Below are 66,297 nucleotides of genomic sequence, written 5' to 3' on the forward strand. Positions count from 1 at the left end.
AAAAATTAACTACTGTGGTAATATAACCCAAACTGTGATGTCCATGCATGTGGTCTTACGAGGTTAAAAGTTGACCCCATATCCTCAGTGCACTCATTTCAAGTATTTTCTGATGAATTATGAGAGAACAGAAAACACATCTATAACACCGATGCATGTTTCTATGACTCTGTGAAATGAAACTGGTAAAGCCTCACTGTTGAAACTATGACATAACTCGTGACACTGAGACTCAAAGACGGTCATAGAGACATTTGTGCTGAACATAAAGGAGATTTGGGCCTCAGATTATGACTGATGTAAAATTAATTTGCAGATTTTAACACAGCCCAAATGTGCTTTTCAGAGAAAAACAAAACAACAACAACTTTTGAGCCATCCCTATGTACCTGTAGGGCCTGTAACTGAAAATATTCATAGTATCAGGATACAGTTTTATGGCTTCATGAGCAAAACTAAAGTTAATGTACATAAAAATCATCTGATTCTGGTCTGCTTCAGGTGATTGATTTTTCATGGCATGATCCATCCATTTTTCTTGTCCTGTTTTATTATTTCGTAGACTAATATCTAAATTAATTGGTACGAGTGTCAAATATCTGAAAATCAGTGGCAAAGTGATTTGATGAACAATTACAGCCAAAGATTCTCATTTACACACTTTTTCATGAATGCATTCAGTCTGAAATGGGAGTTAGAGCTCTCTAAAACTTTGAGTTGTCAAAGTTGGTCAAGTTAACCCTCCTATTGCCTTCAAATTTACTGACATATTTTATCCTTGGGGTCAATTTGACCCCAGCAATTTAAACTTCCAGAAAATTATCATCATTAGGGCCCGAGGACCCCTACTTGTTAAAATTGTTACCCAAATTAAGGTGAAACTGAGTTAAATCTATCAAAATCTGTCACCTGTCTGTGATAAAAGCAACTATGCAGAAGCAGACTTACTGCACAGCTTTGTTTTGTGTCCAAGATTACAAGGGTTCTGGTTGGAGATCGTCTCTGTTTTGACAAAGGTCCTGAAGGTGCAAATGAAACCCGATCCGGTGATAATCTTATTTGGCTTCTCAGAAACTTCCTTGAAAGCTCAACATTGTTTATTCTCTTACGCAATTGTGCTAAGAAACGGATTCTGCAGCATTGGAAGGGGGCAGAACTTCTGTCTTTCAGCCACTGGACAACGATACTAACAGATACCCTCCACCTAGAGGAAATCAGACATGCCTTGATAGACAGATTGGAGGAATATAAGTAGATCTGGGGGCCAGTGATCACGTTTTTATAGACTATTCGTCACTCACACAGCGCTAACATGGAGTGTCTCTGTCAGTATGTTTGTTTAGTTATATATTAATAAGGAAAAATCAACGAAGCCCTGATTTGCACAAGTTGTTGTGTATGTTCTGGACTTTTTTTGCTTGCTTCCTAATAAAAATATTTGAAGAGGGCCGCCGCTATAGCTCAACTGGTTGAGCTGGTGACCCATGTACTGGGGCTATAGTCCCCAACATAGCGGTGGTGGGTTCAAATCCAGCCCATGACCATTTGCTGCAGGTCCTTCCCTCACTCTTCCCCCCACTTTCCTGTCTCTCTATTGACTGTCCTGTCAAATAAAGGCAAAAAAAAAAACTTGAAACTAAAAATATATATTTGAAGAGAAAATTGCTACCCAAATTTATACGTAAGTAACGCTTTAATTAAAAGTGGAAAATCATGTCACTTATTTAGAGAACATTGAATGGGGTCAAACTGGGGGGTTAATAAGTCGTGATGCCTCATTATTGATGTGTAGGTGACACATCTTTTCCACGCGCTCCTGGAGGCGGGGCACATGCGCACTGGCCGCCGCTCCGTCCGTCCCCCTCCATAGACGATCTGTGAGCGGACCGTAGTATTCGCTCTGGAGAAAAGCTGCTCTCCCGCTGGCTGCTATGACCGAGCTACCGGACGGCACTTTCTGTTTTCAGCACTGACCGCTGCCTTGGAAGAAAAAACACTTTTTTTGCGGCATTTTTTGGCAACCGTACATTCAGCATACCGTCGTTTATGGTTGCATTCCCGCGACTTTTTAATCGTAGCTGCTGGCCTCCGGGGCTAGCTGGCTAGCCGAGCGGTGACAGAGTGGAGCCAGCTGGTCGGACGCAGACACAGGGACGTTAGCAAACAAGCTAATTAGCCAGAAAGACTGAGCCTGGATTACTGTGTTTAATCAAAGACAGCGCAGCTCTGCGGCTTTACTCACTGCGGCAAAAATGAAGATAACTGTGGATTTCGAGGAGTGTTTGAAGGACTCCCCGCGGTTCAGGTGAGTGTTGACAGCCGGGCTTTTTTTTTTTTTCTTTTTTGTCCCGTTTAGTTTTTATTTATTCGTCCCGGGGTAAAAGTCTCCAGCTAGCCGCTTGCTAACCCACGCCAATCAGCAGTAAGTAGCTAGCTGTTTGTTGCCTGCTACTTTTCTATTTTTGTCCCTAAGAAAGCTGGGCCCAGCCTGGTGGGGCAAGAAACCAAACACAAACTCACTGAGCCCTGTGGTGAGCACAAATGTGCAGGAGAAGGCTGCTCCAGTGACTGTTTTCTGTACATAAATTATGTAAAGAAAGGAAATTATATTAAATATGAATGAAGGAAATTACAGTCTTTGCTAGTAGCCTTGACTGGCATGATAGTGTATAGTACTGTGTCCTGTTCTGGCAACTAAGCATTGATTTTGGTTTATTTTTCTGAATTTAGCACCATATATTAGATTGTACTGCACTTTCTCACTTACCCAGAATTATACATTATTGTCAGCAGGGCACATGAATTACAACAACATTTTTTATTTATTATCAGTTTTCTTTCTTTGAAAATGTCAGGGGAAAAAAAAGCCTATCACCATTTCCCAAAACCCAGATCCACATATTCAAATTACTCCTGTTGTCCAACCAGAAATCCACAACTCAGGGCATTTATTACTAAATATAGATTAAATTATTTGCTTTTTGAAAATATTCACATTTCTCAAATCAACAACTTTAGTGCTTTTTTGCCTATATGATTACTGATTATCAATAATGTGTTTGCTGATCCACTGATTATTCCAGTTTTCCCACCAACACAGTAGCTAAACATCCTAAACCTCACCATCAGCGCTGGTCAGCTGCTTGATGTTCATGTGATGTATTCCTGTCATTACTGACATCTTCTCTCACAACCTCTTTTTTTCACCCTTACGTTCGTTTTTCATTGTGAACTTTTTACCTCATCAAGCCGAAAAGTTGTGTAAAATGTTTGCTCTCGACTCCCTCCTTGCATTTTCCCGTGTTTTGAGAAAGCATCTCCCTCCTTCCTCCTCAGCCCCCGCGCTCTCTGCTGCTGCTGCTGCAACATCCTCTCACACAGAAATGAGGAACAGATGTTAGAAAGTTGTTTGCAGAAGACTTGGACTTTTTTTTTTTTTATATCAGAGCATATCCTTCAGGATCATATTTAAGGAGGCTGAACAAACGGAAACATCCCAGTCAGTTGAGTGATTTAACACTCCATAACCAGAATAACTGCCCTGCTGTTGCTGTTGTAAATTAACTTTGTGTAGCCGAGTGGTGGCCCGTATTTTTTACGTGTATTTCCTAAAAGTGTGGCAGGTGGTCGGTGTGCTTGGTGTTATTCGAACACGCTGTCTAGTGTGAAGCTTCTTTGTGTCCTTCCACTTTTGCAGCATCACTATCATCACACACACTTTTAGCGGATGTCAGGTACCACAGCGCTGAGTCACTGCAGACAGTCTGAAGTTGTCTGTATCAGTGATGTACAGTTCTGAAACAGAGATAGGAAACTACTTCAGTCAGACCACATATGCTGCGTTGAACATTTCTTGTTCCCTTGAAACTGATACCTTCAACCAATGCTTTGGTTAAAGCCTAAGTTTATATGTGACACATCCCAGGGTGGATTTTCCAACAGAACTTCAAATGATGCCTTCTTTCCTATTTAGTTATTTGTATTCAAGGCCTCCCGGATTATTAATAAGTAAATCCAAAGCATGCCGTCATTGGCCTGCGCCAAATCCTTTGTTGAATTTGTGAAATTTTCAAACATCAACACCAACTTTGTCAACCAAATGGGCATGCCAGCTCAGTTCTTTCTGGTACGACTACTGCTGCTCTTATTAAAAGACCCCGCACTGCTGGTCCTGCTTAATTGGATCTGTTTTGTGCTTGTGTGCAGATGCTACATGACTGACACTTCTCTGACAGCCTGTGACTCATCTGCACCTGTTAGAAGTGACAGCTTTACTTTATCATTGCTATTGGCTCATTAAGTTGAGAGATTAGGGCCTTTAAAAACACCTATTTGCAGTGACAAATGCATAAAGTTTGGGTGAGATTGTTATCACCGATTTGTTCAGTTAATTAGCTGCTTGACATCTGTAATTGAGTTTTCTAAATGTAGACTCGGACTATGTTAAGGTTCATGGGAGTCATAAGAGTCATGGGATATTATTGAAGGAACTCTTTGCTATGTTCCCTATTTGTAGACTAAAGGATCAATTAATCCCTTTAAATGGTCCGTTAAGCTATAGTTAGAAAGATCATCAATCCATTTATGCAGTGGTTTACATTTTCTCTACAAACTTACTATTATACTATATTGTTGAAATGCTACGACTGCTTTCTGACAGCCAAGTCGATGTTGATTAATCCTCTCTGGCAGAAAATATATGCGCCAAAATCTTTGCATCTAACCGAGGTTTCCTTACACAGCTTGTTCTTGGAGGAGAAAGTCATTCTGTAAACTGTATGTCCAACTTATTCTGCCTCGAAATGGATGTGAGAGAAAGCTGACATTTCATTTGTGGATGGAAAAATCAGAGCAAGACCACGATATCATAGCTGATAATAAACATGACGATTTTATGAACAGATGTGTAATATAGAAAGTACCACTCTACAAAACCAGTCCCAGTGGAATAAAACATAATGGATAAATGCACCTCCAGAATATCAGCATTGCAAACGCCCTCTAGTCCGTGTTTAACTAAATTGCGGTCAGAAGTCCAGCTAAGCATATAGCCCCGTCTCCGTCTATATTTTAGCGACCGTTGCCCCTTTGGGAGTGTCATCTGTCAGCACTTCCGGACTTAAACTCCGCTGTAGATTCATCACCGGTTCGTAGCTGTCAGACACGGTCGCAGCAGAGTTTTCCACTTCGAACACCACAGTTTTACTCTCATTTTTCCAACCCCCACTAGTTGTGTTTGGCCAGAGAAGACGACAGCGGGAGAGAAAGAGAGAATGGATGAAAACATGGAATATACACCAGTAATAGAGCAGCTCTCACTTGCCCAACATCTGTTTCCATTTTGGTGTTTGCTTTCAACTTTGTGCCAGAGAATATGGAGCCCCCAAATGTAGAGAGGGTTGTTTTTAAGTGGTAATTTGGCACATCCCACATATTTTTTTTTTTTTTTTTACTCTCATCCTCATTTTAGTTGGGAAACTGTCTTTGGTCATAAACCATGCTTACAGCCCAGAGGAGACGATGCACTAGTGCAAAAATTATGTATTTTTGGCACTAAACCCTAGTAGCCTAGTTTCCACTTGAGAATAGACATTGGACTTGGCCTCGAGAGCTTTCCTGGCCCCTCTTCAAGTATGATAGTTGAAAATTCCCTTCAGAGTGCTGTGGCTTTTCTCCCCACATGTATAAGAACAAATGTTTTACATATTTTATATGTCTTTCCATCCTGCAGGGTCTCCAAGAAAACCAACATCTGTAATGTGTTTTTTTCGTGCCAAATTAGCTATGTGTTGTTTGTATTAGTAGCTTAAGACCCATAATAAAGACGGTCATTTTGGACTAAATTCCCGTCCAGCTGAGCAGAACATCTGTGAAGCTGAAGTGTGACAATATCAGCTCTAAATGGAGCACACAGGAAAGCAAGAGATTGGACTAGGATGGATATATTTTCAAATCTAGTAGACGTTAATTGCCCAGAAGTGAGCTAATTTCTGTAATTAGCAGCAACGTTTCTCCCTTGTCTTAATCATTATACGGCGATTGCACACAGCTCATTGGTTTTGCTGATTCTGAGCTTGGAAGAGTGCCATCCTATGAAGTCACTGGTCCAACATCGTCTGTTGCAGTTTCCCCTGAGTCACTGACAGCAGCTGTAGAGGCAACACATCACTGACAGACTTCTCTCACACAGAACCCAGAGCCCGACGACGAGCTGCTCATACGCCCTGATTAGTTTCCCATGGGAGCCCAGCTGAAGGCTGATTAGCATGCTGGGCTTGTTGTCGTTTGCTTTAATTGAGCTGTGGTCCATTTCATTTTAGTGGTGATAAATAAAGTCAATTAACAGTTAATGTAATGTGATGACTGTGTGCAGAACTCTAGCGGTGCAGTATTTCACAAAATACTGAGCCATAAATACCAGAAACTTGATATGCATTCACTTTTAAGTAAAGAAAATGACATTTACTTTTTGATTGAAGCCGTTAGAAGGAGTTGTATTAATTAGCCGATGTGCAGGATATTACTCAACTATTTAGATGATTTGTTAAGTATTTTTAAAAATCAAAAACATTGTCTGTTTCCAGCTTTTATGAAATATTTGTCTGTTTTTTATTAGTTATTTAGCTTTGACATCTGAACATTTCCTCTTGGATTTTTGAATTGCAAGTGGGCTTTTTCTCAGAATATATTTTCAAAATCAATAATTAAATATACATAGTTATAGCCGTCCCAAGTATTTACTCCTGTTTGTATTTTCCCACCTACAGGGTAAAGGAGTGACAACATTAGCACGTTAGCCTGTCAGCCACATTGATTTCTCAACCTTTGCTGTAGAAACTCTCACCCACTCCTCAGTCTGCGTGTTTCCTTCCTGCAACTTTGACACAGAAAAATCCGAGGATGTGCTCTAATTGCAAAACTGGCCTCAATTAATCATTACAACACCAAGCAGAATTTCCCAAAGCTTGTAAGCGTTTATCTTTAAGTAATGACTTCATCTTGTTGATGCTGTTGAAGCATCTAATGGTGGGATTTGCCGTAGCAGGACCCCCCCTCCGATGTTACCACTGCGCCACTCTCTAACAATTACAGGATCTACGTCACGGCCCTGACGCTCACCCCATTCTTCACGTTTCCATCCACAGTAGCAGATTCAAAGTGTTGAACTGTTATTCCCCACCGGTGGAATAAACCCTTATCGTGCCCATTGGTCAGTTTTCGTGGCAGACTGTAACTTCAAAAAAACAACAAAGCAAACACCACATGTCCTCTTCTTCCTGTATCTTAAAACGTTATTAGCCACAGAAGCACCAAAGGGAAGAAGAGACGAGAGAACACTGCGGGACACTATAGGAAAAAAATAATTGGAAAACATCAAAGGAGACTTGTAGTGCAGAGCTGCTCAACTGTCAGACGTATCTGAATTGGATTAGTTATAGTAATTTTGAAGTCAGCTTGCTCAAGGCTAACTGTGAAGTTTGCAGCTGTTTTGGAAAATATAAATACAGGATACGACTCAATGTTAAGTTGTGCAATTTGGGACTAAACAGTTCAGATCTTTCACCAATAATTATTGTCATTATTACCTAATCTGCCCATTACTCCTTTAATGAGTCGGTGGTGAGAAATGCCATTCAGAATTAATGATGTCTTCATTTGGCTTTCAGTTTATAACCTACTGCTACCAAAAGAAAAGAGCAGAACAACAAACCAGATTAGCTCGATGTTCGTGCTTGGAAAGTGCAGATTCATTTTCTGACACACTAATGTCTTATGTAATTCATCTTCAGCTAATTGTTTCATGTCTGTATGACAATCATAATAGATACGGTCGTCCTCAAATGTATTCATACCGTCCCATTAAAGAAAAGGCAAAATTTGCAATAGTCACTCAAATAACTAGAAACTGAAAAAAGTAATAATAAATAAAAAATTTGCTTAAATTGTAATTTAGTGAAATAACACATTGTTTTTGAATTGTGGCTGAAAAGAATAATTTAAAAATAAAAATAAGTGTCCAGGACAAATTAGAGCACTTTGCTGATGAGCCGTGAAATCCAAACACCTGTCAACAGGTGCAGAAGTCTGATTGGGAGTTACAGGAAACACTTGATTGCAGTGATTGGCTCAAAGGGTTGTTCAACAAAGTATTAGTTTACGGGTCCCATCATGCTTGTTTGTTTGTTTTTTTTATTTTATTTAAAAAAAAAAAAAAATTCTGTTGAACAACATTTCAAAAGCAACGTCATGATTTTCATTACATTTTTATTTATTATTACTTTCATCAACTTCAGCTTATTTCAGTCGCAGCTGTTTTTTCCTTCTTTAATGGGAGGGTATGAATACATTTGAGGACGACTGAGGCTGTTCAGATATTGTCGGTTACACCAGATTTCCAGCCAAACCAGGAAACTTCAGAGCGCGTCTCTATTAGAAAATGTCCTCCAATTAGAAGCGAACTAAAAATACGTGAGGAGCAGATGGACTTGGAGTGTCGGCTTATGTCTTTGAAGTGCCGAGGCCTGTGCCACGGGTCCCATAGAAGACTCCATTGTGCTGGCAGCGTGGATGACAAACCTGTTCAGCTACCTCACTTCTGCATGCAGAGCGCGCACAAGGCTGCTGGACGGCTGCCAGCAGCCACACAGAGCTCCAGAGGCGACACTCTTTGTTTTGTGTGGTCACTGAATCACTGCAGAAGAATTAGGTGTCTCCGTTTTTATAGAAGATATTACGATGCAGTCCGGTCTTTGATCAGTGCTCGTAGAATAGGGACGAGTAGCACAGTGAGAATCCAGAGTTTTGTTAGTGTTGGTTGGTTGTTGGCAGAGTTTTTGTCACCCACTGCTACAATAACACAGTTTTATGTCGGTGTTTACTCAAAGTAACTGCACCAACTTTATCCATTATTTTGACAATATAGAAACTATAACGAAAATAGAAAATAAGCTTATGTAACCAAGTCAATTGATTGTATGCTGGTATAAAAATGTAAATAAAAGAGAGTGAGGGTTTAGGAAATGTGCTGTAACATCATAAGATACTGACATTTATTATAATATTATAGTACAAAACTCAGAACCATCTGTATTTACTATTATAACCCCAGCAGAAGACTTCTCCTCTTGTGGACCTCTGTCTGGCCTATGCTGTGGATCAGTGTCCTTTTGCGTGCTCTTGGTCAGCATCAAGAGAACCAGGACCCAAACATTCCCCCAGTGATGCTGAATTGGCCTCTTTCTCACTGATGTGGTTTACAAGGCAGGCTTTTTTTTTTCTTTTTTTTTTTTCTTCCCTTCGTCGTCTTCATGGGCTGCAGTCTCTCTTATACCACACGTCTGTCTTTATTTAGCCACGGCTTCACCCTCACACCCAAACAGCACTTAAACCAGGATGTCTTAGTTCCCTAATTTATATTGTTTCATGTAGTGAAAAAGCTAGTAATCATACGTTTCTGTTTCCTTTTGCTTTTCTACTGGAATGTATTCCTTCCAGCATAACTTTTTTGTCACTCAGGGAGTCTTCTCTAGGCTGTAAAGGTCAACAAATGTGGTGGATATGATTTTTCTTGGTGCCGAATGAGTAAAACCAGACACTGTGTAGTCATGGTTGGAGTTGCTCACATGAACTCTGAACATTTACTATCATCACACAGATTCTTTGACAGTTAAGTAGACGTAGAAACACAAAAAGCAGGGTTTGTTTCTTAGAAATACACTAAATGATTGAGATATTTTCTTTATGAAATACTAACAAAATGTGAATATTTCTGGTTTTCTTAGTTCTCTATGAAAGCAGATTGGGTAGCTTTGAGTGTTGGAAGAAACAAGCAGTATGAAGACCTTGGGTGCTGAGTTGCGTTGTAGTAAACAGACGATACCACAACACAATGTGATTTCTGATTTCCGTGTATTCTGACAATAACAAATGATAAAGAAAACCCAACATGTAAAATAGAGCACCAAACTGCAGCGGCTCAGTCTCATGGGCCAGCCACAAACTATAGAAACACTTGTGAATATGATGAAAATGTTAAATCCGGGCTGCAAAGTGGCTCGGTGGTTAGCACCGTTGCCCCGCAGCAAGCATTTTGGTGAGGAAACCGGGATCTTTCTGCGTGGAGTCTCCATGTTCTCCCTGTGCAGCGTGGGTTCTCTCCGGATTCTCTGACTTCCTCCCACAGTCCAAGAACATGTTGAGGTTAATTGGTGATTCTAAATTGTCTGTAGGTGTGAATGTGAGTGTGCTTGGTTGTCTGTCTCTAAGTGTAGCCCTGTGATAGACTGGTGACCTGTCCAGGGTGTCCCCTGCCTTCACCCTGAGTCAGCTGGGATAGACTCCAGCCCCCCATGACCCTATTGAGGACTAAGCGGTGTATAGATAATGGATGGATGTTAAATCCCAATGTATTTTTTTCGTCGCCCTCTGGAGCCCTGTTGACGGTCCATTGCTATCAAACTCAAAGTACAACTCTGTCTAAACCCCATCCTTATGGGGTCCATGTCACATTTAATTGTCTAACCGAAAAACCATTGCAATATACGGGGGATGAAAAAACAACATTCCCGTGTCTGATAACACCACAACACATCCAAAATAAAAGCTGCACCAAAGATGCTACCAAACACTTGAGGAGGCCCCATGTGCCGTTTGTTCTGTTGGAATTCATTGTAGTGAGATTGTTCTCTCAGTGCATTCTCCACTCAAGTTCATTTTCTTGTCTGCTTTGACAGCAGCTGCAGCTCCTTCTTTCTCCTCCATTGATGCCAGATATCATATCTGGTTTAGACAGAATCCTTTTGCGCAGAAAGCACAATACCTGCCTCACCTTGTCTCCTTATCACTTAGTCTATGTCATGCCTCATGTGGGCTGTTTCAAGCTTATTGACGCCATAAAGCAATGTTGCGTTCACATTGTATACTGAAGATGTGGAATAATATCTGAGTGTTATAGAAAGACATGAGCTGCCGAATTTCCTTACATTCTTTGGTACTCGTTTAAGAAATGGATTTCCTTGGAAGTTGGAGAATTGTGTGATGGCTGTTATTTTCTGAGGCATTCAGTTCTGAGAGCGTTCACATAAGCTCTTGTCTGACTGGCAGGATCCTGAAGGCGCTTTTTCTCAGCAATCAGAAGACTTCCCCACTTTCTACATTTTGTATTTCCCCCAAATTTCGCTGACTTAATACTCTGCTCTTACATTAGACTTCTACATTGCCTATTCCCATCGCAGGTCAGTGATGTTGCACTGTGGTATTATTATGTAAACCAAGATGTGAGTTCTTAAATGTATACAACACAAACTCTTCAGGTACAATCCTCTCAGTGCTCTCACTTGTTTGTACTCTTCATAAAGTGCAGGTGATTTCCTTCTGTATTTGCTTCATTGTATGAACTTTGCTGTGTAAATACTGCAGCAACAATGCCCTGGTTTGACCTGCAGAGTCATAGCAGGCTCAGATGCTTGAGTGAAGATAAAAAGTGAGGCCTAGTCCTGCTTGACTGATGCAGAGGTGTTCATGTGTGCAAGGAAAGTTGATTTGTACAGCACCTTTTAACATTAAGCTAGTAGAAAGTGCTTTACATAAAACAAAGGTTGTTAGGGTGAAAGACACATGAAGAGGACAATATAAATAATAAGCGAAACACAACAACAAAAAAAGATAAAGAATAGACATATTAAACTGGAGAATACAAATTCCAGTGTCGTGCGCTGTGCTGTTTAACTGCCACAGATTATGAGCTGTCATATCTACTTGCTCTTTGCTCAGGCAGTCCTGGGTGAAGTCCCAACAATGCCACTCTTAATCCTGCAAATTACTGATGATCTAACAACTTTCACTGCTTTCTAGAAAATAGAAGGAAAAAATAGGACACCCTAAATGTCAAGTTTGTGTCACACTGTGAGTTTTTGCATGCTGCTATAACCCCCACAATAATCCTTGGGCCCCATTTGGGAACCATCTGCTGAAACCAGCTATTCAGTTTGGCATCGGCCACCGATGGAAAGAGTGTTGCTCAGCAGTCAGTATATCAGTCTCAGTTGAAATGGCTCGGCTGAAGACTGCCAGTGTTTTTCTCTGAAGTTTGTCGCTCTTTGTCTTCCTTCCCTCTGTTTGTGCCGTGCATATATACTGTAGGATGTTTCCTGAGTCAAAGAGATGTGTGTGTTGGAATTAAAAGTTCTCTCCTGCTTTCTCGCTGTGCTCATTTTCCAGACTCAGCCTGGACACACTCCAAGGTCAGAGCTGTGAGGCAATAGCCCAGATTTTCATTTTGCTAGGACCCCTCCTTTTCTGATCCTCTGTCAGCACTTTCACAAGTTCAACCTACAGGCTCGAGTTTCAAGATTAGAAGGAAATGATCTTGTTCTTGTGGTTGCATAGAGAGCCTGAGTGACAGACTGTCTGACAAACGATTTGAGTTTGATCTTCAAGGCTTATTTTTCTATTTGTTATTTCCAGGAAAAACAGGTCAAATGCACCTGATTTTTTTTTTTTCAGGTCAACCTGCCTTCAATTTAATCATGTTTAATGTATTTCATATGTGAGAGCTGGCTGCTAAATGCGACCTGCTGCTTTTCCCTGAGCAGAGAGGTCACGTGTCTGTTATGAAGACTTGGCAGGTCCAGGATAGATATCAGATAACTTAAGATAATCTGCTAACTATTATTTGATTGATCGGCAAATATATTATTGTGATGGGGTAATACCAAGGTAATAATCGATTCCACTTTGTTTGTTTTAAAAGTTACAACCAAGTCTTTACAAAAGGACTAATTTAGGTCATGTTTTTAGCCTTTTTTTTTTTTTCTAGTTGCTGGTAATGTTGGTGAGTCAGTGATTGGGGGTTTTACTCACTACATCTCTACCAGCCACATGCTCTGTGTTTAAATATAGAAGTATATAAGAACAGGTCTAATCCTCTTGAAGTCAGACACTAGAGCCTGTCAGCAGGATAGTCATGATTCTGGGTGATTCATCAAAGAAATTAACTTTGCCTGTAGCGACGGGTACCGTGTTCTTTAGCTTCTGACCGGGGTTAATGTCTTGCGTGAAAGAGGCAAGCTCCTTTATTGCTTGTGACCCTGTTTCTGCCCTCCTGTCTACTTAAGTCCTCGGCTCATTCTGCTTTGTTTGGGTTGCAGTCAAAATCTCATAAGAAAGAGCACTATGCTGTTGCCGAGCTGAAAGCCTTTCGCTTAGACAAGATTTATTGAATTATGAAGTGCTTTATGAAGATATGAAAAAATATTAAAGTGATGCCAGTTCATTCTGTTTGGGTTTATGTTTAATAATCAAAGTGTATGAAATGAGTGAAGTTTCTTTTGCTATATAGCACTGGGCTGGTACTTAACACATTTAGCTGAATAAGGCTTATGTCAGATTCTGAAGGCTCAACAACTTGGTTTTGGCATCCCTACAATTTAACTTACTGAGTAATGGATTTACTGCTTTGACATGTTGTTTTTTTCTTAGATAAATTAGACTTAGCAGCAAGCTACTTACTTCTCCATGTAGCACAGCAAGCAACTTTAGATCTGTTGACTTTTTTTTTAGGACTGGGTTTTGTAAAAAACAAAAAAAACAAAACAAAACAAAAAAACAACAAATATGCCAATACAGTGTCTGAGATTCAGTATGCAGGATAAATATAAATTATAAAAATAATGATGTATAGGTGAATCCTTAATAAGCAACGGAGCCAGAAGAAATGTGTTATAAAAATGGTTGGATACGATAAGTAAAAATCTGGCAAATACATGTAAAATAATTATATTTTTTACTTGATTTAAATACAGTAAAAAAAAGTGTGAACAGCCTTCGATCTGTACAGATTTTTGACGTAGACGTTATGGACAGTTTTGGTCTGTCACTTGCTAATGATGATTTTACTAGATATTAACAATTCAGCAATTTCCCTGAGGTTTCCACCAAAGGGATCAATAAAGTTCTATTCTATTCTATTCTATTCTATTCTATTCTATTCTATATTATGTGTAATTTCACAAAACAAGAAAAATCTATAAAAGAACACCTAAACAAATGATTTACATGATTAAAAGGGTTTAATATACATATTGTTTTTGCAAATGTGTGTTAAAGTAGTTTTTTGCTCATTCAAGTACAATAAATATAGTGGGGTTAAAGTTTTGTCTTTTTTTTTTTTTTAGGGTTAGTGTGAAAATTAATACTTTTTCTGTGATTTACGAGCTATCATCTCTAATTTAACTGAACAGTATAAAGTGTTAAGAAAACTACAGTTAACAACTGTTAAAAACGTAGATGTTTTCCAGTGTAGCATCTCTAGTTGTAAGTTCCCGGCGAGCTCGGCCGGCTTTTTGTTTTCCTCTGAGAGTGACCAGATGTTGACGGCTGAGACCATATGGAAGAACAAACAGCTGCAGGGGGTTTGGGGAATGCCATCCGCTGCTACTGCAGGGTGACAGTCTTAATCCCTGGGCTTCAGACTGACACATGGCACACTCACAGCACTGAATGATAATTTGTGAGTTTTTCCTTGAATAGAGGAATTGCTTTTATGTTTGAGCATCACGCTAATCTGCCGTGATTTACACTGAGGGCAGCCGCAAAATTGGCCTGAAATCGGGATAATTAGTTTTACAAGGAACAAATGGAGAAGATGAGAGCTCCAGACGCATTATTAGACGTACACCAGTCTAGCGTCACTGTTTTCTCAAAAACAAACGGGCGTTTTTGATTATTATTGCTGCTAAACTGTCATAAATGTAAAGCATGCATGATTTAAAAGCCACATCTGAGCTGCAGTAACTGATGATACGTGGCTCATAGAGAGAGAGAACAAAGAATAAAGTAATACTGTCACGGATTCACTTTATAATGTGCGAACAAAGTCAACAAATATCGTCATATCTGCCGCAGTCTTTCAGGATTCTCGTTTCCTAAGGGATCCTTTTGTTGCTATTAAATGTATTTTTCTCTAAAAGACTGGTTTGTGGTTAGCCAGTGCAACTCTAGGTCAGACTTTAGGGGCTTAGTGCAGCGTTATGAATTCTTGTCCGGCGTCCAAATCTTACAAGATGGTTGAACACAAGCTGCCTTAGTGTTGTACTGACAAGTCTGTGTTTCAGCTACTCTTCTGCAGATACGTGACCTTGAGTAGAGTAAAAAAGAACACACCTCAGTGTAACACCATTAGTAGTGGTGTTTTTTTGTCTTGTTTTCATTCTCTCTTCCGCTTACAGATGCACACTGTATATAATTATACAGTCGTATACAGAAAGGTTTTAATCACTTCTCTATCTTCTTCACTACACTGAAGTGAGGCTGCAGTCACGAATCAAACTGCATAGATTAACATCTAAGATAGTAGAGATTAATTCACACAGCTTGTGCCGGGATGAGGCTTTTGAGTGTCTTCTTCCCCTGTCGTGGTATTCTGAAGCTCGAAGGCTGTCGGTCCTGTGGAGAACCAAGCTGTGCCTTGTCACGTTTCAAAGGGCAGAATGCCAGACCTGATTCCAGTCCTGCGGCATGACCCAAAATGGCAGCTCTCAGTTTGGCTGCCTCTAATGGTGTGTGTATGTCTGCACATGGTTGTGTCAGTTCACTACGAGTGTATGATATCATGTACTACAGTTGTAGTTTTCACAGGCTGTAATTGTGGACTTTGGTAATGTTGGTAAAATGTAGTTGTTAGAAACAGATGAATTACTTCATGTGTAAATGGTCTTGATGCTCCAAATATCTCACCTGGTGGAGCGTCTGCTCCATTTACGAAGGCTGAGTCTGTATCAGTGTGGTTTGAATACCAACTAGACCTGCAACAATTAATTATTCAGTTAGTAAGTAAACTATGAGATTAATTGCCAACCATTTTGGGTATACAGGAATCAGTTTTTAAAGTAATAGAGGAACAATTCTCTGTTTCTATGTAAATATTTTCTGGTTTCTTTCCTCCTCCATGACATCAAACTGGATATCTTTGGGTTGTTGAATAAACAACACATTTAAGGACGTCATTTTGGGTTTCGGGAAACACTGATAGACATTTTGTAGACTAAACAACTAATTAGTTAGTCAAAAATAATCAACAGTTTAATTGAAAATGAAATAAGGTAGTTGCAGCACTGCTTCCAGCCCTTTGCTGGATGTCATCCTTCTCTTATTCCTGCCTCTCTGTAGCTGCTTCTATAATAAAGATCAGACATACCCCAAAACAATGAAAATGGTCAAGATATTGAAATACAATGCAAATACATTTTTGACTCAACTATCCGACCCTTAACAATCCGAAAACCTTGCTATCCGACAGGTTTTTAGGAAAAGCGAACGGAACCCATTAAAAGTAGCCTTTACATACCGACAGCCTTGGATTCTGACTCCAACATGACTTTTTATGTCATAAATCAGGATAACGGCGTATTATCTGACTGAACAATCCGACAGATTAGCTACGTTCAGACTGCAGGACTTGATGCTCAATTCAGATTTTTTTGTGAAATTCGATTTTTTTGCGAATTTGTTCACATTTACAATTAAATGCGACTTGTATGTGATCTGCTGTGTGAACTTCATACGACCCAAAAGTGTCCCACATGCGCAGAAGAGGACACGACGACGTCACACACAGCGAGCGTGCTCAGTGTTTGAGGAAGTAAACATGGATGGTAACGGTGGAGCGTATCTGCCACTCCCACCGATGGTGGAAACAGAACTGTGACCGCTATCCTAAACTAGCATCAGCAGCCAAGTACTGGCTATACGTTCCGGCCACTTCCACCCCGTCGGAGCGCTCCCCCGGGGTAGGAGTGCCCCCCCCCCCGCACCGTGCCGAATATTCGGGTAGTCATCATTAATTCGGCCCAAATATCCAGAGACCAGAAAGTGGTATTGGGACCAGCCCTACTAGTTATTATAACAACTATAACCAATGAATATTTATAACAAATGAGCCTTCAAGCATCAAGCCCTCCTTGTATCTTGACCTCCGTCTTGACAATCCGACAGCCTTGCTATCCGACATAAAAGAAGGTTTTACATTTAGTGTCGGATTATCGAGTCACAACTGTATTTGACAAATCTGTAGCACATGATCAAAAAAATGTGGTGAAATAATAAAGATGTTAAGCTGGCTTTAATTGTGATTCTCTAGAGCTTTGATTGCATAAACAGCATATTGTGTCTGTTCTGCTTAAGATCAGCATGAAGTCCTGTGATATAGAACATTGATGTTGTAGCCAGTTAGTAGAACAAAAGAACTATGTTAGTTCTATTTTAAAATATTCAAACTTCACTGGTCTGTATACAGTAAACACAGGGTGGTTAAGCAGAAATCTGTGACAAAGATGGAAAACTGAACTGGAAACTGAGTCAATGTGCTTTACTCCAGGATTCCCCTTCAGTGTGTCTCCTCTCTCTGTTTCACCGCTCATGCTTCTGAATATCAATTAAGTTGAAAGTGTTGAGTCACGGCCGTGCATGATTTCAAACCTTTGTGTTTTCTGTCCTCACAGAGCCACCATAGAGGAAGTGGAGGGGGATGTGTGCGAGTTGGAATCCAAGCTCGACAAAGTGAGTACCACCCATGAAAAACATTGCTTAATTGTTCCTTTGCTCCACTGTGTGAACTGGCAGCTACAAAGGCCATCCTGTAAGGTGCAGGTTTGTCTCTGGCCTTGTCCCCAGTAGATTCCCTGGCATATTGCCTGTTGAGTGAGACTTAAATATAGACACAGAGCGTCTGAAATATGTGGGCGTTCATGTGCTTCAGATCTATATGAAGAAGAACAAATGTACACTGCAGCATGTGCTGTAACTGGACAGTTTAGATGCATAATTCCCAGCATGACTCAGTGTGTCAGATGTAGCAGTGGGTGTGAGCAAATCTTGTCTTATTTCACTGCTGACACAGTGGAAAATAAACACTAACTGCCAAATGGTGGTTCACCTGTGTCTGAATAATTCACTGCAGGAGCCTTTTTGCAGTCACACGTTGTTGATCACAATCAGAAATGTGAAAAATGCTATCCGCTGTGGCCAAGACCAGTTAATTGAAAAAAGGTGGGAGCCACAAGAGTCCGTATGGTTGGATTTTTATGCCAAACTATGATTGAAAGCAAGGTGTAATCTCTCCTAAAATCAGAATTCATTTTCACATTTGCTTTGACAATTATTCATTTAACAATTCTGTCTTCAAAGCAGACATTTTAAAAATTATTTTCACTGCACAGTAAAACAGAAAATCATTGACTTGGACACAAAGTAGCATTTATTTAACATTTAGTTGTAAGACTTCTATGCTTTTGGTAGAGATTTTTTTTTACAGCAAAATCTGCAGCATGCTCGTGTCCTTTCATGTCTTAAATGTATGAAACATTGCATCTGTGTCGTATTCATTGTTTCAAACCCCACTAAGCTTTTGCTGACATGAAAAAAAAAACTAGAACTACACGGTTGCTTCACAATTCCTGTGAATTCAGAGAACTCACAAAAGATCTTCCCAAATGGATAGTTTACGTCTATGGACTACTGCTGGCAAACACTTTTTCTTGGACATGCACACAGAATGGTTTGTCTTTGAGGTGTTTCCTTACAAATGTCCAACTTTTTTTCTTGCAGTATTCCCAAGGTAGGCTTGTTTTTTCTCAGTGCTCCTTTATCTCCAATGTAGGGTTAATTTTTGCTGTCATCTTTTAAAGTTAGTAAAACTGCTCGCTCCAAGCAAGCATGGAGAATGCAACGTGTCTGCATATGAACATAAAGACCTAAAGCACACATTGACAGTGATTGGTTGTTTGTCAGTAAGGTGAGTTTCAACACATCGTTGAAGTTGTAGGAAAGTTAACGCAGCTCCAGCATGTTGTCGTCTCCTACACTAAACTTAAGATGAGGATCTTTTCATTGTCATAGCTTCCCATCTGCAATGTGATTAGCTCCATATTAGCACTAGTCCCGAGTGTGTTTTGGCTTCTTTTTGTTTTGCTTCACTTTGGTAAGTAACTGCTAGTGTTCACATGGGAACCTCTGTTTGTAACGCCAATAAATTCTTGCCTTTCGGGGGTTTTTTCATGCAGATGCTTCAGATTACTTTCTTGTTTCCAGCAAACAGCATCACAGTTGATCTCACCCACTGTGTTCATTTTAACTAAACCACAGTAATTAACCAACCAAACAAAGTGTCGTTAATCAGTAGATGACGATGGCGAACCAGCCCCTCCTCTAAATGGATCCCTGCAGAGTTGAAAGTATGTTCGCTCGTTGAAAGCGCGACCTCGAGCCTGGAAGAAGCCAGTTCATTGTTCCTGGACTTAGTCTTACAGAGTCCCACCCTCCTCCTCACCCCACCCCACCTCTGTGACTCAGCCCCGGCCTCATTTCCCTTCTTGCTGGGGAGAGGAAGGATCTGCCAGAGAGTGGGTGTGTTTGTGTGCATGTGTGTGACTGTGATAGTGTGTGAATGCGTTCGCGTTGGGTGGAGTCGTGGCCGAAGGGACCAGAGTTCAACTTTGTCGTGGAGCTTCCTACCTGCTGTCGTGTTGCATCAAAAGCAAACAGACTTTTAACTGTCATTGTTAAATCTGCTCCGATAAGGGCTATTTAATTTATGTTTAAAAGCAGGAAGCAGTATTAAAGGTTGTCTGGTGTCCTAAAGTTTGGTTTTGCATCCAGCAGTGGTCTCTCTTTTGAACTTCTGAAATTTGATCAAGAGAAAAATAAAACAACCCACATGGATACTTTAAAAAGATTTCTGAACTACCGTAAATTCCAACTATTGAATATAAGCCACACCCACCAAGTTTTGTACATATATAGGCCCACTTGTCTGTAAGCTGCAGGTGTCCACGTTTTAACATGAGATATTTACACAGAAAGATTTTTTTCAACTTTTGATTAAATACGTACCATAAATGCTTTTTTCCGAGCAGTGCCTGTAACACGGCTGGTTAAAAAAAATAAAAACTACAGTATCCTACCAGGAAAAGTCATTGATCGCTATCTTCATCTTCCTCCTGCACTAAAACCACTAAAGTCGTCTTCTTCAGTGTCGGAGTTGAACAGCCTCAGAATTACTTCATCACACATTTCCTCAGTCTCTTTCGTTGTCGCTCTCAATGTCACTTTCGTCTCAGGGCAAATTCGTAAAACTCGCAAAAATCCAATAATTAGCTGCATCATTGTTTAAGCCACAGTGTTCAAAGCGCGTGAAGAAGGTAGTCCGGAATTTACGGTAAATAAAAAATCAGATTTAGTTGGACTTCACAGTAAACTGCAAACACATCAACATGCAGAGAAGCAGGAGAAAGTTTAGTTAAATTATATTTGAAATGAGGCAGCTTTAAGTTTGAAGTCCTGATTTGTCTGATCCAAATAGGGTGTAAAATTTGTCAATGTTTAGTAAAGTGCATAGAGTACGCCAGTAAATGTGTGTGATGACATGAGTGGATGGACCAACAGCTAAAATGTAATGTGCTATGCAAATGTAGAGGACATGCAAAGCCTGGTGGTAAAAAGTGGGTGTTGACGTGACGTGCACGGCTGTTGGATAAAGAACCATCCACCTTGTCCTGTTAAACCTCACTGAAGTAGCTGCTCAGTTGCTGTAAGTCAGGCGTATATAGGTCACTTTTAAAATTGCATTTTGCTTTCTTAGCTTTGCTACTGAGACAGTTATATGTTTGGGACTAAAATAATTTGTTTTTGATATAAGACAATGTTTTTTTTCAATAAACTGCCACATTTTGAGTGACAGAATAATTTAGATTAGTTATGTAAGCTGTGACTGGAGAAGCTGCCTTTATTTTATCTCCCCTTTGATTCCAGTCCCTGATTTACTTGACGCAAAAACACCAAATATCCGTCATCTAATTAGGTCTATCTGGAACCAGAATCAAGCGGTTTGCGTTTCATCAGCTTTTAATTAATTGACTTTAATCATGCACTAATCAGGGAAGGAGTTGCTTAGAATGAGCATTTTTACTTGAGTTATTTAGCTGCTTTCTTTGGCTGCAGATCCATATTCAGGCTCTGTATCATCTCTTGTGTGGGAGCTGATGGAGAACTGCCAGAGTTTGTCGTGAGTTTACATAACCTGGAATTATCTTTGCCCCCAATGAGTCAGAAGGGAAAAAAAGTGCCTGCTGTTAATTACCAAGAAACTGAGTAAGCACTAAGCATCTTATATTTTAGAATCCTTTGCTGTCAAACTCCAGGTTCCTCCAATTTCCTGACTGTATTTTTAGCAGCAAACCTCCAGTTTTTAATAAGAGCGAATGCCCTGAAGAAATGACCGGCACTGTTTCTAGTTTCCATTCACTCCAGTGTTATCGTCTTTGAATGCATTCCTTCATTGCTCTGTGTTCTGCCAGTTAACGTTTGCCTCCTCCTCGTTCTCTTTCTTCTGCTAGTTGGTGAAGTTGTGCATCGGGATGATTGATGCTGGAAAAGCCTACAATGCAGCCAACAAGCAGTTTGTTAACGGCATCCGGGAGCTTGCCCAGCAGTCCACCAAAGATGAGGTCATCGAGGTAAACAATAAATAATCTCACTTGATCTGAACCTTAGAGAGCCCTCGCCATTAGTGCTGTCACAGAGTTTTTTGTTTGTTTCTGCTTGTTGCCTGTGCAGGCCTCCTTAAAATATTCTGTCAAACTATAATAATCTTCAAATATTTGCAAAATAAACAAACATCAGCGCTCGAGTCTGTACAGAGTAAAACCCTAATTGACTTCTTCGTTGCTCCCAGATGTGAATCCCAGATGAGCACTTCCTCTCTGCTTTGTTTTCTCTCTTGAGCAAAGTGTTTTTACCGTTGATGACATTACCAGATTAATCTAAGTTTTAAAGAAAAACAAACGAGGGCTAGTAAAACCTCGTACTGTCCGCTGGGTCTCGCAGAGGTCAGATGTTTTGTTTTCTCATATGAGTTTTGCATGGCGCGCCAAGCACTTCCTCTCTGCCTTTGTGTATTTTGTTCACTGCCTCTCCCTTAGGTTTGAACTTCAACCACTTGTGTGTTTGGAGAGAGCTACTTAGCCAAAAGAATTCTTTCCTAAAGTGCTATTGTTTCTACAAAAAGACCAGGTTTTCCTTTTAGCCATACCTGAAAAGCCGATGTTTGGGGTGTAGCATGCAACAGAAATTTGCATTTCGTCCCATTTGTGCAGCCTTGTTTTAACACAGCTCTTGCTATCCCTGTGCTATATTGTGTTTTATAACTTTGTCTTCATCGCTAAGCGCTATCTGCCTGCCTGCCCTCACGACTGTCCTCCTTTTCTCTCCACAGTCCAGCCTCACAAAGTTTGCCGAGAGCCTGCAGGAGATGATCAACTATCACACGGTATGTTGTCACTGCCATGTGAAACCGGATGTATTGTCATAATTTGTTTCCACTTGACAGCTGGGTGATGACAAAACCCAGATGGGCCAATGGTTTGGAACAGTTTTTTTTTTTCACTGTCAGAGGCTTTATTTACTGCTGGGAAAGACGGCAACAGACAGAGCAGAGCTAATGTGTCTGTAAGAGGAGGGCCGGTTTGAGAAGCAGAAAATGGACAAGAAACGCTCTTCGGAGGCTTCGCCTGGTGTTGAGCATTTGTGGTTGATTATGAAGAAAGCAACAATAATGAGCAGCTTCCAGGTGGGATTTCATATAAGTGGGAAGCAGGGTGTTGCTGAAAACATGCCCGCCAGTGCAGCAAACACTGCCCTCCATAAAAGGTGGTTAGAAGAAAGCTCTTTGAGTCAGCTGCAAAAAATCTTGTGTTTTTTTCCTTTAACCATTAGTTAAATGTCAACAAAGCTTTGGGATTTCTTGTCACATAAAACAGTTACTTATTCCAGTATAAAAAAAAAAAGTCCATGGGCTAGGGAGAGGAGTTTCCTCTCTCATAAAATCTATTCCCTCTGTCTCATGTTGTGGAGTGTTGGAATAAATCATGCATCACTAGGGTAAGCATGGTCATGGTCAGTCTTTACTATGTGGTCGTCAAACCTTAGACAGCTGAAATACAAGCAGAACCATTCATGGCTTTAGCTGGAGTAATGTAGGTATTCTGTCAGCCTGAAAGATTTAACTGCCTGGTATTCTAATGCATTCCACTAGATCTTAGAAAATAAAGGCACATGAGGCTCATCTCATGCTGTTCCACTCTTCAAGGATCCCAGTGGAACAGATTTAATTATAATTATGTTCCTCTCCAGTCCCCGTGTTAGACTCCTCAGTCTCTGGTGGACATTTCAAAATGGAGGCACAACTTTGCTCTGTTTGTCCTCTCGCTAAGACCGTCTCAGACGCAGAGAGGAGGCACGGCTGGAGGCTTTTCTCTCTACAGCCAATGTTCATTTCTTGATCGCTCTTGTCAAGTCGTGTCTCCGTTAGCTCTACGTAACATGTCCAGAGTGAGTTTCCAGCCAGCACGACGCTGTCATTGCCATTATACGCTATTAGAATCAGCAACTACAGCTGAGGTTACTTCTGCTTTAATGTGACCTTGGTTAATGAATGTATACATCTAGTATCTTTGGGTTTTGTATTATAAAGCAGTTTGAACACATCATCTTTGACTTGAGGGGGAAAGTGTGCCTTCATTAGCTGGATAAATAATTGATTGATAAACAAACCAGGAGATTCTTCAGTAATGAAAACGTATTCACTTGCAACCTCACTTTAATTAATACTTTTCTCACAAGCCTCGTGCTTTAATTAATTATATCGCTGTGAAGACTGAATGTTCCTTTGCTCGTTATGGAATGGACAACAATATATGAAATGGGGACTCAGTTTTACATTTTGATGGCTCTTTTTGTTTCGATTTGTTTGAATTAGCTTGTGTAGACAGTTTTGGTTCTGCTTTTAGACTGTAACCCGGCACATCTAGTGCTGGTTACTTTAGATGAGATGTTCTATGTCCTATTAACTAGTGGAGGAGCTTGAGGGTGGGCGGTTAGAATAACTAAACTCTACCAGGTCCTCTTGTTACCTGTCTAGACTAGTCCCCTAAAAGTCTCCAGGAGCCACAGTGCAGGCCTGCGACTGTTATTCGTTGGCAGAGACTGTGGTCACATCAGCTGACTGTCAGATAAGTTTTTGCCACTCAGCGATCTTTCAGCACATGATCGGCTCAAACACAGTGCTCAATCTGTTTGTCTCTGGTAGCCTCTCCCGGCCACACTGCCCATATTGTCTTGTCCGACGACAAAATTGCATTGAATCCCTATTTAAAGCGTTTGTGGGGCTTTTTGCTGGGCAGCTTATTTTTAAGGAAGCATGCAGATTAATGAGGGCATGACTCACCAGCAAGAAGAAGCAACTCACGTCATTTCTCGTGTTTATGTCTTTATGGGGGGAGTTTACAAAGTCAGCGTGTTTGTGTAAATTTAGCTGCTTAATTGCACCCTGTGATGTTAACAAAAATCCTCCTAAACAGAGATGCTGAATGCTGACTTGCAGTTCATGCGGCGGCCTGGAAGGGGAATATATTTATCAGCACCTTGTTGCTTTCTTGGACAAGTTCCTTAAAATGTTTAATGCTCGACTTGCTCATCTAACCAGAGAGCAGCTGTTTTCTAAAATGGACGGAGCGAACACTCATTCTTTTTCTTTCTTTACAGATATTATTCGATCAGGCCCAGAGATCAATCAAGACCCAACTTCAAACATTTGTCAAAGAGTGAGTATTGACTGACTAAGGATCAATGAAACGGATTATTTCTTTGAGCAATGTGACCTTTTGAAGAATGACCTAAATTGAATTTTTCTGTGATGACGTGTCCACATCCAATCAAAAGCAGGAACAGTGGACATATTTGAGGTGAACACTGTGTGTTTATACAACAGATGCAGAATAGAGAAAAGAATATTCTTGAAGTATAAGCTGGATGGATGACATGGGCGGAATATGAAGATACAACATTGTACAGGATAATGTTTTCTATTTAAATCTACACCTCCTATCTCCCTGATACAGCTCAGACATTCAGACTGATCGTGTAATTACAGGATGCAGTTGCAGCTCTGGTTTACTTCATTATGAGGATTAGCAGTTTTTGCCCCCCGGCACACCAGGACTAAACACCCACATCAGCAGCACCCATACTTCTCAGAGAAAGCTGGGAAATATGTTCCTTCACAATTAATCAGAACCTTGTAGCACTCTGATGTGACTTAACCGCATGCAAAGAACATCAGAGAACAAATGTGGGGCAGACAGTTTGAGGACTTTGTCCAGAGCTGGGTCAAGTAGCAAATACTTTTGTTTGTTTTAACCTTCTTGGATTTCCAGGGGACTAAGACTTTGACCTCTTCGTGTTCCTGTCATCCAGACATGCTTGTGTTTCGTCATATTTAAAGATAACTTTCCTTCCTTTTACAACTCACCTTTTGCCCTTACATCATCATTAACAAGCAAAAGGAAATGTCTGAAATCAGCATAATCCCAGAGTTGGTGAAAATCCATTCAAGCTTATCCCTAAATTATGTAAAAAATTCCATTATGCCACTCTGTGTGTTTTAGAGCTCTACAGTACCGCATTTCTTTTGCATACAGGAGAGGAATTTGGTCATTATCTTGGGGTGGCACGCAAATAATAAAAGCCATAACTGAATATCAAGAATTCTATTATGTTGTTGTCGTATAGAGGCAGGTTAAAAGTATGTCAGTATGAGAGTTAAGGAATCACATACTGATATGTCTTGGTGTCATATCTTACAGTGCAGGTTACTAATTATTTGATGTACACAGACTGATACAGGTAAAGGTACCAATAGCATTTTGGTTACTAGGGTGAGCACCGTTCAAAACAGTCCAGGAGAACAGACGCTGTGAAATATTTGAGGGGAAAAATTCATTGATAAGCAAAATATCCACTGTTTAGTCATTCAACTCTGAAAATTCTGTCCATATGTGAGGATGAGGGCTGCAAGGTGGAGAGGTGGTTAGCACCGTTGCCTCGCAGATAGAAGGTTGCCGGTTCGTGTCCTGGTGAGGACACCCGGGATCTTTCTGCGTGGAGTTTGCATGTTCTCCCTGTGCAGCATGGATCCTCTCCGAGTTCTCCGTCTTCCTCCAGCAGTCCAACAACATGTTGAGGTTAATTGGTGATTCTAAATTGTCCGTATGAGTAGATAGACTGGTGACCTGTCCAGGGTGTCCCCTGCCTCCACCCTAAGTCAGCTGGGATAGACTCCAGCCCCCCACGACCCTAGTGAGGATTAAGCGATAATTAATGGATGTTATGACTCCTACAAAAAGCTGGAGGCAGCAAACTAAAGGTCACCTCCTATTAACACTGGGGCATCTGTGTGTGTGTGTGTGTCTCCATCTACTGAAGTCACAAACCGTCTTTTGAGCTTTTGATCAGTTTTTAATGAATGAAGTTGATCCATCAGATCTCAGGTGGTCAATGAGATTTCAGGGATGCTGCTGAATTAATCTTAACTTCTGACAAGATTGTCAGCGAAGATCAGTGTACAAAACTTTAAATAAATGTAGTTTTAGAGCCCCTGCAATAGCTCCACTCTGTACAGATAACAAAACAAGTAGAGGTAGTATAACTGGTTGGGAATATTAATATCAACGAAGGCTACGTTCACACTAATATGTTTTCATTTGAAAATGCTCAACTGTACATTTCCACCTACCATCCATTCTGCTCCAGCGTTTTAGGACTCCTGAAAGCGGAGACTTTTGAAACACGGCTGACCCTGTTTTAGTTTGGAAACTCCAGGGGTTGCAGTTTAGTTTGGACAGGCAGAAGTGGAGGCTTTAGGAAATGATGCTATAGACAGTTATGTATTACGTAACTATGTTTGTTTCCTGATTCATCACATCCTATCACCTGACTGTTTTCTGGAGGAAAACAAGGACATGTGCCTTCACTGCCGGTGGTTAATTCAGCATGGATAATAAATTACAGGCGGTGCTGGTTTTGTTTATTGTAAGCAGCTGTTAAGGAAGTCTTTGGTCTTGCTATTTACCATTGCATGAGCTAAAATGCTTGTCAGGACAGAGATCTTTTTCAGTTTAAAATGCTGTTTTTCAATGACAAAAAATTAAAGTGGTTATCACCTAAAATACAATTACTGACCTAAATAATAAAAACTAAAAGTACCTTCACTTTTATTGGCAGCAGAACTTTCTAAACGTAATTCCCAGTTTACACTACCATACAATTAAACGTGCTTCTATGATGAGGACTGACGGCATTGTGTTCATACTAACGACCCTCTTTTCCTCCTGTCCTTTCCAGTGACCTGCGTAAGTTCAAAGAAGCCAAGAAGCAATTTGACAAAGTGAGCGAGGAAAAGGAGGCAGCGCTGATAAAAAATGCTCAGGCTCCACGCAACAAACAACATGAGGTGGAGGAAGCCACTAACATCCTCACTGCCACACGCAAGTGCTTCCGACACATCGTCCTCGACTACGTCCTACAGGTACAACGGCTCGACGTCGGATTTAAATTGTTTCACTGCTTAAATGACAAGATCACAAGAGCTGTCAGTTTGTCTGATTGGTGGCCAAGTAGTAGGTCAGTGCATATGTATACTTATCCTCAAAATGTGCTAAAGATATAATATAAAAACCATGTCCGTAAGTATTACTGCACTGCTGTTACAGTGAGATTTTAGTCCAAATCTTGCAGAGCCATCAAACAGTACACTGTGTTCCCGAAAGTGATGCAGTTTTCAATGAGACTATATATAGCCATAGATTGCTGACATGCAGCATTTAACACAGAAGCTTCAAAACGCTGAGCTGTAACGTACAAGATCTCCAACATGTCTTTTTACATATTACGCTGCGTCGGGTTAAAAACGCTGACGTGGCACGGAGCAGAATGAACCAACAGCTGTGTTTGATTCTGTCACATCCAACGAAAAACGCTCGTCCACCTGTCTCGCTCCAGTTTAGCACATCAGATTAGATTCAGCTCAGAAGCAGCAGTGCTTTATACAGGGACAGTCGTAGTAACAGGAGATAGTAGTAGGTATTGAAAAAGACGTTATTGTACATAGTGATATGTTATATGTATTTACACTTGCCAGGAGGATAAAAAAAAGTCAGCAAAGGATTGTACGACAACTGGTGTGCACACATAATACATAAATATATAAATGAATGAAATTCTGCCATCTTCTCATGTTTATATTCATTCATTTTCGGACCCACATCAGCTCATGTAACATTAATACATAACAAGAAATGGTTAATCTTGTATCACGGCAATATTCTTGGCATCATGTCTGACGAAGCACTGTGGCAGAGAAGTGATTCATATTTTTGGGTAGGGTAATTTGAAAATAGCAGCAAAGGAAGAAGTCAAGAGGAGGAAGTTTATAAGAGAACAACTGCAAAAAATATGTTTGATATAAAAAGTGTACATGTCTAGCAGTACTTGAGAATATGTGTATGTATGTAAAGAGAATATGTCCGGTTTTACCTTCTCATTGGTTGGATACCCCACAATGTTGGAGCTATTTTGTAGCGGTTGAATCATCTGTAGTGGTAAACGACACTCAGGTGACTAGCTTTGTTTTTTAATCAAACACTGCAAACAATATCTTCTCTTGTGCAAACTCTTTCCTTCTTCTTGTTCTCAAAATTTCCCATCTGTTTAGGTGTGTTAGACCTTTTTTTTTTCCCCCTGTCAAAGCTACATAAACGTCTTGTACTCTGACCTTTCACGGTGAAAAGTGCTCATGTATCATTTAATACATCAGCTGTGGTCTTGTTGTCCTCTCAGCCACAGCAGCTCTGATGAATGCTGTGTGGTTTCTGATAAAGCAGCTACCAGCCCTTTTATTGAATCTCCCTCCAGAAGAACAGACAATACTGTACTGGCACAATTCAGCCCAAAATTAGAAAGTGAATAGAAGCCCAAAAACAGGTTTCAATATAGGTTTGGCAGCCTGCTCCAGTGGCCCACTGCATAATCGCTCTTTCATAAAATGAGGCCCGACTGTGAGAAATTAGTTGAGTTTTTATCTTGCCATTTACCATGCTTATAGGAAATCTATAAGCTAGCAGCTAGCTCAGCTGATTTAAATGGGTCGCATTTAAAGTTTCGCTTTTGGGAAGTGCTGTCAGCACTTTAAGAATGCAGCTAACTTTTGCAGCTGTGCTTTCAGGAAACATTTGAGACAGATTTTAGCTTCATTTTTTGTTCTTTTTAGATTGTTTTTGTGGCAATTTTGCTTAATTATACAGTACACAGTTTACAGTGACATGCAAGATGGTAGAGGGAGAGGAAAATATATGAGAGAGGCTGTAAGCCAGCCTTGCATTCATGACATTTTAAGAATGGAGCATGTCTCTTTTAGTATGCTGTGCCACGTAGAGCTGGATCATAAAATGCTAAAGTTTAAACTTAAAGGTTTGCCTCATTGACTGCCGGCGATGTCTCGAAGCATGATGCAACTATAGTGAGATGAATACTATCTTACACAATAAAACAGATAATGTTGCCATCTGACTCCACCCTGGCCGATATGTTATCACCCCCACCATAGAAACCAACATTTTAATACACACTTAACATAGAAATACAGAAGCAATGTTACAACTACAGATACGAAATAGGAGTTTATATGTTTCTAAAACCTGAAATTTTACGTGATTGGATAGTCACGAATCGAAGTCTACATTTTGCTCAAACTTTGTGCCATTACTGTGCTGCAAGAGTGAAATTTACCACAACTTACCGACCAATAACCTACTAATTGCTCATATATTTTGCTTGTGGCACTTGTGTTGACACCATGGTTTAGAGGTGCTACTGCAGGCAGAACTACTAATAGACTGTAATCAAGAGAAGGAGGGGGCTTGTAAAAGTTGTAAAGCATCAGCTGCTGTGGTTTGGAGATGGAAAAATGTGCTTCCTTTTAGGGATGGGAGTTAACATTGGTGTTATAAAAACATGTGGTTAGCGTTGCTAGAGAAAATGACCCTAAAACCTGCGGCCATGAAATTATTGCTGGCCACAAGAGGGATTTAAACTTTTGTTCTCCAGCGTATCGAAGCGTGGAGACCCTGCTTTCATGGCCACAAGAAAGAAACTAGTAGACACAGGTTAATCCATAGGCATGAGGAAGAGTCTTGACATTAATTCAGAAGCTGAAGTGCCTTCCTTGGCAGCCAAATGCATCACCACGCCCAGTCAGTGACTCTGCTGTCTCACAGCAGTTATTAGTTCCTGTCAGTAAAAAAAAAAAGCTGCCTAACATCAGCGTCTGCTTTTACAGTCCTCCATAACATATCCGCACTCTGCAACATTAACCCAAGACAACCTCACAGGCCAGATGAGCAGCACAATGGTAATTGGTGTGGACTAGAGGCAGCGTCTGCCATACGCACACATGCACACACATGCACACACATAAGGAGACAGGAGGCAACAGTGCAGCAGGGCAGTGAGGATAAGAGGTGAGACAGACTTCCACCTCATCCCAGGGCTAAACATGAGACGCAGGGCTCCCCCTGGTGCCAGTATGATGAAGCACTGTCCAATGCTTGGGGTGTGATTTAATTTTTTATTTTTTTTAAAGTATTACTCATTTCACGCTTGTCAGCTTTCTTTGAATTGGCCTCCTCTTAAGCAGCCCTTCTTTTTGGTTTCATCTCCAGTATCTCATCTCACTTTCCCTTCCGCCTTGTATTCTTGACGTCTGTCGTTTTTGTTGATATTTCTGCTACTTTCCCCTTTTGCGTTTTTCTTTCAAATCCCACACTGCCTCTGTAGAGTTTGTTTAATGTTTTTTTTTATGCTGCATGTCATGTATATGTGTTCTCGCTTCTCAAGATTTCGTTTTTGTTAATTCCAGATAAATGTGCTACAGTCCAAGAGAAGATCAGAAATCCTGAAATCAGTAAGCATACTTGTTTATCACATCAAATGACCTACACATCGTTCCTGCAGGTTGTTGGAATAATCACTGTCTTCTTCATAGATGCTGTCCTTCATGTACGCCCACCTGACTTTCTTCCACCAAGGTTATGACCTCTTCAGTGAACTGCAACCGCTTATGAAACAGCTAGGAGGACAGGTACAGTCTGCTTTGCACTGATATGTCGGGGTGCACACACAAACACATATATCTGTACTTCCTGTATGCCATATTTGTTTTTATTTTTAAATGGCGCTAGAAATCTTGAGTAATTGCAAATTGAAATATTTCACCGAACTCCCAGACAAACATGATTAACGTTTACGGAAGCAACCAAGTTCAAAACACAGTGAAATAAGCTGTCACAATTTAGTAAAAATGTAAGGAATACATCTGTTAAAAAGCAATTCAGTAGGGTTGTAATAGTAAATGGTCTGCACCTATATAGCGCTTTTATCCAAAGCGCTTTACAATGTGTTTCTCATTCATCCATTCACACACATTCATACACCAATGGTGACAGAGCTGCCATACAAGGTGCTGGAGCAACTTGGGGTTCAGTGTCTTGCCCAAGGACACTTGGACTGTGGAGGGGCAGGGGATCGAACCACCAACCTTGAAGGACAACTGGCTCTACCACCTGAGCCACAGCCGCCCTGTTGGGTTGTGTTGATATACTACCGTTACATTACCCAGAAATGGAGCATATTGACATCTTTTAACTCTTCACATAGATGCCATGTTACAGTTTGATGTGTTTTGATAAAGTCTCCACATACTTTGAGTTTTTGTGAGAAGGTGTGGAGCTCTGCTTCAGCTGTTAGATCTTACTGTTAAAATATTGGTGTTTTGCTCCATGTTTAGCTTCCCTCTTTTAATTTAATACTTCACATTTAGACTGCACCGTTCATTTCAAACTTGCAATGTTGTTAGAAGATATGATAAACTCATGAAGCTTAAACAAACATAAAGCTATTTTCAGAAGAGTAGCGGAGTAACTTTTTGCTAAGTTTTCATAACAGTGGCCTCTCAGGAGTAAACACTGTCTATTATGTAAGCAGGAACAATATTGTTTGATTACTGAAATGGGCATTCTTTTCCAGGGCCTCAGGGTTATAGGAATTGTTTCAGGTAGTGACTAAAATAAAACCTGGTCCCCTTTTTTTAGTCTGTACACATGCTGTCCTGGGTTGCATAATTAATATACAGTCTCCCTAAAGAAACCGTATGTGTGTGTCCACTCGGTCTGGTTTGATCATCTGTTCGTAATCTCCGGTAGTGACATAATGATGATATGAAAATACACATAAGTAAAACTGTAATTCGATCCTCTGCCTTCCCCTCAATGCGACCCGTCTCCCACAAAGTGTTTGTGTTCCTATCTGGTCAGTGTATGTATGCATGTGCTACGCTTTTGTCAACAGAGGTTTCAGCTGCGTGTGTGTCTGTGTGCATCCTCTGATAAACAGAGCCTTCCCTCCGAGCCCGAGCACAGCCCGAATGTGACTTTAAGATTGTTATCTCAGTGAAGCTGTAGTCGCAAAGAATGAGGAAGAAAGCAGTCAGAGGGCTGGAAAAGGGTTTTCCCACAGTCAGACTCACAGGGTTGACAGTCAGCTGAGCGAACGCAGCAAAGAAAGCCAAGCAGGATGCTCAAGGTTGTGGAATATAAACTGTTGGCTCTGAGGTTGAACCTGCAGAGCAGCTGAATGAAAGGACGATTTTCATCAGAAGTGCGTGAAAGGAAGGAGAGTAGCCACAGAGTGAAGAGTTTAGGAGGAGCAGAGATGCAGTGGGCTCTTCCGAAGAGAAAAGTGTAGCTTGTAAACATGTTTTCGATGATTGAACCAAAGAAAAAAATAAGACAAGGAACCATGCAGTGTTTTTTTGTGTTTTTTACTTGACAAAAAGAAGAAAGACCTTTTTGGAAGCCAGATCTGAAGAATCGCCTCCAAACTGGATTGGAGAGAAGAGTGTGGTTTTTACCCTCAAGCTCTGAAGCTGGAAACATCTGACATTGTTGATATCTAGACATTTATAGAAAAAAAGAAAAGACACAACGGAAGGGGGAAGACAGAACTACTTTGAAAAGCAGATTCTAGGAAGGGATAAGTGGCAGAATGTAATCTGCTCAAAGCAAAAGTGACTGAGGCAAAATGGAATGGCACGTTCTGTAAGCCTCTGGCTGCACCGCTCAAAAGACCGACGGAGAGAAAAGCAAGGATTGTGTGAGGAAAAAGGAAGAGAATTGAAAAAGACTGTTGAAGAAAACAGACCTTGAGAGGGAGGGGAAAAAAGAGATAGAGGGCTGGTTTCAAGCCGATGAACAACCGGAATATAACTGTGCTGTGGATTATAAGCCTGTCACACTGAATTTGGAGCAGTACAAAACCAAAAAGGAGAGGAAGATCAGAGGCCAAGCTGTGGGAAGCAGCAACAAGAGGATTGTGCATTATACCTTTTCTTCTCTCCATCATGAAGCTGAAGAAGGTGGAGAGGCTTTGCAGGGAGGTGTGGAGGAGCTGTCAACAGGTCTGGTAATATGACTTGATGCCTGTAACCAATGAGAAAGTGATCAAGGGCAGGAATACTTGCCAATAACAACAATACTAGTACAGTTTGGCTTTTAACCTTTCTATGGTAGATGAATAAAGTTGGCTCAGTATAGTACTGTTGGATGGGGCGGCTGTGGCTCAGGTCAATTCCGCCCTGTAACCTGTGTCATGGTCGTTGTGTCATTAGGCAAGACACTTTACCCACCTTGCCTGGTGTGAATACGTCTGAATGGATTGTTTGAGGTGGTGGTCGGAGGGGCAGAATGGCAGCCATGCCTCTATCAGTCTGCACCAGCTACACAATCGTAGCTACCACCACCGGAATGAATGTGTATGAATGAATAATTGACAGTGTAAAGCGTCTTTGAGTGTCTAGAAAAGTGCTATATAGATCTGATCAATTATCATAATTAGTAGAGTATAGAACATCGGGTGATGTGTGGTCTTGCATGATAATCTCACCACTGTGGTTGAATTTGCTTCGGAACAGAACACAAGAAAATTTGAATTGCCCCAAACCTCCAGAAACACAACTGATGTAATGATGTTAAAAACAAACAAACAAAAAACATTAGAAAATAGGAAAATTGGTTAGACTCAGTACATGCAGAAACATAAGGGATGTAATGATATTTTTTTTTTTTAAATGTTGGAAAATAGGAAGGCGGCTAGACTCAGTACATGCAGAAAGACTTTTACTTCACTGTTCCTGTGGTTGTTTGAGGATGAGATGAAACAGGAAATACTGACCAGGACCATAGACTTGCTGCCATTTATAGCTAAAATTGCGGATGTTCCATTTTGATCGTATGACATCCAACACGGATTCACATCATGTATGCTACTTTTAGCAGCTTTGCTGGTAGAAACAGTGAGACTACTTCTAGGTATGTCATGATTTGCTGATTGCATCTTTCGGTGACACAGAGCTTGAGGCTTGAACACATGTGACTTCCGTCAATGCGCTCATTCAAAAGCATGTTTTGTGTCTTTTCCATGAATCATAGAGCGTGTCACTGCAGCTACATGTCGAGTGTGATCTAAGCAGAGTGCCGTGCTGCTGTGGTCTGGAAGGCAGTGTGAAACATTGAAGGCAATTGTCTCTGCTGACATTGTCAGTGGGGGCTGCACAGTTTGATAGATAAGATGGTAAAGTTAACATGAGTCACAAAATATCTGGAGGGCTACACACAAACACATACCTGTCTTTTAAGTTACAGATGCATCCAGATAGACAGCATGGACCGGACTGGACTAGTTATGGTGCGACAAGGAAAAACATTTCCCATCTGATTTTATCTGCCTGCCGCTCTTCTGTCCACCCATTTCCTCTCCAAACAAAACAAAAGAGCCGACTCTCTCAAATTCTGTCGTCTCAAACTGCCAGATAGCGGCACGTTCATGTGTATTTTGTGAAAGAGAGAACAGAGTTTGATGTTATTAAAGCAGAATGCTGTTTTGCAAAAAAAAAATATTATTATATATAAATTTGAGCCGTCAGACAGGAAGTAAAATGTATGAATTTGCATCAGGTAGGCTTGAAGTTGTGGTAAGTGTTGAAATAAAAGCCTCCACAGCCCTTCTTAAGAGTTTCTTGATAACCTGCAATAATCTACATTTCCTTTTACAAAGATAATGTGGAATATAAAACATTTTCAAAAAAAGAGGTTAATAAGTTCATTATGGGGGATATTGGGGTCTGTAGTAAAAAGTCTGTACATGGTAGATAAATTTTAAATCCTTCAAAGTACCACAATTCTTTGTATGTGGTTTGCTGATGGAACTTTGAACCCTAGTCATCACACATTCACATGTATTCTGCACCCCTCCTCAATCACTGACCTACAATCACATAGGGACTCTTTTGTGTTCGGAGCTTCAGACTTTCTAAATTAGGTCACGCTGCAGAAACAGACTATCAAGAGGCATACAGTAGAATGTTGCTGCTGTAAGGCAAACTGGCACATTTTCGGCGTTCTCCTGTGACCTCCAGAACTTCACTGAAGCCCTTTTTCTTTAAAAAAAATTTGTTGCTTTCTTCTCGGCTCAAAAGATCCTTTGTTTTCCTCCTTACATGCAACGGTTACTCGCGGCGATGAGGAGAATCAATCACTTCCCATCCAATTTCACACATGACGAAGCCTTCGCAGCACAGTCCATTTTGTTTAGAGGAGAAAGCATGTCTTGTCTCGATCTGGCCTGTGAAAAAAATTGCTCATTTGCTGGAATCATTTTTACTCCCAAGATTGGAGAGGGAAGTAAAAAAGCATCAGTGCACACACACACGTGCATTTATAGGCAAAGTTGAAAGATGAACCTTTCATTTTAATCGACCAGCAGTGGACTTTATGACTGTCACATTATTCACTTCCTCACTGCTTTCTCTGTTAGTCTATGGTAAGATAAATGAAAAGAATTCAGTAGGCACATATTTTTCCTTGAATAAGCTGAAGCATTTTGTATATTGTGCGTTTGAATGAAATGCATCTGAGCAGTTGGTTTGGTCAGCTTGACTAATCACTTGTTCTGTCTCTTGCAGTTGGACCAGCTGGTGGTGGATGCTGCCAAAGAGAAGAGGGACATGGAGCAGAAACACTCCACCATCCAACAAAAGGTGCATAAATAATCACAATATGCCTTCATCTTCCCTCAGTTTTAAACAAAAACGCTCAAAGCACATGCGAACCGAAATAACATTTACACTTTTAAGACTTGGCACCCGATTGGTAATGTAATTAGCTTCACAAATGTGAATTAAAAGCATGAATGACAGCTACTGATGTCTGCCCAGTAACCGGAAAAATACACTCAATTTGATGCCGACATTGAAAAGCTACGTTGTTCTCGTATGTGAAATTACTTCATGGCTGCTAAATTCTTATTTCTTATTGCAGTTAGACATCTTACAATTAGTAGTAGTCAGAGCACTCTGCAGAGATGTTGCAGGATTTACTTCACAGCCATGTTGCTGTAGCCCCCTGATCCAAACCTGTCTCTCTACAGTCACTGCTTCCTGCCGTAACTCCTCTGAACACTCTGCTGCCTGAGTCCACCATACAACTACATTATAAGCTTGTGGAATTTTAAAGCACTCCAGATAAAAGCATTCAAGTCTTTTACTTTTAGGTCGGTAGATAACATAAGACCTAACAGCTGAACATTGAAAAGAATCAAGCTTGGATGATTTATAATTACAATTTACTTTAAGTAAATTAAAAAAAAAACAAACAAACAAATCAGTTCTGCCTAAGAGCAAATTCCCATACTGACCTATTGGTTTAATGAATTTGGTGCACTTTTGTCATCTGAGTGAATGGAGGTAGTACTCCACCCTCAGGTGTAAGCTGATCCTAAAGGATGATCTCAGCTACGCACCCATCAATTATTGACGGCTGACGGAAACCCATTTCCAAACAAACAAGGTTTGGTTTCAGCCTGACTCTAACCAGAACCCCCTCTGCTAACCTTAATTCCCCCATTAACTTTTTCACATATCGCCTTCTTGTAAACAGATGAAAGCAAAAATAGGATGCTTAAACTTTTAATTTCACCATTTTTTCTAGTAATTTAAAAGCCACCTCTGTTCATTTTTTATTTTTTTTTGCCTTTGATCTCTCTGGAGCTCTTTAAAACCTCCACAGAAGAAAAAGTAAAGCAGGATGTGGGTTGTTGTGTTACAATATGTGGTGGTAGTAAATTGCCCTGAACTTTAATTGTACATCACACAGCATCATTAACTCCACACAGCATCTGCCAGTTCTCTTCCCAGCTGTTGTCTGCTGGGCTTCTGCTAATTTGTCTGCCTGTCGGTGACGTTCGTTTTGGTCTCTAACTGTGTGCGACTTCTGCTTCGATGTCTTTCATTTGACATCCTTTCTGTTGTTTTCTTCTTCTGTCCTTTCACATTTTTTTTCCTCCCCGTCTCCTCGTCTCTGTACTTTCCTTTCATCCTGTCCTCTCTCTCTTCCTCTCTCTCCCCCTTGCTCAGTCAGTGATGGTGCCAACTCCTGCCTGTCCTTGAGCACCTATCCTCCGTCTCCCCTCCCTCCGTTTATCCAGATGCTATTTTTACATGGTCTTGCTCCCACTGCTCGCTCTTGTCTGGCTGTATGTACACAGAAACTCCTAACCAGTTGTCTCTTCTTTTTCTGCTACTTCTGCTCTTTTTTTTCACATCTCTTCCTCTTCTTCTACTCACCCCAGGCTGCTCTGCAGGTAAGCTATGTTTCTCTTCCTTTTTCCCCTCACTGTCGCTCCTCTGTGATGTCTGTGCGGTTGGAGATATATATAGTGTAAACTTAGCCGTCCTCGGTCAGTCACCACTTCTGCAGCTCACATCATTTTTCAAGCAAGACAAGTGCATGGGGTCATCTCAAGATTAAACTGTCATGCATGCTCCTGTGCATTTTTGCAGTTAGTGTGCATTTAGGTCAACCTCAGTTCATTCATCAGTTTTGACACTTTTTGCACGTGACTCTCCAAGAAGTAGTCTTGTCCAATTAGGTTCAGTTATTTACAGATGTTAAACCAAGTAGCTTAAGTGTTGATTTACATAGAGCAAGAAGGAAGGGTTGTATTTTATTAATGGGAAGTTATCTTGCAGTTGCTTCTAGATGAATTAAGCAAAGCAGGCCAATAATAGTGCAGAGGAAAGAAATGTGCTGCACTGGCATGTTTACTTTTTACGAGAAGAGAGCAATGTTTGATTCTGAAATGATTTGAGGATGTCTGACAGTGGTTTTATTCTGGTATATCTTTGGAGAAACCCAGCAGTCTATTACTTAATTAGGTATCACTAACAATAATACTCTTATTTGTCTCCGTCAAGTTCACATAATTCAAACTAATATAAGCCTGACGTTCTGTTATTTCACTTAAAGTTCAGGTTCAACAAGTTGCATGTCTGTTGCTAGAAACATGGTTGTCAACTCTGAGGCTTTTAAGCTAGAAGACAGGTTTTCTCACCACCAGTGTGTGTTGATGCTCTGGTCTCACACAGTTTTGGTTAACGGGTTGAAGCGCTGGTAACGTCTTGGAACCGTTTTAAAAGTGGTAAAGAAATTGCCGGTTTGTTGAAAGTGATAAATGACCCCATCAAACCCCCTGTCGTACATTTTTTGTGTACTTGCCCTTTTAAAGAAGAACGCGCTTTGCCTTTCCATTCATCGCTATATTGATGAAACCCTCCATCCTCACGGGAGTTTAACGTGGTCCTGAGGTTACGTTTAGTATTCTTTATGTTTGCCTGTGTGTGTTTTGCAGAAGCACAGACTGAACGATTTCTGTCTCATCTCATAAAGGAACAATTGTGGGATCATCAGTTTTGAAACAGCTGCAGTTTTAAAACGGTCTGATTCTCTTTATCTGAGGTTAAACTAGAGTCCCTTAGCTCACATCAACACTAAACGCTTTTTTCAGTTCATGTTAACCACTCAAATGCTACGGATATTCAAAAGATTGGCTACAGTAGTAACACACACACAGGGGAGATGAGAGAGTGAGGGGAAAAGCTGAGTGCACGTCTGTTAAACTGAAGTCAGTATAAATGTTTGATGCCTGAGCTCCTCTGCATGGTCCACTTGATTATTCTAACCCAGCAGTCACACACACACACACACAGAGACACACTCACAGGTGACCTTCTCTCAGAGGCCTCAGGAGGAGGAGCAGCAGCAGCGGCTGTGACGAAACTTTTGACAGACATACAGTCGCGTTAGAGGAGGTGGTGAGACTTTGTTGAGGAGACAGGCCGCCGCGTTGCTTCAAGTGGTTTCAATCACAGAGATGCCGCACAGTCACACTTTTAGATGGTGATGATTTGTCGGCCTCGAGGGGAAACGCGCTCACAAATTGGATCGCGTGCAAAAATCTGTGAAAGATGAAGATTTTCAGCCGGTTTCACTACGTTTGGTATCTGGTGAGTGCGTCTGTCAGCGCGTGTTTCTGTTTGTTCCATGCACGCGACAGTGCGACTGTGGCCTCTTGTAGTAGCAGTTCACGCTCTGCTTCTTACTTTGAGTTTTCTCCTGTGTGTACACTTATCCATTATAAATTGCTCTTTGTTGTTGTGAGGCAATGCAAATTTCTTTTCTCTGTGTGTCGTCCTCTCGCTATGTGTGACATTTTAGGAGGTGACAGAGATCGACAATTTGCCAGACTGCCGCAACTTTTGCGCTTGGAGGTCGACCTCCGTACGTAGAGTCAATGCATCGATTTCCGTCTGACTTCCGTTTTTGTAACCCTACCTGCCCCAGTCTTTCATCTCCCCCCCTCCCTGCATATGCTAAGGGACTGCATTGCGGTGTTTGTGTAGATATTTGCACCTTTGTCTGTTTTCTCGTTTTGAAGTGTAACACATGCATCGGTGGTGTCTTGATAATGCAGCATGTTTCATTTTGATGCCTCATTGTGGTTGTCAGTGTCTGCTAAAGTACACTCAGGTTGCTGGTTTTGTTGTCAAAGAGCGCTTTGTTGCTGTCACTTTTGCACATTGGATATCAAATGCTCGTATTTCTGGCGGAAACCTTGTGCGTCTTAAATGTTTCAGGAACTAAGAACAACAGTCTCGCCGTTTGACCACTACCCATTTTTAAATTGAAAATACTTTCCCAATCTCAAGCGGTCACAGAAATTTCTCAACTCATGAGCTGAAGCAAGAGAACCAGAAAGGTTTTCACATGACAGCAACAGCGTTGTGCTATTTGTCCTTCTTTGGTCTGATTCTTTCATTTCATGGTCACATAGTTTCTGCTTATGTGACTGGATTTACAGAGGCATCAGGTAGTAGGCTTCAGTGTCTTGTCATCTGTGGTACAAGGTGAAATCAGGTATTTCTTCATACATTGTCAAAACAGTTGTTAGAGTTATGTGGCTTCAGTGCAGTGGTTAATTTTGTCCCACCTCTAGGAAAAGGTGATTTGTTAATGCCTGGACTGGTACTTTCCATTGTCTTCCTATTCAGAAACTTAATATAGACACATTTTGTTCCCCTTATGCCCCCAAAAATAACCTGTCCCAGTATGTCATGCTGGAAAATTGTGTTTGCCTTCTGTGTTCCTGTGTGTGCGCACATCCCTGGTATCACAGGATAAAGAAGCTTAACTTGTTAAAGCTTTCTCTCAGGTTACATTTATATACTCGGACTGTGAGAGGGAATGAGACGGACCGACAATGTGCAGCCATGCACTTGAAGTAAATAGAGGCCATGAGAACACACGTTAACACGCTTAGAGACACACAAACATGCAGTATTTAAATCGACTGAGTGGAGCTTCAGGTCAGTCTTGTAGTTGGTAACATAACAACAAATTTCATCTGTTTTTAAAGCACTAAAACTGCTGTTTGACCATCAATTTAAATCAAAACCTCTTTGTATGAAAAGGAAAATCTGATTTTCATATCTTAAATATCCATATAAATCAGGAACAAGCACATGAGTCTGTACGAGCAAAGTGGGAGTCAAAATATCAACAGCGTAAAACTGAACATTTTGTATTTTCCCTTCAGGTTTATGTAGAATCCTTGTGTTTAGTGTGGTTGCTTTCCAGGAAGTAAACAGGAAATAGTAGTCATTGTCACCACCTGCTGAATCACTGAGGTCATTTCCAGAATGATCAACATTGGCCTATTTTACTTGCTGAGCCTACTGTCGGTGTTTCTGGGGAATGTTGTCGTCTGTTAAATGTTTTTGTCACAACTCAAGACTGATTTTACTGCACTGTTTAATGTACGTTTTACATTTGAAGATGGTCAGAACTTATGATGTGGTTACAAAACAGTTAAGAAAACAGTTTTTGCATTAGCTGTTCTCAAGATTTGAGATTGCTTTTGTTTTATTGTTTAGTTAGTTAGCTTTTCAGCAGCACATTTAATGATTTCTTAATGAGACAAGCCTGAGTTCTAACGATGTTTCTCGAAGGACAACAAGAGAGGTGGTTTCTCAGCTCGTTACAGTAACAGATCTCGATAAAACGAGCTGTAAGTGGTTGTGGAGACGGTGACACTTGGTGTAAACTGACTCCACAAGGACACACACATACAAATGCGCATGTGTGTGTCCTTGCGTATCGCGGTGTTCGGTGTCACTTGAAGTTGAGAAAGCTGGGAGGGTGTTAGGAAAGTGTGGCAGCAGCTCAGGTAGTTAAAGCTAGACTGACTACAGGGACGGTCCCATGACAACACATCGGATCGAGTTACAGCAGAGTCAGTGAGAGAAAGGATGTTACTTTACTCCTTAGAGGACAATTACTACCTCAGGAGCTAAAGTAATTTGTAAAAACTATGAAATAAAAGCCATATGACGCCATTGCCCATTGTAGTTTTTCATGTATCCAGTATATTTAATGTCGCTTCAGTCTTGTTTGGTACAAAAACAGAAGTAATGAGAAGATTGGCTGTTCTAAAATGCTGATTATATATTATTATTATACTTTCCCCATTTACTTTGTTGACTTCATTCTTTGTTTCTTGCACACAAAGTTTCTTGCTGGTTATGTATTATCAGACAAACCCTGTAACTTTTGGTATATGTTATAAACAATGTGCTGTTTAAATGTCAGGTCTCCACTTCCTACATAGAACATTTTGCATCAGCTGTAATAGGTTACTGCTCTCTAAGCTTCGGCTCTGGCTGCTGTCTTGTCTGGTTCTTGATGTGAATAACCACTGAGATCAGTGTGAGCAGCGGCTGTGCTGTGCTGCTTTGTCCAAGGTCACTTAGCTCGTTCCAGTGCTAGTCCTCATTTAGGAAAACTGCAGAGTCACTCATCTCCCCCAAGAAAACCATCAGCAGCAGCGGATTTATTGTGCTAATGAGTTTTTTAAAAACTATTTTAACACTGTCATTGTTTGCTTTCGGTTTATGACTTCTTCTCTTTCTTGTTTTCAGGATTTCTCGAATGACGACACCAAGCTGGAGTACAATGTGGATGCAGACAATGGCATCGCAATGGAGGGTTATCTGTTTAAAAGGGCCAGCAATGCCTTCAAGACATGGAATAGGTACAACAACGCAGTTTCATTTCAAGCTCTATGATTGCTTTGAAGTCCTTTTAATGATAAGAAATAGCCTCAGTGGGGTGATTATGGTTTTAAAAGGGAAACACTGTCATGAAAACTTAGGAGATGTGATCAGTGCTTTAGATTTTAATACCCCAGCAAGAGTTTTAAAAGCATGTTTTTATCAAAGTCACAGGATTATAATAAAGTCAGATTAAGAAGGAAGAGGTCATACATTAGTGGACAAATTGGGTGGAATTTTAGAAACATTCCCTCAATTAATTCACCTTTTTGCCTTTATCTTTTGACTTGTATAATGATATTTATACCTCTCGACACAAAGCTCCAGATAATATGTTATCTATGTATACTGTAGAGATAATATATATGATAATACAGATGAACCTTTTTTATGTCTCTCTTTTTATTTTATATATATATAGAACTTTATTGATCCCTTTGGTGCAAACCTCAGGGAAATTCTTGAAGAATTCTGCATGTTGTGTTTTTCCCTCTAACACGAACAATAGTTGTTTTCAGATTGCCACAGTTCATTGTGTTTAAATACCCCTCCCTGAATTAATTTATCTTCTCTCCGTCTCTCAGTATTCTCATTACTTCCTTCCCCACCAGCAGGATGTCAAAGTGTGTTATTTTAGGAGCATCACTGGCATGTGACTTGTGTTTTTTTATTGAACTTGTGATCTCCTTTCAGGCGTTGGTTCTCCATCCAAAACAATCAGCTAGTTTACCAGAAGAAATTTAAGGTATGTCAAGTGACTCCCTGCACGCTGACCACAATCAAATATGCATGTGTTTGACTTCCAGCACAAATACCCCTCCGTGTATTTTTAACAGCAGGCCGCAGCCTCACTTCAGAGCAGAAGTCGTCAACAGTCGTTAAGTGCGGAATAAACCACTGCTGTGTGTGAAACGTGTTTCGCTGTGTGTTTGTTTAATTAAATGCAGTCATTGTGCAGTTCCCACAGTCCTGGAAAAGTCACGTTTTTCTCTATTTATATTTTACATACATTGGCTGTTGGACACACTGCACTTGCACTACAAGTGCAGCTGACCAGTTTTTAAAGTTATAACCCATTTCCATAGGATAGGAATGGCATATTTCTCCATTACAGTTCTGTACTGTGATTAAAACAATATATCCCCTGACAGCAGTGTATTACTGTAAGGGAATCTGTTTAATATTGCAAGGGAAGAATAGCTATTGTTGCAACACATGTGAGCGACACCTTTTATCATGCTGTGTGAATCTAGTTTTTGTGTGTGTTTCACCAAAGTCTCTGTGCTGTTCCCTCAGGACAACCCTACAGTGGTGGTAGAAGATCTGAGGCTATGTACAGTCAAGCACTGTGAGGACATAGAGCGTCGCTTCTGCTTTGAAGTGGTGTCACCCACCAAGTAAGTTTCAGTCACTGAACTGAAATATCTCTCTCTCGGCCTAATGAGCCCTGGAATACATTTTGGGGGAAAAAAAGGTGTGGAGGTGGAGCAGTGTAGTATATTCAGAAACACTGTGAGCTGACAACAGCTGTGTGATGCTTGTCTGCCCCCACAGGAGCTGTATGATGCAGGCAGACTCGGAGAAGCTGCGACAGGCTTGGATCAAAGCTGTCCAGAACAGCATCGCCACCGCCTTCCGCGACAAGGGAGACGACGGCGAGGTAAAAACCAAACACAAGTTGGTTGGTTGGAAGGATGCACACTGACAAATACATTTTGTAGAAGATAAATCCAAAGAAAGACACACAGTCACTTAACTCCATACTCCAAGGTACCATTTGAGGACGAATATTTGTTCCTTCTCATTGACTGAGCATTTTTCCATCCCTCTCATGTCAGAAGCTGGATAGGAAATCATCCACATCGACAGGAAGTCTGGACTCTGGTGGGGAGCCAAAGGAGAGATCACTGAAAGGAGAAAGTGCCCTGCAGAAGGTCCTGGCCATCCCAGGAAATGCCTGCTGCTGCGACTGTGGCCAGCCTGATCCCCGGTGGGCCAGCATCAATCTGGGCATCACCCTCTGCATACAGTGCTCTGGCATCCACAGGTAAAGTACCGTAGTTTTTCATCTTCAAAAAGTCTGTTAATACTGCTGCAACTTTAAAATGTACAAAAATAGAAAATAAATCTGAATAAATACTCTGTACTGTACTTGTATTCACATCAGCAGCTTCCAGCTTGTTAAACACATATATTTTCTTAAAATAAAAATACATAATATTCAATAAAATACAGCATTTAGAAAATTAACTACTTGAATTGCGCCACGACTGTCAGGTAACTCTAGTAGCCGTAGGTGTCCACTCATCGATTGTGAGATCGACAGCAGATGAACTCAGTAACTCTAGTTTCTTTGTTTATAAATGGTTGATGTGACTTGCTTTCTAAAATGCAGTCGAGAAGGAACTTCATAAGAGGACTCAATTGCCTACAGCATGTGTTTACAACAAGAGCATGGTCACCTGCCGGTTGCTGTAAAAGCACATACGGCTTTTATCGGTTTGACCTGGTCTGAACTGTTAGCAAGAGGCTGCTTCAGTGCCAGCTGGGTTTGCACAGCGCTCACTTTCTAATCAGTGAGCAAGTTCGACATACAACATCCATGATAGCAGCTGAACTATGCAGGCATACAGCTTTTATCCACTACACCTGTCTTTGTACAGTGTTGTTGTACCAAACTGAGGGACGATAGCTTTCCCAAATAGCAGACTTTAAGCTCTGGTTGGTCTGTGTTCACTACAAGTACAAGGGAAGTTTCAAATTGAGTTGTACAGTGTACAGTGGCTGCAATCGTTTGGTACTCAAGCGTGCCAAACCGAAAGGACCACACTGAAACTTCACGGTACAAATACATGTACCATTACACCCTTATTAAGTAAAATATCAAACTAAAAGGAAAAATCTCAAAGAAGAGATTCAAAGAATGACACCCTGAAATAACGAGCATGCACATTTAATTGCTGTGAAATGAAAGAGCTTCAGAAAGGAGAAAGTCAAGGAGACTAATAAACTAAGGGATCATTAATGATGTATGTAATTTTCTAAAATTTTGCAGTTCAGTTAGAGTTCAATTACATTTCTTAAAAATAGAAATGATTAAAAGTATGAATGCTTATGTTAGTTATGGAAAACCATTTCCATCAGGGCCACAGTGTGAATGCCTTCGACAAAGTGTTGGTCTTTAGGGATTTATGAAATGTAAACTCACTCTTGTGTAAACTCACAGTCTGCTTGGGATGTTGTGACAACCTTTAATTACTTTCCAGGGTGAAGTATTTAATTACTATAGGGGCCAGTTTAATCTGTGCAAGTGTCCAGGTCTGTTCCCACGCTGTCCACGTAAAGCAGTAATCAGGGGGGATTTCTTTGGGTTTTTTTTGCTGCAACCACAAAAACAGCAGATCTTTCTTGTGATTACTTTAGTAATATTTAATTTAAGCACTTTACCACCTTAAAATCCTTAAATGACAACATGTGTGACATCTCTAAGTCTTTGGCACTTCACTCTAGTTATACCTCTGTGCCAGGGAATTTCTTTAAATGTGTTCATTTGGACTTGAGGATGGACTGATTACAGTTTGTTGCTAAGAGGTCATTGTGAACTCATATCCATCCACATCCATCTACTAAGTGCTGTAAACACACCAAACCTAAATCAATATTGGCCTTAAATACAGCACCTTGGCACACAGTTATTTTCAGGTACTTGGCAGATATTGTGTATTTCACAGTCAAAAGTTCAAGTAGTGGCCATTTCTCCAAGAACTACATTCTTTACATTCAGTACATGCGGTTTGTGTGATGACTGCGGCTCAGCCCGTGAGTCTGCGGACCTCACGTTCCATCTTGTGGCGAAAAACGTAAACTACACCCATGTTTGTTGAAAAGTATGACGATCTTAAAAGCTTTCCGCTATTAATCCTTTAAAGCCTTTCACAGTCAAAGCACGATGAGTGAATTCATTTGCTTATTTATTGCTTCTTTCATCTACAGGAGTCTGGGAGTGCATTTCTCCAAGGTTCGCTCTTTGACTTTGGATACATGGGAGCCAGAACTACTTAAGGTGAGTGAGGAGAAAGTATTTTAACAAATGGACATTAACGTTTCCAAACAAAGTCTTACTTGTAATTAAAGTGGTGCATCTATTGCACACACACTATTTTGTCTGCCTTCTTAATATGCTTGACAATCACTGTGAGATTCATCTAGCAGGTGTACCTGTAGAATACTGCGTAGTTGATTATCCAGCCGTGTTAAACAGTTCTTATTTTCTACATTTATCAGTTGATGTGTGAACTGGGCAACGGAGTGATCAACCAGATCTATGAAGCTCGGCGAGAGGAGCTGGGAGCCAGAAAGCCACAGCCAGGAGACCCGAGGTACACGACTGATAGAAAACATAATGGTATTTTCAGACCACAGGATTTATCTGTAAGTCGTGCAGGAAAAGAAAAACATTCCCAACTAGATAATTTCCTGGTAATTTTCTCTTTCTTTGTGTATCTTATATTCAGAATGTCTGTAGTAAATGCAGTATTTATGAAAAAACCTAAAGACTCCACAGGTTTTTAAAAATAGTACATTAGACGTTATTATCTTCCTATAGACTAATGACTTCAGCCTTTTTGTGAAAGTAAATTAAATAGCCCGTCTGTATTTGCAGTACAGCTTCTACATCAAACTGCTCCTGGTTTGAGTAAAATTGACTAGAATGTCAACTTTAATTCTCTTTTTGGTCATAAACTAGACATGTTTCTGTTTTGCTGACAGACATGAGGTAGAGGCCTACATCAAAGCCAAGTATGTGGATCGCAGATTCATCCGCCGGCCGTCGGATGAGGAGCTTCGCAACAAAGTGGTTTCTCTGAGCAAACAGGAGAAGAGGCTGAGCAGCAGCTCTGAGCATCTGCCACCGAGACCGCCTCCACCCACCCCGAAACTTCGACCCGCTTCTAACGCCTCTGGACAGTCAGGTCGGTACAAAACACGTACAAAGCACACCTTCAACTTATGGAACGACAATAAACTTTATTGGATTTTTTCCGGAGGGGAAGTCCATCAAGCTGTAACTTTAAAAATCACTGCTATTGGTAGCGTTTTGAGGAATTAAGTGTCAGAGTCAGTTGAAGTCAGGCGTTGGTGGATTATTTATTGTCTGCTTCCAATCAAGTTGTAAACTGGGATCTCCTGGAACTAGAACAGACTTTTTATTTTCTTTTTCTTTAAACGCTTCTCTAATTTTAACAGAAATACCTGCTGAATAGACAAATGAAACAGGATGTCAGAGTTTGGTCGTTTCTTTTTACAACCCCAGAAACAGAACCTGCCTCAGAAAGACAATCACACTGCATCAAGTATGATTGTATGCTCTTTTGTATGCTGATGTTTGAACTGCTGTGGAGAAGTGTCCTCCCATTGGCATACTGTGTGTTCTCTGTGAACAGCATATGTCTAAGCCCTCTTTGCCTCCCATTGCTTTTCGTAGTCTTGTCTCTTCCAGTGTCAGCAGAGCCAGTAGTCTAACTATCTGTGCTTCCACCCCGCCTCTCTCTTCTTTCTCTCAATCTCTCTTTCTCACTCTTCTTTTCTTTCCTACCCTGGCTGTTTTGTGCTTCCGGACTAACCCCTGATCATACCGCCTACCCTAAAAAACACCCCAACCTCCCACCTTGCCGCTCAATTTGCACCCTTCGCCCTCCAATGTCCAAACTCCCGTCATCCCTTGCGTAGCTGCTGCCGGCGGCGCGGAGGCTCGCCGCGACTCTCTCTTCTGTCCTGACGAGCTTGACTCGCTCTTCTCCTACTTTGACACCTCCTCCAAGCTCAGGAGCAGTAAGTACTTAAAAAGCTTAGTGTTTCGCTTGCTTTCCATCCCCTCTGTCCATTTGAATTCACTGCTTTGGGGCTGTGAACTAACAACCCTTCACCCATTCCTCTGTTCCTTCCTCATCCAGACCTTCCTAACACGTCATGTTTCGAGCATTGCAGAGCATACCATGTTTTGTTTTTTCCTGACGGGTGGGGGTTGTTTCTCTCACACATGGTTTTGGTCAGTGTCTGGTATTTGTACTTGTATCTGTCACCATATTTCTGTTTTTTAGGGACCTGGAACTTAAGGTGACTTAAGGTGGAGGGAATCTGTCATCCACTCCTCTTTTTGTTGCTTTCTGCCAGAAACTTGTTTGTACACTGAGAGTAGAAAAAATAAAAAATATCAGGACCACCTGCTGAAAAAATAGCACTTGTCAAAAGCTAGCAGATTGGATGAGGTACAAACACATAAAAACTTCAGGCTACATGTGTGATGATGTGCTAAAAAGGTTTCGCTTTCCACCACCAGAACGTTAGCAGCAAGGTGCTCCTTTTATTTTCTACACTCAGTGAATGACATCTGCATGTTCTTCAGCAAGTACCGATTCAGACCATTTGTTTTACAGTAAAGAGTGCAGACAGCGGCATTCAGAACAGCGCTGATGGGAGCAGGGAGATGCTGGTCACCACCCCCTCCAATAACAGCCTGACGGATGCAGGTGAGATGCGCACATCGCTGCCTCTCTGGGCATCTCATCGACAAAGTGATACAAGACATGAGTACAAGGGCTTACGAAATGATGCCTTTTTCTTCTGTGCTGGTGCTACGATTGTAGGAGAAGGATGAGTCAAGGTCATCATGCAGTCACTAGCACTTGATGACAGATAATTATGAGCTAATACAGCATAGCATTCATGCATTTAATGTTGCATTACAATGCAATAAAGATCAAGAAGAATAAGCTGTAGGTGTTTTCCAAGCTGATTAAATAAGTAAAATAAAGCAAAATGTGAAATTCTACTTTACCACCAGATTGTCAGGGTGAATACGGTTTTCATTTCACACATACCTTTCTTTCCATCTTCCAGATGCTGCTGAGTCTCCGCCCATGCCCATGCCCGCCACACTGCCTCCTCCGTCACCCTGTAAGGAGATGGTCTTCTACGAGCCCAAGGAGTACAGTCCGGGTCTGCAGCTCTACTGGGCGTCGTGCGCCCGCAGCCTGCCGGACATGGCGGAGGCTTTAGCCCACGGAGCTGAGGTCAACTGGGTCAACACAGACGAAGAGAAGAGGACGCCGCTCATCATGGCGGTGCAGGGGGTTAGTATGGCTGCAGGAACCTTTGGTACCATTTACTGTCTTGACTGGATAGTTTGAAGGACCAACAAAGAAATGAATAAGAGTCTGTCAAGAGTCACAGTCATCCAGGTCATAGTTATTCTCATAGCCTAATCGTAGCAACTGGACGTGCTTGAGTACCTTGAAGACATTTCACCTCTCATCCAAAAGGCTTCATCAGTTCTGACTGACTAGCTGGGAGTTCCAGACACTTATATTCTTTAGGAGAAGCAGTCAGTCAGAACTGATGAAGCCTCTTGGATGAGAGATGAATGTCTTCTATGATTGAACTTCAAGCACACCGTTTCTACAAGTGCTAAGATTAACGATATGAACACTTGTGCAAACAGTCTATATTGCTTGTGTGAGAATTGAAAAAATCCAATTCACATAAACTCATATCAATGTTTAATTTCAGGGTTCGCTGGTCACCTGTGAGTTTCTGCTCCAAAACGCAGCAAATGTGAACCAGCAGGACGCTCAGGGCCGAGGACCCCTCCACCACGCCACCATGCTGGGACACACAGGGTTTGTTTCCTCATTTCCCTTCCTTCATTACTATACAAACTGCTCACTGAGACAGCAACATTTTTGGCCATTTTAAAATCGCTTGACCTCAAAACTCCCCTTTTATTTCTGTTGCAGGCAAGTGTGTCTGTTCTTGAAAAGAGGAGCAAATCAAAATGCTGCAGACATTGATGAGAAAACGCCCCTGACCATAGCAGTGGAGGCAGCCAATGCAGATATTGTCACGCTGTAAGTATCGCTGTTATCCCTTCCGTAGTAATGTTTTCTTCAATTTAAATGCTTCTGCAGATGGTTAAGAAAGTAATTATTTTGAGACTGAGATGTGGAAAAGCTTGGCAAAGTCGTCATCGTCGATTCTAAAGGCTTAAAAGCTTGATTCAGCTCAGCTAAAGTGACTGCCAAAGTGTTACTACTTAATCACATGAGTCTCAACAGAATAGAGATTGCAGTTTTTACTTGTATGTGTTAAACAAAGGCCTTTAGCTGAGCTTTATATGTGTTTTTCAGTTCCAGACCCCTGAAAGAGTTACCGTAAATTCTGGACTATTAAGCGCACCTGAATATAAGCCGCACCCACTAAATTCAAAAAGACAACAAATGTGTACATATACAGGCCGCACTTGTCTAAAAGTCCACGTTGTAACATGAGATATTTACACAGAAAGATTTTTTTAAACTTTTAATTAAATACATACCGGTAACATACACAAATAGGTACCCTAAGTGCTTTTTTTCCCAAACAGTGCCTGTAACATGGCTGAGAAAATAAAGAAAATAAAAACTACAGTAGCCTACCAGGAAAAGTCATTGATCAGTCTCTCGTTTGTTGTGGCTCTCAATGTCACTTTCGTCTCGAGGCAAATTTGTAAAACTCGGAAAAACCCATAAATTAGCAGCATCATTGTTCAAAGCGTGTGAAAAAAGTAGCAGCTTATAGTATTTACGGTAAATCTAAAGAGCCTGTTTATTGACTATATCAGGTAATTGTGGCTCTGTATAATTTCTGTCTCTTTCTGCTCCTCACAGGTTGCGACTGGCCAAGATGAATGAGGAGATGCGGGAGGCGGAGGGGCCTTACAGCCAGTCAGGTCAATATAACACCAACAGCCCCACCGAGATGCAGTACAGGAAGTGCATGCAGGAGTTTATTAGCCTACAGCTGGACGAAACCGAATAACTCGTCTAAACACAGGGGCAACTAAAAACCAGGCTTCAGACGTGTAAAGCTCAGGTTTCAGAGTTGGGCTCAGTTTACTTAAAACAGTAGATGAAACTCGGTGTGAAACCACAACTAAACCAGACAATTCGCTCTCAGCGGTTTCATCGCAAATTTCAGCAACTATTTCCACGAGGCTTCCAGGTTGGAGGACTGTGATCCTCTGACTGATTAGAGTGAACTGAGCCCAGCTCTGCCAGATGTGCTCCTGTGTCCTGCTTCCGTTTTAACCTTCCAGCTGCTGCCAGGTGCTGCACCAGCTCCGTGATGTCGAGCAAGGTGCTAGACCGTGTTGATGTGACAGAGTTAAAGCCATTGACTCTGGACGGTACTGACGAGTTTTGTTCCAAAGCGGAACATCCTCCTCCTCTTCCATTACGTGACTGTTACTCAAGTCAAATTATTGAGAGCACAAAATGGAAACTAACGGTGTTACTTTCTACTTTAAGTTTAAATGTACTGCTCGCTGATTTCCTCTGTTTTAGAGGTTGTTTCAGATATTTCTAGCAGCTGAGTAAAAGTATTTTTTTATTTTTAAATAGGTTCTGTGCGTCTTGCTGACAGTCACAGTATCTTTGCAAAAAAAGAAAATCTATCTACCCGGTAACTGCCACCTGTACACAGTGACGCTCAGACCTCAGAGGGACGGCAGTTTTCACTACAGTATCTGGCAATAATAGTGACTTTTGAATGATATTTTTAATCATCTGACCAGTCTGTGTGTCTGTAAACCAAGTTTCATTTTCAATTGACCTGTCAGAAGAAATTTATGCACATTCCTCTTAATGTTTATGCAACTTCTGTACCTTTTCCCATCTGAAGTCTTAACCAGTTTGAAGGCCTGTTTACTTATTTGTTGTCCAAACATGATGCATCTTGCTGTTGTTACATGCCTGATCAGAAAGAAAGTCTATTTTAGAACAGTTTTCTTTTATAAAAAATAATAACTGTAGGAACCGTATAATGATGATTCTTACTGTACATGTTGTAAATGATGTGCATACATACATTTCTTTATAGTGTGTATTTGACAGAGTTCAGAGTGACTCTGGTTGCACAGGGGTGAGTGCCATGAGGACTCTGTGTTCACATCCTTGCGTTTCTTTATTTGATTGTGTGGTATTTACTTCCTCTTATGACAATATTGTGTCCTTGTTATTAGTCGGTTAAGTGTGCTTGCTCATTGCCTGTAATCAAGGGAAATCCAGAATTGTAAAGATGAAGGGCCTTTTTGTGCCGTCGCGCTGATCGTCTCGAATGTTGGTGGATTTTTACTCAAATATAGACAAACCATTCGAGGATGGTACATCGTCAAGCAACAAGTGCAATAGTCTAGAAAAATATCCACATGTAACCATGTATAGCTTTGTATCACCTGCTAGTCCTAGCTTATATTTATCTTAATCATATGGGAGCTTTACAAGTTAAAACAAAAAAAAAAGAAAGAAAGATATCTAGATATTCACAAAGAATGTGGAAAGAGTTGAGCACGGTGCTCATTTTAGTTTCGTCGATAGTGAATGAACGATTGAAATGTACCCCAGTTTCATCCCACATCTCCGCTTCATGCAGCCCAAAGTCCTCGGAGGGCACCAAAGCACTTTGATTAAATGTTCACTGAAAGAGCAGCTGCTGCTGGCAGACCTGCTCGGAGATGTGCTCGGCAGTTAGAAACAGGGTTTACCGATTGTGTTGATTGTTTTTACAGGCAAATAATGGTCTTCTGTTTGTTAGAGTAGATGCTGGGGGGGGTTTCGTTATGGGGAGTTTTTCTTAGATGGTGGAGAAAAGGGATTTATGCATTTCTGTGTGCTGACCACAGGAGGGAGGGCTGAGCTCACAGATGTCATTCATTTGTCCTTAAAGAATGGAGACGTTGCACTGAGGTGTAGCCGGACTGTTATTAGCCTGTTAGCTGCTGTCTGTTAGAGGTGGAATATCTTTTGTGGTCGATCATGCTTTTAAATAGTAAGTTAGGAATATTGTGGACCTGAATGAAAACAAATGACTAGAAGTGCTTGTTTTTTTTTCTTTGTTTTTGTTGGGTTTTGTTTTGTTTTTTTTTTAGATTGTGAAACGTTTCTTGATAGAGATTGATTTAAAAGGTCAACAACAGATAATCTAGACACAATGGTGAGAGGAACAGAAGGAGGTTTGTGTTTTAGCAGAAGGAGCAGCGTAGAGTCTGAAGTATGTGCTTCCAGCCGCTGAGTGATCCTGGTTGTGCTCGGCGGGAGGATTGGCCTTGCTGCAGGCATCAGCTCCGTCCTCTTTGATACCTTAGAGCCTCTTCATCAGCGCCTCCAATCAGCTGATGAACGATGGGACTGATGAGGGATATTCAGGGGTAACGAATGTGAGGGAGACCTAACCTCATCGCACCTCCCTCGCCTTTTTATTACAGTTGCAGTTCTCTTGACTCGAGTGTTTCTACCTGATGAAGTGTGTAGAAGAAGTGCAGAGCAGCGGTTCTCCGTCTGGGGGTTCCTCTGGGGGCATTTAAACATTGATTTTTTGAAATCGGGGGGGAAATATATATTTTTTCAACATAATGATTATTCTTTTAAGATTTTCCTACATATTATTTTCTTTAATCAGTATTTTACGCAGTCTTCTAAGAGCTGATTTCAAACCGAAAAAAGGGGGAAGTGTTCACTTAGACTGAGAACCGCTGGTCTGGGATAAGACGAGGCTCTTTCTCTTCTATAACTTGCTCTCATTCACTTCTCTTTGTGTAAATTCGCTCTCTCAGTTTTTGTATTTTTTTTCTTTTCTTATCTCACTCTCCTCCCCAGAGTTTGTGCCTTTCTTCTGTTCTCTTTTTTCTTTGGGGTGCTGAGGCCAACACAACTGTATTTTTGTACATAAACTCCTGCACTTTAAACACAATACAGTTGTTGACAAAAAAAAAAACAAAACTGCTGTCTGTGGGCTTGTCTTTTCTTTCCGAGTCAGTCTCAAGTTTCCTCGCCGGCTGTTTTCTTAAACATCTGCCTTTTGCTTCTTCTGTTCTTGCCGTCTTCTTCTCCCTCTGCGTTGTTCTGTTTCATGTTTCGAGCCACGCCGATGCTCTCAACAGGTATGGCCAACTTTTTTCTGTTTCATTCTCGTTGATGACACTGTCGCTGCATGAGCTCCCCGTTCTGCTAAACAAACTCTGTTGATGCATGTTTTTTTTTCTGCTCTGCAACTGTGTAATGAGGCCAGAAATGATGCTCTACATTATGTCGGTCAGGTCTGTGATCACCGATGCGACACTGATTAGTTTTGAAGACTTGCGTAATGATTATTTGATTTGATTTAGTTGCAGCAGGGTGGTGCAGAAGAGCACGTGTCCTGCCTGAGTCTGTTTGAAATCCTGTCTGTCGAATGCGTTTGTGAAGAAAGTTCAGATTTTAGCAACAAACATAGTTATTAAACCACCTGCTGTGAAGAAAATGTTGTGCTACAGATAACATTTTCACTGTTGTGATGCCCTTTCTTTGTTCTGACCTTAATTTATGAGCAGCTCAGTGTTTTTTCTTTAGTTTGAAGGGGTTTTACGGGCCTCAAAAGGTCAAAGCATCTCGTGAATTGTAAGAAATAAAATGTAAAGATCAGAGGAAAATCAGAAAAATAACAAATGTTGGTGACCGTTGCTTTTTTGTCATTTAGCGCATTTGTCGTCGCTCACGTCTTTTGTCCTCGTCGTTACAGGAGATGAAACCTACCAGGACATCTTCCAGGACTTCACCCACATGGCCTCCAACGATCCGGACAAGCTGAACCGCTACCAGCAGTACGACTCCCAGCGACCCTGACACGCCGCCGGAGCGCCGTCCACCAGCGGTCAGACAGACTTCACAGAAACTCAAAGATGCCTGGAATGACGTCCACTTTCCCCTCCAGCATCATTCAGAAACTACTCTACAGCAGCCGTGCTTAGCTGTGGCAGACACACGTATCTACAGCTCCCTGTCATCACGTTAATTTTATTTGTCGCTTCAGTCAAGTGAAGGGGAACGTCTGTGAATGGACCTCGCTTTTTTAAAAAATCTTTTTAACCTTCTCAGCCTATTCCATTCACTAAATGGTACAGTGTTAAAGCCTTTGATTTGCTGCGAAGGCACAAGTCGAGTGATGATTGAACTTGGTCTGAATGTAGAGCTGCCATCGAGGCTGTCAGTTATTTTGACCCAGTTTCATTTTTCATGTTCCTGATAGAATTTTCTTTCTTTTTTAAGTATATCAAAAAAGTGTGCTGCATCAGTAAAGAGCTGTAAAGACAAGTAAGTACACGACAGACTGTTAAAGACGTCATTTCATTTTTTTTCTTCAGTAGGATTCTCCGTATGAGCATCGTTTTTGTATCAGTCTTGCTTTAGAGAACTCTCCGCAGCAGCCTTATACGCGGCAATACGCTTTTACTTATTTGCACAAAATCGCTTTTTCTTAAATCGCCACCGATGTTTACCAGTTTTCATGGTAACTTTGACACGTTAAACAGTGTACAGTGCTCACGGAAGCAAACCTGTTATTGATTTATCTGTAATGTTAAATAGATAGTAGTCGATTTGAATGGATTTTTAGACGCTTTGTTATTTTTCCACGCGTTCTCCTGAATGAATTAGTACCTGCAGTCGGGTTTCAAAACTCGTTCTGAAATGATTGTTGATTTGTAGATTCACTCTCCAGCCGATGAGACGGTGTCGACCTGCAGAATATAAGAGGCCATCGGTGCTCCCTCCACCGTTTTCTAAACATTTCTTTGGGTTGAACTGTGTAATCTGGTGTTAATTAGGAGGAATGTTCCTAAACACCTCCATGAAAATCTGAGTGAAAGTTTAGGTACATCCTTTTTTTTCCCCTCCTTTGTCACCTGTAGTTACGACGAAAACTACAAGATCCAGAATTCAGCAGCTCCTTCATCACAAACACAACAGAAAAGCTCCTGGCATTCGTTTACAGCACGACCAAACAAACACACTTTGTTATTATATATAATTCAGTCGGTATAAATACATCCTTCCATCCATCATGTCACTAGAAACCACAGGCTGGTTTCATTCTGTGCACAGCTTTCAGTGATCGGCTTTCATACAACAGCAGTGAAGCCGGTCGTCTCGCTGAGGAGTCGGAGGTGTCCAGAACGTCGCCTGTAACTCTTCATATACAGTCGTCCTCAAATGTATTCACACCCTCCCATTAAAGAAGGAAAAAAACACTGAAATAAGTTGAAGCTGACAAATGTAACAATAAATAAACATGTAATGAAAATCGTGACGTTGCTTTTGAACTGTGGCTCAACAGAAATATAAAAACAAAGCAAGCATGATGGGACCCGTAAACTAATACTATGTTGAACACTCCTTTGAGCCAATCACTGCCATCAAGTGTTTTCTGTAACTCTCAGTCAGACTTCTGCACCTGTTGACAGGTGTTTGGATTTCACTGCTCATCAGCAAAGTGCATTAATTTGTCCGGGACAGTTTTATTTTGTTTTTTTAATCATTCTTTTTAACCACAATTCAAAAAATTTTTTTTCTTATTTCACTAAATTATAATTTAGCATATTTTTATTTATTATTAAATTTTTCAGTTTCTAGTTATTTGAGTGACTATTGTGGATTTTGCTTTTCTTTAATGGGAGGTTATGAATACATTTGAGGACAACTGTACCGATCAGCTCGCTAAAAATCCTGAAAATGTCTGTTGTTTTGTAGACAAGCACATAAACAGCAGCACTGCTTCTTTTCCCACGAATCACTTGTGTGTAGATGGACCAACTAAAACCCTGCCACTAACAAGAGCAACCACTTTATACGGTAGAAAGGTGAATATTTAAACACATTGAACTGATGGTGCCGACACATTACTGACCATCAGTTGTTTAGTTAAAGTCTTATTAACTCATATTCTTACCTCACTGATCTGCACGTATGGAAAGTTTCTGTCATTCAGGCAGAGAAGTGGAATTAATCAGATGGTCGGCAGGCAGCTGAACTGTCTTTTAGCCAAGATGAGTAGTAAAATTTAGGAAGTCAGTAGGAAAAAAATTAGAAACGTGTTAGATGAAGTGTTACAGAATGACCACGGAGGCTGTGTAGAAGCTTGAGCTGTCGTGTGTTGAGGCGCCTTCAGGTGACATCCTCCAGTCTGAAAGTGAATTCTGCAGATCTGAAGACGAGGTTTAGTTCTGCAGGATCTGTGATGTTCTCTTTGACACACACAGTAAGACGCGACGTTAACCACAGAGGAAGCCTTTTGGCCGACGCTACATGGGATACAATTCTTGTACATTTTGTACAGATGCTTTTGAATTGAGGACTGAAGTATAAAGTTAGTGGTACTTGAATCATTAAATAAGCTTTTGTATATGCTGTTCTTTGTATCCTTCCATAAGTTTAGCCCATTTTATATTGCCTGTCTGTAAACCAATATACATGTGCTGTACAATATACCTGTAACATGCAAGGACTTCAATACACAAGATTCACGTCTGAGTGATGGTTCTTCTTTTGTTTTTGGTTTGATTCAACGTTGTCAGTGGGTTAATGTACTCTATGAAGCAAGACTTTACTCAACTCGTGAAGAAAACATGTTTCGTCTTTGAGTCTTTTCTATAAAAATCTCTCAACTTGTTTTCACATATCCATTAAAATCCTCGTGAGCAGCACTTGTACCAACATTTAATCTTCTCTCAGGGAGCTGAACACCATCAAAGATAAAAGTCTTCATTCAAACCAACATGTGTAAAAAATAAAAATAACTCGCAGCCAAAAATATTTTACACATTTCTCCTCCTCTCAGTAAGTCTCTGAATGTTCCTCGTAACCACAAAGTTTTTTTTTTAAAAGCAAAGCAGTAATCCATCCTGTCAGCTATTGTACGCTCAGTGTGCTGATGACGCTTCACAATTGGCCCATTACGTGTTGCTTCTTATAAAGAGGATGATCTTCTAATTCGAGGTACTATGATTACAAGATAATGAAAGGCCTCTAAAGATGCTCCTGTTATTGAGGAGCAGAAACTCTGACATCTCCGTTTGTTGCTCATAATGTATAATTTCAGCTAATTCCACTGTTCTGCTGCCCGTTTCCATCGTAATGACCGAGAGCGTCAGTCACAGACTAAACTTAAATGATCTAAAGTCTTAGAAACGTGTCTCTGTCCCTTTAAAGAAAGCAGATTTGTAGAAGAACAACTTGAGAGCTGTGCAGATGTTCCTCAGACAGATTAGTGTTTTTATGTATTTATAGACATAATTGTGTGTATTTTAGACTCCAGAAGGTCTCATTTGTCAACATAATAGATGTGTTTCACTGGAGTTTGGGGTCACAGCTTGAATGTTTTTTAATGTTGGACTTGTCTTGTGCTGTGGAGAGGCTGCGCCGCCGCTCGTCAGGTCATCTTATCGGTCGGTGAAAGGAGAAATTTTGAGATGTTTTTAATTCTGTTGTTTCGGTGCTGCGGTGTTAATTTTACTTTGAAGGAACAACCAGAGTGATTTGTGTGTCCAGCAGAGGGAGGGCTGCTGTGAATTTTTCATATTTAAGAGACAAATCCTTGACCTGTGCAGCCTGAATCAGATCCTGAAACTTTATGTAAGTCTGAGTTTCTCAGGTTTTTTTTTTGTTCATTTATTCACAAAATCGATGGTTTAAAAACTCAGCTGAGCTCCAGTATGTCTTTTTTTTTCTCCAAAGATGAATGACTTGTTTCTCTTTTATGTGTTTACAGCAGTTAATCGTTTTATTTATCGCTGCAGATTAACCACACAGCTCCAGCATTAACACTCTCTGTTAAACCCCGAACGGAGATAAAAAACTAAACGATTTTTTGAAGAGACAGCTCGTCGATGAAGTCATCCTCGTGCCAATCTTGATGCGAGTCCATTAATATATTTCCCAGCCTCTTTCCATCTCTAATAATTACAGCCTGTTTATTTCTGCAGCTGTTTAAATGGGAGGCCGGTTGTGCCACCACTTCACATGAGTTATAGCGTCTGGTTGTGTGTGTGTACAGTAGGCCAACGTGTGTGTTTAGTCTGCTGCAAACTAATGTTCCTGAAAACACATCCTTTGTCCAACGACGACTGCACGATCATGATTCACCTCAACACGAGTGGGCATGTTAAGAACGACAAAGTGCTGCGATGTGCAGGTCAGTGACCTTATTTAAATTAAATGACATCACTGTGAGCAGCACTTCAGCTGTCCAGTCTGTTCAGGTGCTGCTCATGTGCAGAGACTCCTACACCTTTTTTTTTTTCCCACTCAGGATGAAGGTTGACATGAAATATACGCTGCATACGATCGGAGCGAGTGGAAATATGCAGCACAGCAGAGTTTCTTTATGCACCTCATTCATTCATTCCCTCGGTGGCCATCGTGAAACCTGCATTTAGCTTTCAAAAAGAAATACTGGAGGTCTCGGCTGCTTCGGTGCGCACAGAAAGCTTTAATGTCACGCATTCCCACCTGGAAGTCATACTGGAAACGTGGCTTATAAAATGCAGCCTCACTGTTCCTGGACTCTTGAGGCAGATGTCAGGCCTTGGAAATCTGATCTGGGTTTTGTGATAAACACGTAATAATAGATAAAAGTTTTCTTGAAGATCCATAAATGTTTAAAGATCTTTAAAAAAAAAATATTTGTGACATTAAAATTCTAATTAAGTTTTACATTTTTTAGGTGAAAATTAAACCTGCCAACACCTCATTGGTTTCTGTATCATAACTGTGATAATTTGGCAGTTCTGTTCTATGTATTACATATGTGTTGGATTATATCAGGTTTTCTATTGCAAAAATTTTTATTTTTAGTTAACAGAACATTCCCACTGGTCTGCTGTAGTTTATTTATGCATAGTGTTCAAACCATGATGTGCCGATGAGCTACAGCTTTACCTCAGGGTTCTATCTTATCTTGGTCTGGAATGAGGTGGATGCTACATGTCAAACGAACATCCACATGAACATCAGGACCCAAACCTTCCCGACAGAACATTGCATTGTGACGAGATGATCTGTGTTCAACACGTCACCTGTCCGTGGTTTTAATGTTATGGATCTGAGCTTCAGCAGAGCTGCATGTGGGAGATTTTAAAGTCCCTCTACAGTCCAATGAAACCCTAAAAACTCTCCTCCATGTGTCAAAGTATTGTTATAGGTCACAATCCCTTTGTGCCTTAACCCTATTCAGGACTTTCATGTTGCCATACGTAGGAGGTCTTTCGAGGTCCACTGGACCCCAAGAAAGAATACATGCAAAATATTTGTTTGTCTTCATTGTAGACTTTTATACTATCCTTCCATTATCTATACACCACTTAATCCTCACTAGGGTCGTGGGGGGGCTGGAGTCTATCCCAGCTGACTCAGGGTGAAGGCAGAGGACACCCTGGACAGGTCACCAGTCTATCACAGGGCTACACTTAGAGACAGACAACCAAGCACACTCACATTCACACCTATGGACAATTTACAATCACCAATTAACCTCAACCTGTTTTTGGACTGTGTGGGAGGAAGCCGGAGAACCCAGAGAGAACCCACGCTGCACGGGGAGAACATGCAAACTCCACGCAGAAAGATCCCAGGCGTCCTCAACAGAACGTGAACCGGAGATCTTCCAGCTGTGAGGCCACGGTGCTAACCACCGAGCCACCTTGCAGCCCAGTTTTATACATTGTTAAATACATTCTCTGATAAGTTGATGTATTTTTGGTTCCAAATGTATGACAAATGTCCCTCTTTTTATATTGAAAAAAAGAATCTTCAAAAATAAAAAAACAATACCTGTCACCTAAACCAAATGGCCTGGGGTCCAAAAGACCCCAAAAGTCCTGAACAGGGTTAAATTGATTAGATATAATCTCATTCCTTCTTCCAGAATGTGCAGATCTATGAATCCTCACCTCTACAGAACTGCTCTAGGCCACATGATCTTAAGTTCTAATATTGGAGTTATTCAATCGTGTTAGAACCAGAAACTGATGCTGAAGAAGAAGAACGATACAGAAAGCATCAACCTGACAGGATTGGTTCTTTTGGTTTGTTACGTGTGAAACTCTGGAAGCCTGAATCTGTGTTTTTGTGACCGTCACCAGCACACTGCAGGTTTAAGGTGGAAATGTTCAGTCGTGGTGTTGAGCACTTATTTCACTCACGATGGCACATAAAAAAACACCACATGGGCTAATTAACAAGATACAAAATTAGACGTACATCAGCGGAGGGCTTTAATATCGTGTATTTTGCTGCACCTCTATCGACCAGAGTTTGACTCCAAGGTCAGCTCGTCCCATCTGGCCGCTGTGCCGGACTCGCCGTCTTCACTCGGCCACCGGGCCTTTTCCAGGAAGTCTGCGGTCTGTTCGCCTGTGGAGAAATGAAGGGCCGCCGCTGGAGACGTTTCCCTCCATAAAAACACCATGTGAACAAACGCTGAGAGGGCCAGGCCCCATTAATGCTGCTCCGACCGCCAGGGAGCAGAACGGTGGACCATATTCATGTTAACAAGTCACCAAGTCCAGTGGTGACTGAAGTCTTACTCTCTTCAAACAAATAGAAAACGCCGGTGGGATGAGATCATTTCACTTAGTTCCAGTGCAAAAATAAAACTTTATTGAATTAAGCAGCAGCTCATGATTTGCTTCACTTCAACACGCTGACTCGACGGTTTAAGGAGGATATTGATGATGACATTGTGTGAACTGCTGTGTAGCATCGAACTCAGTTTACCGACTAACTTCTTAAAGGTATTTTTCAGGGTTTCCATCCAGAGTCTCCTTCACTCTACCTGCCTGCTGATTGGCCGAGACACTCGAGTAGGAAATATTGTTATGGACCAAGCAGTCAAAGCACAAAAACACAGGTTTGAAGTTTGCAAAAGACAAATTTATTTTCTCCAACTAAAAATAAACTTTCCAAAAAAAGAAAAGAACAACTGAAAGTACTGAAATCTGAGTTGTAGGGCCCCTTAAAAGAGGTCAACAAAATATAACTCTGCTGAAAAATAAGGCTAACTGGACATTAACTCAACTAACAGACCTGCCACACTGAGACATGGGGAGAACATGCAAACTCCACGCAGAAAGATCCTGATCCGAGCCACCTTGCAGCCCCTAATGGGGATTCAGACAAGAATAAAGAATCTAGCTGTCCATGTTTCATTAAAAAATGTCTTTTTTGCCAGTTGGTGAGCAAAACTTCAGGTGTCACCAGTCAGCAGCGGTTTACTTAAATTGTAAAAATACAAATAGGAGTCCTGCATTAAACATGTTAGTTAGGGGCAATTACACAAGCATTAAATTCAAAATTTACTTTTAAATATCAAAAGTAAAAATTCCAACATTAGATTTTTGCTAGGCTGCAAGGTGGCTCGGTGGTTAGCACCGTGGCCTCACAGCAAGAAGGTCGCCGGATCGCATCCCAGTGTGGACACCCGGGATCTTTCTGCATGGAGTTTGCATGTGGGTTCAGCGTGGGTTCTCTCCAGGTTCTCCAGCTTCCTCCCAACAGTCCAAAAACATGTTGAGGTTAATTGGTGATTCTAAATTGTCCATAGGTGTGAATGTGAGTGTGCTTGGTTGTCTGTCTCTAAGTGTAGCCCTGTGATAGACTGGTTACCTGTCCAGGGTGTCCCCTGCCTTCACCCTGAGTCAGCTGGGATAGACTCCAGCCCCCCGCGACCCTAGTGAGGACTAAGCGGTGTATAGATAATGGATGGATGGATTTTTGCTCTGAATGCATTCATGTGGACGTAGCATGATACCTGACTTCTGGTTTGCAAAATCTAAATTTAGGAGAAAAACAACAACAACAAAAAATGAAAGTGTCAGATAGCAGGAAATATGCTAGTATGGTATGAGTATCTCAGACTTGTACTTGTGCGTTCAAGATCAACACAGCTGCCTGGAAGAGTATAATAACTCTGAAAAATGAGGCAAGGCGTAAACTTCTCAGCCTTTGAGTAAAGTCTGTTTCTCAAACTCCAGTCTGCTTAAAAAAAAAAAGGAGCTGTCCTGCTGCCAGAAATGCTTTGAACATTTGTGCTATATGGAACAATCGTGGTCTCCAAATCCTCGGCCGTGAGCGCTAATGTTTACTCCGGCCGTGTTCACGCTGAACAGAGAGGTTCGGGTTTCGTATTTTGGACGGCCTTGTGCTGAGAATCCAAACAGCCCCGCCTGTTTTCTCTAAATGCTGATGATGAATGGACGGCCGGCATGAATAGGTGCAGTGTTAGGAGCACATGCTCGCGCCTCGGAATCCTCCAGCAGCTCACGCCAACAAAACAAGAAGGTGTGAGACATGGTGCAGTAATGTGTTGTACCGAGCACCACCTTCACCAGACTGCAGACCTGCGCTTCACTCTCCACAACTTGCTTGTTTATGTCTCCACAGCTCCCAGAATGAGCAGACCCTCTCTTTTTTTTTTCTTCTTCTTCCATTTGGTGGAGGGGTTTTTTTTTTTGCCAGAGTGGAGCCTCCCCAGAGAGCAGTGCTCCACGCCACAGTGAGCAGGCGGCTTTTCCAACAGGTTTCCCCAGCTGGAGAAAACTGCTGCTCCTCCTCCAGCAGGTCTGGTGTCCAGCTGTTCTGACATCCAGAGGACTGAAGCCTCCTCTGGGGCAGCCGCAGAACTCGGAGGCTGCGTCTAGTCGGTGAACCTGGAGGAGGATGTAGTCGGTGGGAGCTCAGAGGTCAGATCAGCGACCTTTGGCATCCAAGTGGTGCCAGCTACAGTCGTCAAATTTATTCATAACCTCCCATTAAAGAAGGAAAAAAAACAGCTGTGACTGAAATAATATTTTTTACTGTTGTCAGATCACACAAAAAGACCCAAACTGACAATGAATCGATCCTTCTTGTACTGTCTTGTTTCATATTAAACCCTCATACAGGTTATTCCTCTGAGCCATGAAGTTCCACTGTTTACAAAAAACTTCTAAAATCTTAAATCATCAGCTTTTTAGAACAATTTCTGCTCGACCATCTCTGATTTATTTTTTATTTTTAGCTTAAAATATGGATGTTTATGAAGATATAAGTTTAGTCTGACACATCAAAATACTTTCTAAGTTATATTAATATTTTAAATTCTCACTGGATCCACTTTTGTCACATTTTGTTGAAGTTTGAGGTTGTTTGAACGACAACATCTCAGGAAGTATTGCTGATAAAAGCCTGAACTCTTCACTGTTATTTCTCATCACGTCATTGATTCAGAATCTGCAAGTAGATCAAATAAACTCTGATTACATGTTCTACAGCTGGTGGAATTGGTCTTCAAGGCCGAGTTTATTTCCAGTGAAACACAAAGGGAAACTATCTAAACAAGTCAGAGACAGTTAAGCAGAAAACTTCTGATGATTTGAGATGGAACGACCAATAAATGATCAACACATTTCATCAGCATCTTTAATATGGACACCATGTTGACTCAACCTCATACTCACGAGTCCTATGAATGCGTAACTGTCTGAAAATAGCCCTTAAGAAATGCAACAAAAACAGCATACGTGTGACCAATCTTTAAAGATTTACGTCTTTGGAAGGAACCAGTGTTGTTGTGATAAAGAGTGAAAACAGACTAACAGTCAGGCAGAAAGAACTGGACGAGTAAAAGTGAATTATCCACTCAGCGCTCCTTGAATATGGACTGTTTTGCCCCCATGAGCAATAATTTGAAGCCCTAATAGCTCAGTGGTGGACAAAGAAACCGTCTTTGTTCTCACAGCAGCTACTATTGTACGAATTAATTGCCAATTGCAGCTTTATAAAAACCTGAAATTATGTATTTTAATTGCTTCAAAACCGTTCAGTCTACTATCAGAAATGTTCAGATTTACTCACAAAAATGGCTGAACAGTGAACAGGTCATCAAAACTGTAGCAGATACATGTTCTGTTTAATCATTTCACCTCTAGTTGTGTTCATCACATTTCTCCTATTGTTGAATAAACCAGGTTTTGCAGCACGATATTGTAGTTGACAATGAAGCTCTGAATCTGTAAGACGTGTCTGATTTGGATGCTGCTGATTGTTGCTCTCCACTGATGTGTCCACTTGTCTGACATCAGCAGTTTCTTTCCTCTCCACGGAGCGTTTGCTTGGAGGGAATCCTGTGTTGGTCTCATGATAGTTTTTCCAACATGGAGCCCAAGTTTCCAGGCAGAAGAACTCGACAGAGTCCTGCCCCTGGACGTCGGTGGGGGTTTCACGCAGCGCTCATCGGCCGTGGAATTCAGGCTCGGAGCTCCGAGGCTTCGAGGAGGTGATTAATCAGCGAAGTGTTGCTCTGGGACTGAACGCAGAGCTTAGATTTGCCACTTGTCCTGCCCAGCTGCTGCTGACGTTCGCCAGCGACCATGGAGAGCATTATATAACTCTTCAAACTGTTTTGACATCAGTCACCTCTGCGGGCTCAGAGGGCCGAGTGAGTGTCGGCTTGGTAAACTGTAGTGACTGAGGCAGGGCAGGGCTGCAGTAAACAGGCAGCCCTGTGAGACCACGAGCTTGTTGGACGTTCAACTCAAGTGGGTCAGAAACAACCTCTGAGGTTACTGATCTATCTGCTGCACTGAGACATAATCAATGCTGCTGCAACCTTTCAACAGCTGCACTTGTTATTCAGGATTTCTCATCAACTTTGGCGCGTCAGCTAAACATTGCCTTTTCCTATTCACAGTTGCAGCTATGAAATGTTGGAAAATTGCCTTGAGACCAGTTTCCCAAGTTTAAACTGCTTGAAAGCATGAAAGAGGTTTAAATTAGAATCTAAACTCTTGATGATTAACTGATTAGTGACTTGCCATTTTATGAATCAAACAACTATCCATCGACTTGAAAAAATGAATATACAGCTTGTTGGTCTTATGAGTTGAGTTGTAAAAGGTCATTAAGACAAGCTATAAAAACACAAGGCTAAATTAAAGCCGCAAGCGGCGATGGACGGGTCCTCGCCCTACGCTTCTC

The 66,297-nt window shown here is 41.1% G+C and overlaps 1 protein-coding gene across 1 annotated transcript; it reads left to right on the top strand.

The window, feature by feature from the left end:
- The first annotated feature begins 1,901 nt into the window (after positions 1 to 1,901).
- LOC103364559 (arf-GAP with coiled-coil, ANK repeat and PH domain-containing protein 2) lies at positions 1,902 to 55,896 on the top strand. The gene is made up of 23 exons (XM_008291710.1): positions 1,902 to 2,305; positions 17,499 to 17,556; positions 21,390 to 21,509; positions 22,268 to 22,321; positions 24,595 to 24,653; positions 27,232 to 27,415; positions 30,803 to 30,847; positions 30,929 to 31,024; positions 35,960 to 36,034; positions 42,308 to 42,420; positions 43,133 to 43,184; positions 43,736 to 43,836; positions 43,994 to 44,099; positions 44,278 to 44,486; positions 46,433 to 46,502; positions 46,724 to 46,818; positions 47,210 to 47,412; positions 48,877 to 48,969; positions 49,340 to 49,572; positions 50,009 to 50,118; positions 50,236 to 50,346; positions 51,145 to 51,206; positions 55,031 to 55,896. The coding sequence occupies exons 1-23, from the start codon at positions 2,253 to 2,255 to the stop codon at positions 55,132 to 55,134; spliced, it is 2,406 nt and encodes an 801-aa protein (XP_008289932.1). The 5' UTR covers positions 1,902 to 2,252; the 3' UTR covers positions 55,135 to 55,896.
- Positions 55,897 to 66,297: the final 10,401 nt, after the last annotated feature.

This window comes from Stegastes partitus, unplaced genomic scaffold (genome assembly GCF_000690725.1).
Source record: "Stegastes partitus isolate 25-593 unplaced genomic scaffold, Stegastes_partitus-1.0.2 Scaffold756, whole genome shotgun sequence".
Taxonomy (NCBI): Eukaryota; Metazoa; Chordata; class Actinopteri; family Pomacentridae; genus Stegastes; species Stegastes partitus.

Excerpts from the sequence above, each read along its gene's own strand:
- LOC103364559 (XM_008291710.1), top strand. The coding sequence starts at position 2,253 with ATGAAGATAACTGTGGATTTCGAGGAGTGTTTGAAGGACTCCCCGCGG. Across the intron at positions 43,185-43,735 it reads TTTACCAGAAGAAATTTAAG|GACAACCCTACAGTGGTGGT; the intron begins GTATGTCAAGTG and ends CTGTTCCCTCAG. Across the intron at positions 48,970-49,339 it reads TAACAGCCTGACGGATGCAG|ATGCTGCTGAGTCTCCGCCC; the intron begins GTGAGATGCGCA and ends TCCATCTTCCAG.